The sequence below is a fragment of the Mesocricetus auratus genome, unplaced genomic scaffold (genome assembly GCF_017639785.1).
Source record: "Mesocricetus auratus isolate SY011 unplaced genomic scaffold, BCM_Maur_2.0 Super-Scaffold_100004, whole genome shotgun sequence".
Taxonomy (NCBI): Eukaryota; Metazoa; Chordata; class Mammalia; order Rodentia; family Cricetidae; genus Mesocricetus; species Mesocricetus auratus.
Genome location: NW_024429189.1, coordinates 49,435,148 through 49,507,236, shown reverse-complemented (window position 1 = coordinate 49,507,236; position 72,089 = coordinate 49,435,148). Strand labels below are relative to the sequence as shown.

Sequence of the window (72,089 nt, the reverse complement as noted above, 5' to 3'; positions counted from 1 at the left end):
CAGTGCTAAGAGGAAATTTCATAGCACTAAGTGCTCATATGAAGAAACTGGAGAATAGTCACACTAGAGAATTAACAGCATAACTGAAAGCTCTAGAACAAAAAGAAGCGAACTCACCCTGCAGGAGTAGACTCCAGGAAATACTCAAATTAAGGGCTGAAATCAATAAAGTCAAAACAAAGAAAACAATACAAAGAATCAATGTAACAAAGAGTTGGTTCTTGGAGAAATCAACAAAATAGACTTTATCCAAACTGACCAAAAGGCAGAGAGAGAACCTGCAAATTAACAAAATCAGAAATGAAAAGGGGGAGGGAAGGGAGAAAGAACTGGGATTGACATGTGAAGCAACCTTGTTTCTAATTTAAATTTAAAAAAAAGAAATCCTGCATGAAGGCAAAAAAAAAAAAAAGAAAAAAAAGAAATGAAAAGGGGGAAATAACAACGGACATGGAGGAAATCCAGAGAATCTTCAGGTCATACTTTGAAAACCTGTACTCCACAAGATTTGACAATTTAAAGGAAATGAATAATTTTCTGGATAGATATCACTTAAATAAAGAACAGATAACCAATTTAAACAGACCTATAACCCCTAGTGAACTAAAAGCAGTCATCAAAAGTCTCCCAACCAAAAAAAGCCCAGGCCCAGATGCCTTCAGTGCAGAATTCTACCAGAAATTCAAAGAAGAGCTACTTCTAATACTCCTCAAAGTGTTCCACACAATAAGAGCAGAAGGTTCATTGTCAAACTCTTTTTTACAAGGCTACAATTACCTTGGTACCCAAGTCACACAAAGACACAACTAAGAAAGAGAACTAAAAACCAATATCCCTCATGAACATTGATGGAAAAGTACTCAATAAAATACTGGCAAATTGAATCCAAGAACACATCAGAACAATCATCCACCATGTTCAAGTAGGGTTCATCCCAGGGATGCAGAGATGGTTCAACATAAGAAAATCTATGCCTTTACAATGAAAAAAAAAAGAAAGAAAGAAAATCTATGCCAGGCGTTGATGGCTCATGCCTTTAATCCTAGCACTCGGGAGGCAGAGGCAGGCAGATCTCTGTGAGTTCAAGGCCAGCTTGATCTACAGAGTGAGTTCCAGGACAGGCACCAAAACAATACAGAGAAACCCTGTTTCAAAAAAAAAAAGAAAAGAAAAGAAAAAGAAAGAAAGAAAGAAAATAAATCTATCACTGCAATCCACCATATAAACAAACTGCAAAAGAAAAACCACATGATCATCTCACTTGATGCTGAAAAAACCTTTGACAAAATCCAACACCCCTTCATGATAAAGGTCCTGGAGAGATCAGGGATAACAGGAACATACCTGAACATAATAAAAGTAATATACAGTAAACCAACAGCCAACATCAAACTAAATGGAGGGAAACTCAACACAATTCCTCTAAAATCAGGAACAAGACAAAGCTGTCTACTCTCTCCATACCTCTACAATATTGTACTTGAAGTTCTAGCTAGAGCAATGACATCAAGGGGATACAAACTGGAAAGGAAGAAGTCAAACTTTCACTATTTGCAGATGATATAGTTTACATAAGTGACCCGAAAAATTCTACACGGGAACTCCTACAACTGATAAACACCTTCAGCAAAGTGGCAGGATATGATATTAACTCAAAAAAATCAGTAGCCCTATTATATACAGACGATAAATGTGCTGAGAAAGAAATCAGAGAAACATCACTCTTTACAATAGCACATGGACCCCAGACTGATGACTGAAAGGCCAGAATGGGACTCATCCAGACCCCTGAATGTGGGTGTCGTGAGGAGGCCTCGGCAAGCTTTGGAGCCTCAGGTACTAGATCAGTATTTACCCCTGGCATCTGAACGGACTTTGGGAGCCCATTCCACATGGAGGGATGCTCTCTCAGCCTGAACACATGGGGGAGGGCCTAGGCCCTGCCCCAGATGTTATGACAGATTTTGGAGATCCCCCATGAAGGGCCTCACCCTCCCTGGACTGTCAAATGGGAGTTGAATGGGGGTTTGTGGGGTTAGGGGGGCAATGAAGGAGGGGAGGGAGACGGAGCTGGGATTGATTTGTGAAGCAAGCTTGTTTCTAATTTAAATAAATGGAAAAAGAAAAAAGTTTTAGCACCATGTAAACAAAAACCTCAGTTATGACTCTCACAAGCCCTTATCTGCCCTTTGAGATAGTTCTTAAACAGTCTGTGGTCTAAGACTTGTGAATGAAAACAAGGAAGAATAAAATGCTTCCTCTACCCTTTCAGGTTCTGTTTTTTGGTGAGATGTTTGTATACTGTGTGAAGATGTATTGTTGTAATTACATCACATTGATGTAATGAAAAGGAAAATGGCCAATAACTAAGCAGGAGGGATAGGTGGGATTTCTAGGGATAAAAAGGAAGAGGGGGAGAAATCTAGGACCACAGGAGATGCCAGGAGACACAGAGGAAACAGGAAGTGCAGGATGGAAGAGAGGTAACACCTTTGATAGAACATAGATTAATATAAGTGGGTTCATTTAAGCTATAAGAGCTAGTTAGCAACAACCCTTAGCTCTAAGCTGAGCTTTCATAATTAATAAAAAGTCTCCATGTCATTATTTGGAAGCTGGTTTGTGGGACAAAAAAGGACTCATTACAGTCAGTAGCTACAATATAAGAACTAAACTGACAAACAAGAATAACAGGAGAAACATGATTAACTTGATACAAATATTTTAATATTTTGTGTAGATGAAACTCCATAGTTAGGCCCAGCGACTACATGACATGTTAGCAAAAGTCAATGCTATATGGAGAAAGTGCCATGACAAATAGAAAGAATATGGCATAGGGTAGGGTTAAACGGATGAGGGAACTAGTGAAAAGCCGTCTTTGTACAGATCCATCTCAGTTCTGGACTTTTCCTGTGGTGAAAATGGTCATTTCCCTCTCCGAGTGTGGAGAAGGGCATTGAAGACCCTGCTTTCTGTGTCTGCCTTTTCTGTGTCTGCCTTTTCTTACATTGCCTTCAGCTCCAAGGGATCCTTTAATCCAAGTGGCATATCTCGAGATAAGAGATCAGTCACCTTCACTATCACTAGTGATTTTTATACAAGCAGAAACCATTTGCCTGCTATAACAATTTTCATTTCAATGACATAAAGTTCAACCTTTAAGGATATAGTCTCTGTTTCCTCCTTTGAAGATCTTGTATTCTTTGTTACTCACCTATAGGGCCGTCTTGTTTCACCAGTGGACTTGGAGTGGTGGCCACACCTTAGGGTGTGGCTTCAGGTATGCTGACCTGACCCTTTATAAGGAAGAAAAGGGGCTGGCTCGCACTCTCTAGGGTTTTGGTAGGAACATCCGGAAGGGCAGAGGCTGCATCTCCACGAACAGGAAGAGCACGGTGGTTATTTATCATCATTGTGTGAGTGCTCCCCAGATAAATACCCCTTAATTCTTTATCTGGGTAATTGTGGACTTCCTTTAACCCACCTTCACTCACCTCAATTTAGATCCCACAAGTCCTCTTTTTATATTTATTTTGTTTGTTTTAGGTGTATAAGCACATGCACACAGCGTATAGAGAACATCTCACAGGAGTCGATTCTCTGCTTCCATCACGTGTGTCTCAGGGACTGAATTCAGGTCACAAGGCTGGGTTGCAGTGGCCTGTATCCCTGAGCCTTCCCGTTGGCCCTGTGTAAATCTTTTAAAGTTTGTGTACCAGTGTCCCTCATTGAAATGTTTTCTAAACTTCTACAAGATATAGGACTCTCTCCGTGATGAAAGTCTTCTGTTGAACACAGGCAGCACTGTTATTTTTAATGACTTAAAGGCCTATAGATTGGAAAGATTTAGAAATTAATGAAATGAAAGCATGTGGTGAACTGGAGTTAGAAATTATGAAGAAAAGAACTGAGCATCAAGAAGCAATAGCCACGAGAAGCGCCTTAGCCCAGAGGGTGGAGTTGCAAGTGTGCAGAGGAACTAAGGAGTTCAAGATAAAGCAGGCAATGAGAGTAGCCCTGGCCATACGCCATGGGAGAGAAGGGGACACACACACAAGGATCAGCTAAGAGGTGGATTTTAGTCTAAGTACAGTAGGAAGCTTCCAAAATGTTTGGAAAGGAAGTGAGTGATGATTCAGTTTGCATTACAAAGTAGGGGTTTTGTGAACAAAACAGAGGGAACAAGCAAGAACACGGGAAATCACTCAGGAGATTAGAAAGAACCATTGTAAGTGCTAGTAAACGCTGCAAGCCCTGGTTCCTGCAGTGGTCTATAAAAATCCCATTGAATATGAACCGTATTCTGAAATTCAGAGCTAAAGCACGCAGTTAAGAAATAGATGCTGAAATTCCATCACAAATCAGTTCAAGGCCTCAGACTGATGCCTGAGATTCACTAGATGTAAGAGTATGAAATGTGCAACCATTCGGATAGAAATAGAAATAGTCAAAAGAAGAAAGGAGAAAATTACCAGGAAATGATCCAGTGTAGCACAGGGTAGCAGGATGATTGTAGGAAAGGGGTGGGAATCACGAAGAGTAACTCTCCTGCAGCGATAGGACTCCGACTCGGCATCCCACACTGCCGGGCAGTGTGCACCCCTTGCTGCTCTCAGCCACACTTCCCCGAGTGTCCTCATCTATAAATGGAATGGGCCACGGAGCATCCACCTCAACTTAGCTGTTATTTGGAAGCACATGGAATGGTGGTGCCTCAGAATTCACAGCTGACTCAGAACATAGGCAAAACGTACTTATGCTAATGTATATCTTCTCCATATGAATCTAGTTCACTCATATGATTTACCTGTCCCATTATATTGACTTTATTTCTATTAGTTATACAAACTCAGTTACCTCAAACCTTGTTCATTCTCTTTGAGGGTCTCTATTGAGTTTACTCAGATATTTGCCCTTAATAAAACAGTACAAACAGCTTGAAGTTTATTTTCTAGGTTAACATAATTAGGGCTCTAGGTATAAGTCCTTTGCAAAAGTAGGATCGATCCAAAAATAATCTGCTTCAGGATGAAAAGACAAGTGACAGAAAAGAAAGCAGCCTTGCATTTTGAACCAGAGCTTGGAAAAGGTCAAAAAGGAAGTGTTAGTTTTTGAAGTGTGACTCATATTACTTCCCTTGTGATTATGAGCTCAGGCAAAGCATTTCATTACATTTCAACGCCTAATTCAAGTAGCTATTTGCAGCCATAATTATTTACCATATATAATTAAGCTTGTAGTCACAAACTGGCAAGAGTCAACATTAACATTTTTATTACTCTTTTTAAACTGGTTAAATGATGAATATAGTTATTACAGAAGGATTAAAGGACTGAAAAGTCCTTAATTCTTACTAATCTTAAGCCCTATTCTGTACTTGAATTTGTTCTTACGGAAATTTCAAAGAATTAGCAGTTTTAACAGTCTCCATTTTCACATAAATGCCATGCATTTCATCAAACTTGCCTTTAATAATTAAGTCATTTAAATACTCACAGACTTCTTATGTACAGAAAGTATGTACCAACAGTAAGGGCAAAATTAAATGACTCATTTCCTTTGTGATAAGAGCCAAAAACCTTTTCTAACTATTATCTTGTGAATTTCACCAAATACCTCATAGTCATTTACTGAAGTTTTTCTTCTCTCCAACATTCACATTTCAAACTTTTGTGTACAAAATGAACTCAACTTTTTATAATATACCTCAAAATATCCTTTTAAATGTCTTGCAATGAAGACAATACTAGCTAACACTTAGCAGAAGGGAGAGTCAGTTTATTTTCTAATTTGCTTTTGTTTTATTTTAATAATTCTTGTTTTTTTAGTTAAAATAGAATCACATAATTTTCACCTTTCCTTTTCCTTCTTCTAACCCATCACAAGTACTGCCTCCCTAGCTCTCTCTCACATTTATAACCTGCTTTTTTATGTTTGTGTGTGTATGTTTGTGTGTCTGTATGTAATTGTATACATACAACCTGCTCAGAACATAAAAACATATAATGTGCCAAGCGTTGGTGGCACACACCTTTAATCCCAGCACTCGGGAGGCAGAGGCAGTGGATGTCCTTGAGTTCTAGGCCAGCCTGGTCTACAGAGTGAGTTCCAGGACAGCCTCCAAAACAATACAGAGAAACCTATATGTATATATATATAAGCATATATATATTATATTAATTAAGGGCTAATCATTTAGTATTGGATAACCAAATGGGGATAGCTTCCCAAGTGAAGACTGTTTCTCCCACAAAGAATTACTTACTTGTCTACCGTTCCTTGTCTAGGGAGTGGGGCCCTGGGGAATTCTCCTTCCATGTTATTATGTCTTGTTGGTGTTGTCCCTGTTCAGGCCTTGTTTAGGAAGCCGTGTTTTTGAAACTTCCCTGACATTTCTGAAAAAAATCAGTCCTCTGGTTCTTACAGTCTTTCCAGCCCCTCTTCCACTCAGATCACTGAGCCTCAGGTACAGGAATTGTGTTGCAGATGTATCAGGTGGATCTAGTGACGGACCAGCCTGACTCCACCTTGTATACACTTTGGTATGATGTTCTGTCAAATAATTTTGAAATATTCAGTCAAGTTCCTACAAAACTGAAATTCCTCTGGAAATCTCCCAATTGCTAAAGAACACTTGATTATAAATGCTGCTGAATTAATTCAACCTATATATTTTGAAAATGCCTTGACTTCAAAATTTAAGTATAAGGATACATTACTTGGGAAAGGAGTTTTTGTTTATGTTTCTACAGAAAATGAAAAGCTGAGGATTCCTTCCAGGCTTCTGTGGTTTGATGAACCAAGACCCCCGGAAGCAGTGGACCAGGTGTTCCAACAATTGAGACAGCTAAAATGGCACAGTCTTACAGACCCCGAAAATACGGACTTGTACAGGTTTCTGAGTTTTGTCATGATTCCCATAGTATGAACAGCGCCCCCTTCCAGCACGAAGCAGTTTGGAATGAGCAACATCCTAATTCCCATCTTGTTTATAAATCTTTGTTTTCATTTACATGGAGTTGTTTATAATTGGTTAATGATCACAGCCAATCTCTTTTTAATGGTAAAAAGGGGAATTATGGTATGGGTATGGTTTTTCATTTATTGATACAAATTCAAGGTCAATTTTGTGATGCGTATATTTCTCCTCTTTATTAAGTATTGTGCTTACACTGATCTTTTAAAATGTAATGTTTAATTAAATACAGATTACAGATAGTTACTTATAATAGTCAGAACTTATAGTTAGGTAAGTTAGGTTTTCTAGATATATAGAGATGTATTTGAGACAGATAGTCTTCAAACCTTTCAAAGACCTTCAGAAAATGGCATTTTAAATGGGTTTAGGGTTTTTCCTGACAATGAGAAATGTCTGCTCCTAGCAGCACCAATTACGTCTGAGAGGAAGATAGGCATCAAAGAAACTGGTTATGGAGTTTGCTTTCAACATGGCAAGATTAGCCATTTGGGTAAGAAACTGCTCTTGCCTGGACTTCTTGACTGTTGCTGTATAAACTGGACATGCAGGACCCACAGGAAAGTGACTGCTGAACTCAAATAGTCCTTCAGGGTTCCTGATTCATGGAAGAGTCTACGAGACTTTCTGCAGGACACAGAGAAATGACTGACAGACTGCTGATGCAGATGGACAGTTTGAAATTTCCTGCTTTGCTAAGAAGTCTTCCAGACACACTGTGGCCTATGGGCTGAAGATGGATGCCCCAACGTTACAGAAGAACTTGGGGTGACTGTCCAGGCAGTAAGATATCTCTGTCAATCCTAGTATTTATGTATTATCCTTCTGTGGCCTTTGATGGAGTTGAAGACAGATAGTTATAATTATAGTTTTCCTTAGTTATGATAAGAGATAAGCTACATATAGGACTTTGGGCTCACAAGAATGGGATAGATGATATTTTCTTTAAATCTTGCTAAATGTTGATAGACAAAATGTTGTAACTGTGTTCTTACTTGATAATTGTTCTGTTATATATAATTTGACTATGTTAAAGTTAAGTCCTTTCTTTTTGTTTAGACAGAAAAGAGGAGATGATGGGGGAAGTCCTGTGTATTTGTCAATAAAGCTCTGTTGGCCAATAGGGAAACTAGATAGGTGGGACTAGGAATCCAGGAGGACTCTGGGTAGGATAACCACAGGAAGTCAAGATGTAACGCCATGGGGTAGGAAGCCCGGAAACCTCTCCGGTAAGAGAAATACTTAGACGGGTTAATTACTTAAGTCAGAGCTAGCCAGTAAGAAACAAGCAAGGCCAGCAGCTTCATAATTAATATAGCCTCCTGTGTGTTATTTGGGACTGATGCGGCTCTGGAACCAGGCTGGCGGGAAAGCTTCCCTTTACAAAATTATGTATGAATTAAAAGAAAGAAAATGCTATCTATTGAGCAGGCGACACAGGTTGGTAAAGAACTTGCTTCTCATGTATGAAGAAGACCTACGTTTGTTTCCCAGAACCATCATGAAAACATTGGGTATGGTGGAACTAGCTAATAATCACAGCATGAAATTGAGAGCCAGTGCATTACACTTAATTTCATTGTAGCATGCTATTGTTTGAATCTAAATCGCCTCCCATGCCTCCTCTAACATACACAGGCTTGTCTAATGGCTGGTGGCACTGTTTCAGGAAGTTGTAGAACCTTTATTACAAGGCAGAGTTTAGCAGGCAGAAGAAGTAGGCCACTTGGCACAGGCCTTTGAAGGCTAAGCTTGGATCTTGGTTCCTGTCATGTCTGGTTCATGGTCTACTGTGACATGAACAGCTGTCCTCTGTCGCAAGCTCCCTTCACTATGGTATTATCTCCTCAATCATATGCAAACAAGCAGTCATGGACCTGACCTCTGAAACCATGAGCCAAAGTAAGTCTTTCCTCCCCTGGTTGTCTCTGGGTTATTGTGTACACAGTCATACAAATGTAATCAACACCAGGTATTCCTATCTCTCTCTCCTTCTACTGAAGGAATATAGCAAAAGAATCAGAAATGTACCACTTTGCTGCAACAGAAACTCCATATCCAGCACACACTGCTGGGTGTAAAACCAGATCCTCTGGATAGTTAGGCTGTCATCTGCAGATAGAGCCCTGTGATTGACACCTAAGGAGTCTCAGAGATATTGTAGCTGGGCAATAATAAATATCATGCAAAAGTGGTCTGTTGCTCTTGGCATCTTAAAATTTCTGTCTCACTTTAATGAAGAGAATGAAAGGAAGGCTGTAAAGGGAAGCCTTTCCCTTGAGAGAAGCCTTCCCGTCAGCCTGGTTCTAGAGCCGCATCAGTCCCAAATACACACACAGAAGGCTATATTAATTATGAAGCTGTTGGCCGGGCGTTGGTGGCACACGCCTTTAATCCCAGCACTTGGGAGGCAGAGGCAGGTGGATCTCTGTGACTTCGAGGCCAGCCTGGTCTACAAAGCTAGTTCCAGGACAGCCTCTAAAACAATACAGAGAAACCCTGTCTCGAAAAAAAAGCCAAAAAAAAAAATTATGAAGCTGTTGGCCTTGCTTGTTTCTTACTGGCTAACTCTGACTTAAGTAATTACCCCATAATTGTTAATCTAAGTATTTCTCTTACCAGAGAAAAGGGTCCAGACCTCTTACTCTTGTGGCGGCCTACATGGTGTCTGACTATGTCTCTCTTTCCCAGAATCCTCCTCTGTTAAGAGAAGCTTTTTCCTTGAGAGCAGAAGCCTTCCCCCAGCCTGGTTCTAGAGCCGCATCAGTCCCAAATAAACACACAGGAGGCTATATTAATTATGAAGCTGTTGGCCTTGCTTGTTTCTTACTGGCTAGCCCTGACTTAAGTAATTACCCCATAATTGTTAATCTAAGTATTTCTCTTACCAGAGAATAGTTCCGGGCTTCCTACCCCATGGCGTTACATCTTGACTCTCTGTGTTTCTCCTTCCCAGAGTCCTTCTGGACTCCTAGTCCCACCTATCTTAGTTTGCTATTGGCCAACAGTGCTTTATTGACAAATACACAGGACTTCCCCCAACAGAAGGCCTAACATAGGAAGGAAAATCACAGCAGTTACAACAGACTGCTTCCTATTTAAAGACCTTTCTGTATTGGTTTTAAGTCCTCTGACCCATTTGATTTAATCTTGATTTTTGTCCCCAGAAATAGGTTAATCTATGTAAATGCATCATGGTTTTGATAATGAAAAATTCTACAGTTTCATATTCTCATTGGTGGATATGAAAGCAAAGAATTTTTATAATAGTTGATGTTTACAATTAAGCACTTGGAGGAAAAAATATCCTCCAAGATGATACACTTCGTTTTTAATATTCCATACTTAATTCTATGAGGGGCTTAATCCTCCACTGAGCACATAATAAACTGATGACATACTCCATTTTGATTTCACTAAACACAACCTGAAAATGAACATCTTTTATTTGGGAACAAAATTCAATTATAAAGAAAATGCAATCTGAGATCAATAGCTTATTAAAACTCTCAGCATGAGGGATAGTTCTAGCTCAGCTTAATCTACTGAAATATGTATCTATATAGTATTTCTTGACATATTCAAGTCTACATGCAAAGAAACATGCATTCAGTTTGCTTTCATTGAAATACAAAGATAGATGAGTGGTATTCAGAAATATAACAGAAACCTTGAAATCAACAATCTAGGGATCTAAATAATATATATATATAGACTCTCCTTAAATGTGAAATTGTAATTTGACTATCGAGTAGTCTCATTTTCACGAACATTTTATGTTTTAAAAAGTTGATTGACAAGAAAAGAGAAATAATTTAAAGATGTTTATTTCAATTCCATGTAATGTTTGCTCTCTGTTTTGAAACAGGGTCTTTCCGTGTCATCTAGGCTGGTCTTCAACCCCTGAAGTGCACCTCCTACCATGTGCTCCTAAGCACTGAGACTACAGGTGTACATCCTCACATCCACAGCCATTAGTGTATAAGGTAGCAAGGAGGTATGAGAAGGGTAGCATCTGCTGTGGCAAATGCTGATGATGATTTAAGCTAGAAAAGATGAAGCATTACTGTAAGCATTTGTACAGATCAGATGGAATGGACAAGGATGGATTATGGCACTTGGGAGCCAAAGAATACTTTGAGTGTTACAGCTTAGATGGAAAGATATTCTGGCACTTGGGAGCCAAGGAATACCACAGGTCACAGTAAGCATATCAGCGCACAGCTTTGCTTCAGGGAAAGGCTTCCCTAGTATATCAGCTCTGCCCTGGGAGGAGAGGGTTTCCCAGCTGGGGATATTTTCCCAGTGTAGCAGTTTTGCTCTGGAAGGAGAGGGTTTCTGGGGGCAAAGTTGCTACAGTTCAGCTCTGTTCTGGGAAGTGTTCCACTCTGCCAGAGGAAGGTTTTCCTGGCAAAAGTGTTATAGCCCTGATTGCAAAAAGGTCTTCACCCAAAGCTCATCCAAGGGGTTTATTGGGAGGAAAGAATCCAGGAGAGTGGCTGCAAGAACAGCCACAAGCTTAACAGACACAGCATTTATTTAGGATTCTTAGGGGCTGAGTTTTCCAGGGTGGGGATTGGTCAGATTTCAATCTCCTGCTCAGGGATTGGCTAGTTTTCTGCACAGGGTTAGGGTCAGATTTGGCTCTAGTTGCAGGGCCAAAGTGTGTTTCTTCGGCTCTGCTCAAGGTGTGTTTCTTTGGCTGGTCCCTTTTCCCTACAATTACATCTTGCATTCAACAACATGGAAGACATTATGTGCTTTCATAAGAGCACCATCAGTGGAATGATCGTGGTAAAAGCTGGTTGTCATGAGTTTTATAAGCACTGGAGAGAGACGTTTTCTGTAGTTGTGAGATTTTGATATACACTAAATAGATTTTTAACTAAAGAACCTTACATTTTATGATGGGCGGGGGTGGGGGGCACTAATGACTCAAAAGAAAGGTGAGGATTATTATAGTGGGTAAGAATAGTGCCTGCTACAAGAGTTGCCCCAGAAGGGAGAGCTGGCAAGTCCTCTATAGTCACAGGCATGAAGACGGTTTGTTTGTTTTTTCTCATTGTGACAGAATGCCTTCTACAGAGCAATGAGGGAGGAGAGACTTACTTTGGTTCACACTCTGATGGGATACAGACAATCACGTTGGGAAAGGCATTGTGGCATGTTGCTGGCAGAATAGAAACCAAAGGGGAGAGGAATGCCAGTGCTCAGTTGGAGTTCTCTTTTTTCCCGTTTTATTCAGTGTGGGACACTAAATCATGGGATCATGCTAGCCACATTACAGTGTGTCTTTCCCCAGTGAGCCGTCTGAAAAAGCCCTCACAGACATGAATGCCCCAGGTGTGTCTTGATCCAAACAAGCATGTTGACAACTGGAATTAATCATTACAGCACACATAAGGCTGTGGGTGAGCAGATGTGGAAGTTCTCTTCTGCTTACCTTAATTTCCTTGGTGGAAGGTGAACCCGGATAAGCTGAGAGGGAGCGAAAAGTAAAAAACTGGCAAATTCTCAAATTTCTATTACTTCTGAAATATGCAAAGAAAGTCTTTTTATAACTCAATTTCTTTTTAACACTTCACTCTGTTTGGAGAGATGTAGGAGGACAAGGATACTATAAAACTGCCAATTAGTAGTTCCGCCTGGAACAACCTCTAATCTGGGGGCTATTCAACCAGCTCAAAAATGTAGCTGTTCTTATCATCCTCCTCTTCGCAGGCTGAGCAAAGCAAAGCTGGAAGAACTAACGGGTTGGTTTGATCCCTGCCATGTAGCCTGCCACCTCTGTACTGGTCTCACTGGAGTGCAGGATACGATGTATCAAATTGTGAGCCTGAGAAACCATCATATTTTCTGAGGACACAGTCCATGACCCTTGCTCCTGAGACCACATTTACCTTCCAAACCCTCATTGCTTCCACTCTTTAACAGACCTACTGTGTGAATTATCCTGAGTCAGGAAGTGACTCCCAGAGAGTATTCAGCCTCATTCACTCCTGCAGAAAATCACTCCCTTCCTCACACAAGGGGACTTTGAAAATCAGTGACGCTCATCTTTTTAAGTACCTTTACCCACCTTTGCCACAAAATCGTCTCCCATTGACACACCCTAAGTAGCTGCCTCACAGGGGCATTCTATCTGGTGCTCTTGGTTGTGTACTGCCTCAGAGAAGTCAGAAGTCTATGTCTGACTACTTTTTTCCCACACATGTAGGAGCCAGAAGAAATAGGCTGCTTCAGTTTCCTGTCAGGGCCTTCCAGAGCACAGCATCCTACTTTTAATTTGGCTACTCAGCCTAAATAGGTAGAGGGGTCTTTGCTATATTGTTGAAGAAAACATATGCTACTCTGGGTGTGATTCTAAATAACAACAAACTTGCATTGTTAGAATTGAGGATGACTTAAAAAGGAATTACAATGGATTACGAGTCCTGAAATTTGATCCACTCCACACAAATAGTAGTAACTGCAATCTGAGCTTTCTATTTGCCCATGTACTTAAAGATGTGTTGAAAATATAACTTTCACTGGTATGGTATTACAAGAGTAACTTTTCTTTCTTTAGGGTTGGGTGATTTGAGACAGGGTTTCTCTGTGACTTTGGAGACTGTCCTGGTATTCACTCTGTAGATCAGGCTCGCCTCAAATTCAGAGAGATCCACCTGCCTCTGCCTGGGATTAAAGTGCTGGGATTAAAGGTGTACACCACCACTGCCAGGCCAAGGGTGACTTTTCAAGCCAGTGTTTCATTGTGATTGTTTTAGCATCCCCTTGTTTTGGTGGCATTACCATCTTTATAATTCTATGCTGGGTGATTAAAAAGGCACAAATTTTTCAAATAGGTAAGTCAACAAGCATGTTTCACTGCTATCTAAACTACAAATCTAAAATATTTACCGACTATGTCTAGGCATTTATGCATTCTCTATTAAAGGTCATGTCTCTAGACTGAAGGCCAGACTGGCAGTGCTTCTGTTTTGCTCACTGTCATTTAACCCATAGCAACCTTTTTTTCTCTTGGGAAAAGAAAACCTCCTCAAATCATATTAACATACATAGGTCTGTCAGTCAAGACTGTTTTCAAAGCTTATTAATTTTGAAATCTTACTGAGAATGTGTCAAATGTGTTAAGATATTTTATGAAACTACAGCTTCATGGAAACTTGAAAGTTGACTACTTAATAGAAGAAAAATGTTTATCGATTGTCTCTTTCAATGTTTAGTAAATTAACTCCTTAATGACGATTGTGAAGCCACTGCATCCAAGTCACAAGAACATGGCTCTTTGAGGAAAAATTACAAATACACAGGGGGTTACACAAAATGATAAAAGTGCCATTCACATTTTATAATAGGCACATTGGTTTTTAATTCTATACAGTGTAATGAGTCTACCATATCTCAATTATGTTGTACTACATTGTTGAATTTTTCTACTAGAATTTTGCACTTTGTTTCACAATAAACACTTTGGAAAACATGTACCAATATGCAAATTGCTGATGAATTACAGTTGTTTATATTTCTTAAGTTTCCATTTCTTCTGCCTGGCTTTAAACGTTAAACAAACCAAAGGTCCTTCTTTGGAGAGTGATGAATGTTTTGTTTTGTTTTGTTTTGTATTGTTTTGTATTATAAACTGCCCAATGACAAGTGCTCAGTGACACTCGCCTTTAAAGGGAGAATAAAGGAGGAAGACCAGGAGTTCAGAGGTGAGAAAGGTTGGTGTAGGTTTCCTGTGTGAGGTTATGAACAAAGTCAGAGTCAAACGATCCAGAAATGTAGACTGCTCTTTCAATTTTCATAACAGCCATTAGCAAGCACTCAAGTATAACTTGAACCAGAGCAGAACACTCTTCCTTAGGCAGACTTAGGCAAAATTCAGGATGCCTTCTGCAGGTGAGGCATTCCCTATCCTCAATACTGCACGTGTCCCATGGCATACAGAAACTGGGAGGAAGGCAGTGAGTGAACATGCTACAGCTTCAGACAGGGCTCAGAGCATCAGTAGTATCCCAGCTCCTGACAACATTTACTGTGCGTTTTACCCTAGGGTTTAGAAAGAATATGAAATTAATCAATTGGAGCAACGTCTCACTCAGACTTTAAGTTGCTCGTCAATCTCCTAATCTCTGCTTCCCTTTGACTTGACTTCCCCATTTTCCCCTCTCCTCCCTAAATGAAGAATACATCCTTGGGTTCAGACATTTCATTTTGTGGCTGATTTACATCTTTCACTGTTGGCCACATATTCCCATCCATATTCATAGACTTCTAGTACCACCGATGAACATTTATATTCACTAGATGGCCCCACCGTTACACTACACAACATGTGTTGGAAATGGAGCTGTCCGCTTTACTTTTCACATCTCCCAGCAGTCTCTTGCATTCATTTATCTTTTAGTTTTTTTTAAATATTTATTGCATGTGTAGATGTGTATGAATGAGTACATGCCACAGAGTGCATGTGGAGATCAGAGGACAACTTTACAACATGTAGTTCTCTCCTTTCGTCGTGGGTTCTGGGGAATGAACTCAGCTTTCGTGGCAAACTCCTTTACCCATGAAACCATCCCTCTAAGTAACCCTAATGCTTCCACTTCTGACACTGGGATAACGGGGGGGGGGGGGGGAAGGGGATTATTCCACTGAGTTGATTAACTGGAGTCCTTTACTTCTCATCCAGAAATAAGTTTCATACCTACCAATCATGTTCCATTATGCTTTTGACTGCCCTTGTCCAAGTCTTGGTGATTTCATAAACAGGCTAATGTTCACTTTTCCATACACTCTTAATTCACTCTAGATATAGAAGACTGATCTTACCTAATGACTTTATTCTATATACTGCTTCACTTTGCAAAGTATACTGTGTGATGCTAAAAGGAACACCTATGCTTGTTTGGCCAAGTACAGATGCCTATGGACATAACCACGATCTGTATATGGCCCTAAAGGCCAATGTGTTAAAAGCTTGGTTGCCACCTGATGGGTTCGGGGAAGAGTTTAGACTATGAGGGTTTTTATGCTCTCCAGGGAATTAGTTGATCATATAATTTGATGGCATCCCTAGCACAGTATGATGCCTCTTATTCTCAACCACGACATGCCCCCCACTCCCCAGTCGAGCAGCTTTCCTTCTCCACACCTTTCCACCATGATACACTGCTTTACCACAAACTAAAGGCAATGGGCAGCTAATCAAGGGCTGCAACTGCCAACTGTAACAACTGAAGCAGCCGTACTGGCCTATAGTAGAGCTTCCCTCAACACTAAATTATAACCCCTCCTTAGTTCTGCTTCTTAAAACAGGGGCTCCATATCTCAACAATTTTATTCTGCTCAAAGGAAAACTTATTTATACCTGCTTTTTTGTCCCAGTATTTTTCCTTTTATTTAAATTAAAAACACTCTTATTTTACATACCAACCTTAGTTCCCTCTCCCTATCGTCCTCCCATGTTCCCCACCAACCGCCCACCATTCCATCCTCCATTCGCTCCCCAGGGAGGGTGAGGCCTCCCATGCCAGATCATCAAAGTCTGCCACATCATTTGGGGCAGGAAATAGGCCCTCCCCCATGTGTCTAGGCTGAGAGTATCCCTCCATAGGGAATGGGCTCTCAAAGTCCATTCATGCATTAGAGATAAATAGTGGTTCCACTGCCAGAGGTCCCATAGCCTGCCCTGGCCTCCCAACTGACACCCACCTTCAGGGAGCCTGGTTTGGCCCTAGGCTGGTTCCCCAGCAGTCAGACTGGGGTTCGTGTGCTCTCGATTGCTCAGGTCAGATGTTTCTGGCCCTGGTATATTTTTTATCCTTTTTAATAAAACCAAGTATTAGAAAACAAATGGCAGGAAGGTACACAGTTGTAAAAAGTATGTCAGTATTTCCAAAAGCTTAGGCATTTTCACCTCACATTTTCCAGCAGCTATCTGGGCACTTCTAGCTAGTCACCACAAGGTGGAGGCACACCTGCACTTGAGAAGTGTTTCTAAGAAAAGAACTTAAACTTCACGAGGATGCATTTCAAAGCTAGTGGTTAGCCAGCGTCTAAGTAGCAGCCAGAATAGACAGGTAGCTTATATTTAAGAATGTTCCACAGATTACTCAAGCAAATAACTTAGTAATTTAAAACATGACCCAAACATCCCTAAGAAACTTGTTTCACTGACCCATCTCTTAGAGAAACATTCAGAGTCCCTGTCCAAGAACTCTGCCATCTGGTTCCTCCCCATTTGCTGAAACTTGTATCTAAAAGGCTAATCATGCTCCTTGAGCAATAGAAACTTTTTATCCCAAAAACATGTGCACATCTCAGCCTCAAATAAATATATATATATATAAACACCAAGATACATGAAGCATTAAACACATTTTAACATCTAAATATTCACAACGAACAAACTTGACCAACGACAATGTTTGAACAATCTTTTGCATGAAGTTTTAGTTTACAGAACCATCTGGTTTCTAAATTGTTTATTCCTTTTAGTACTTTTAAAGAATTTCTTAAAACATTTTAAGACAACAAAGTTGTATCAGAGCCCACAAAACACAACAATTCTCTAGTGGATCTCAAATTTATTTCAATAATCTTCCCTCCTTCCTCCAACTACTCCCATGTTCCTACGCCCCCCACTCTCTCTCAAATTCATAGCCTCTTATTCTTTATTATTGTTACAAACAAGCAAGTACAACCTGCAGAGTGTACTTAGTTTTACACATACACGTGTTTAGGGATGGCTAAATTACATAATCAATTAGGGAGCTCATCCTGGAACACGAATTATCCCTCAGCAGTTGTTAACTGCTTATAGCACTGAAGCGTCCCATCTATGTGTGGGACTTAGCCCATCCACATTGCCATGTCTACTGTTGTCATTGTTCAAGTATTGGTTACACAGCCATGTTCAAGAAGCTTCCCTGTAATATCTAAAAGATACAATCTTGGAGACTTCCTGGTTCTCTGGCTCTTACAATCATTCTACCCCCTCTTCTGCAATGTCCCTAAGTCTTAAACGCAGAGGTTATGCAAATGTATCAGATGGGGCTTGAATCCCCACAAGCAGTTGCTCTCTGCATTGGGAGCAGTTGTGGCTTTTTCTGTGATGCCTTCCATCTGCTGTTGAAAAAAAAACAACAAACCTACTTTGATGAAGGATGAGTGCCACATTTGTGTATTTAAGGATCCATATTTAGAATGCAGAGGACTACACCAGTTTAGGAAAGTAGAAGTAGGGTTTCCTCTAAGATTCATGACCTCACTAGCCACTGGTAATTGGCTAGGTTAGAACAGGATTTCCATCCTATTGAGTAGGCCTTAAGTCCAATTAGAGAGCTGCTGGTGGCCATCAAGATATAAATGTCTCTATTGCACCTTTAGGGATATGTTGCCATGATGTCATTGTGGTTCACAGGTATTAAAGCTGGGTAGGACGGTTGACTGTTTTCTCCTTTGGTAGTTTGCAAACCACCTTCCAGTACTGTGAAAGAAAGACCTTATGGATGAGATTCCCAGGTCAGATTCTGCTCAATTCCTTCAAATCCTAACTCCAAAGTGTGTGGTATCTTCAGCAACAGGACTTCTAGGAAGTAAACAGAGGCGACCGCAACAGCCTACACTGTTGGAGTTGCCTGGACTCCCCCAACAGCAGAAGTAGTAGTTCTGGAGGGAACGATCAGATGCAGGTGATATGAAGGGAGTAAAATAGGGGAAGAGTTTTAGTTAGGGAGGGGCAGGGAAGATAGTATAGAAGGAGGGGAGAGGAAGGCGGAGTCAGTAACACTGAGGATGTTTAACTTTTTAAAACAAGCAATCATTAGTTAATACTTCTATAATACTACAAATATGTAAGTGTGTATATATACATACATATGTGTGTATTATATATATAAAATGAAGTATACTATATGAGATAATAATATTCTCTCCAAGAGCCATAATAAAATCCCTAGTACCAGGTATTAAAAACCTCTTATCAAAGGCAATTCTGAGTATAATTTGATACTATCATTTACATCTGTACTGAAATTATACCTCTTGAATTTAGGTGTAAGACTCTGTAAGAAGGAACAGAAATGGAGATGGGTGTATTATTAAAATTGAGAGACAGAGGTTCAAGGCAACATAGGAAAGCACACGCGTGCTTCATCTGTCTCCTGATCCTAAACAATCAGCAAGAACACAGTAACAAGACAAAGGCACAATGAGCACCAAAGCAGCGCATGGAAGCGTGGGCACAGATAGAAACCACAGCGCGTATTACTGGACGGTCCTGAGCAAAAATGGAAGACACTCCTCTAAGCAGAACCTGGTGTGCAGTATTTTTCCTCAGTTCCAAATCCCATTTCTCTACTCTCTGTGCTGCTGGAACTGGTGACAGTCATTTCTTCCCTTCAGCCAGCTGGATCCTGGACTCTGCCAAGAGAGGGTACAGAAAGAGCACAGCCGGCACCAAGAAACAGGAGCTGTTTCTTTTCAAAGATCTGTCTTCAATGTGGCTAGACTGAATTAAAAGGGAGAATAATGACAACAGAAATGTAGAAAAGACAAGATCCCTTTATATGAGGGTGAGTGAAACAGCCAAGAAAACCCAAAAGCCGGCTGCCAAATATCTAAATATTTTAAGAAAAAACACAGGAAAGAGACCAATAGGCAGTTAGAAAGGCTTCCCCGGAGATTACTTTTTCTAAAAGCTCAAGAAAACCAATTCTACATAAAGAGAAGGGAAAACAACGTATCAAAATCCAATCTCAGCCCAGCCTGGTGGCACAACTGGGAAGGCTAAGGCAGGCACATCCCTGAGTCCAGGCCAGCCTGGTCTCATAGGAAGTTGCAGGCCCTCCAAGGCTACAGAGTGAGACCCTGTCTCAAAAATAATGAAAGGAGAAGAAAGAGCAGGGGTGAGGAGAAGGAAGAGGAGAGAGGAGGAGGGGAAGAAGGGAGAAAAGTGAGGAAGACAATGAAGAAGAGAAGATCCAATCTCCTAAATTAGCAGTTTTTAAAAAAAGAGGGAATGAAACTGTGTGTAGGCAATGAATCCATGAAAGTCACACCCCAATAAAGAATATTACTATACACCCCAATAAAGAATACTATACACCCCAATAAAGAATACTACTATACATCCCAATAAAGAATACTACTATACACCCCAATAAAGAATACTACTATACACCCCAATAAAGAATACTACTATACACATCTATTTCAAGTGGAGCTAAAAAACATCAAGAAGCAATGCAAGCGCAAGTCAGAATTGGAACAAGTAGATGAGACAGACTTCAGAAAAGAATTCAGTGAAAAACAATTTCAAAGAACATGTAACTGAAATAAATACATAAAGCCCATTAAAGAACTTTTTCTCTTTCCTACCCACGTACAGGTTATATACTCCAAGAATTTCAGGACTTGTACTTTTTAACATATAAAGAGTAAACCGTGTTTTCTACTGGTACCCTTCTAGAGGGCTTCCAACCAGCTCTCTGCTGTCCAAATACTGAGAAGAAAATAATGAAGCTGAAATATGCCTTACTCTTGTACAGCAGTTTCCTTCAAGTTGAAGCATCAGGGGAAGGCTCGTGAGACTCAGGAGAAAAAAATCAGTGTGTGTTGTTGACAGCCCCTCTCCAGCACAACCAAGCACTACCTGGTAGTTCACATCATCTGTAACTCAGTTTCCAGGGACTCTTTTCTGGACACCCTCTTCTGGCCTCCACGGCACTGGGTATGGAAATGGTGAACATATATACATGCATGCTAAACACCCACACACATAGAATTAAAATTTAACAACTAGCTGATAAGTATTCTGGACATCTTAGTAAGTCGCATACTTGTCAGAAGATAGAAGAAAAGTCACCAGATTTACTATACTTGTAAAGTTGTCAGGGTGCAGTGGTCTAAGGCATGGAATAGTAAACAACAATGTACTTAGCACAAACACCTCTCAGCTCACTCCCAGCCCACCACCTCAATTCTTCTTACTTCCCCCTAAGGAATACATCTGCTTTTCCTCATTCTAATTTAGTTTCCTTGGTGACTTTTTCACCTTTAGTTTCAAGATTTTCTTAAAATTTTAGAATTCTGGGTTTTTGCTATTCTAGTATATTGTTTTCTAAACATATTAAAATTTAATGTAAGTATGGAGTTATAATTTTTATCCACTTCATGGGTATTCTTCCATGTCTACGGGAATTATGCTCTGCCCTTTATCTTCTTTCGTCAGTTAGCCCTACAATACCTTTGCCATTCTTGTGTGAACTGGCAGTTCTGTAAAAGGGGGCTTGCTTTGAGCTTCTTCTAGCCTTATAAAGGCAGCAGTTCTGTCTTTATAATCAAAAGTATCAAAATAATCAAAATGTAGAAACCTGATTATAGATTTTCTTTGGATCTTAAAGGAAATTATGTAGCAGATACAAAACGGTATTAGGGGAAAATCAAATGCAACAAGAAATACTTCTACCCAAAAAAAAAATAAATTTCACATTTCCTAATGGCTTAGGACAAGCAATAAAAGGCCCCATCCAATAAAAACAAAGCAGGCCTTTCTAAGTGTGCCCATTTCATAGCCAATTCTATTGTGAATAGAGTTCTTTATATAATGAAAGGAGGTATAAAATTTTTATCTAAAACTTCACTTCAGAAAACTAAAATCTTCAACTATCAGACAGTAACTTAATAAAGGGATTGCTTTATATAAAAAATGAGCTAAGGCCCAGACTGATGGCGCAGGGGACAAGTGTTACCCAAAGCCTTGACAGATCCTTTTGACAGCCAGCAGCAGTAAATGCAGAGTAACTGATGCGTGTCCAGCACTAAAAGGAACTTGTGTCATGCCTTCCATGGCTCAGGTGCTATCACAGAAGGAGAGTGGAAAGACTGTAAGAGCTGGATAATGGGGAAGTGCTGTGGGAATCATGAACTCGCAGCAGCTGAGGCAGCCCACACCAGGCCTGCTCAGGACTGGACCTATCAACCTTCAAGTCAGAGATGGCAGAAGAGCTTAGATGGCAGAAGAGCTTATGGGGTCCTGTGCCTCCACAGTATACTAATGACTGTAGATGGCTGCTGGAGAAGGGTGTTTTTGTCTTCAGTGGTGCAGCCACTGCTGAGTCCCCTGTTCCAGCAGATAGGCCCACAGCCTTGTTCAGATAGGAAGCCCTGGCTAAACTCAGTGCATATTAAACACAAACAGGTGGGAAAGAGACTTGCAGCAGGTGGAGGACTGGGGTGTAGGGAATAAGAGAGCAGAGAGGACAGTGATTAGAATGCAGTATAAGTGTCTATGAAATTGTCAATTTCCTGAAGTGTAAAAAAAGAAAGTTACATTATATTAAAAGAAAAACATTAGCTTGATACACGTCCTATGTTCTTTTAACTAAAAACTTTTCTTAGAGAGCCCTTTGTTGAAGACCTTACCAGCCAAAGGAGATAATTTGAATTTGAACAAAAACAAGGGACAGTAGTAGAAAAAACTACAAGCATCCAGTGATTTTTCTCTCCTTCCTCCCTCTCTCTGGTGTGTGTGTGTGTGTTGATAATGTCACTAGCATCTGCCAAGGCATAGAGACATTATTCTGACAAGTGTAAACGTCAAGCATTGGTATTTCTGTATGAGTGTATGCTACTGTAACCAAACTCTAGTGGAGAAAAGGCTCGTCTTCCTAAAATAATTCCAAAATGTAAATAGAGCAGTGGTGATGCTATCTCCAGACAACTGCTACAGTACAGTGTCAGAATACATGGATTTTTAAATATCTAACCAAAGACTTCAAGAGCTGCTCCAAAGAAGGTGTGAGGCTTATAGCTATATTCAGTGACCAAGGGAAGAACCATTCAAAGTGTAACAACTACAAGTAAAGGCTTCTTCTCGTGATTAACTCTCTAGAACTAATGGCTAAGATGTAGAAAAACTGAGGTACAAATTGAACAACAAAAAGCAACTGACCAAATACAGGTACTAGACTATGAGAGCAACTCACAACTCACATAGCTGCTTCACCAAGGCCCTGTGTATTGAGTGGTAAGAGGAACTGTTTAACCCTATAGTGTGTAAGACACTACTGAATAAAGCACAAGAATAAATGTTTTTGAGAAAAATACAAAAGTTTTAAATGATCTGTATTTTGCATACTAACAAACTTAACAGCTCTATAGAAATGGCTTTTTTTTTTATGTACTGGATTAAAATTAACTGAAATCTGAGAAGTGCTCCAAACAAAATACAAGGAGAGAGAAATCAAATAGGACAAAATATAACGGCAATAAAAATGACATTTCAGTGAACCCATAAAATCTTTTTAACAGCTGGGCATCAGTGGTGCATGCCTTTAATCCCAGCACTTGGGAGGCAGACGCAGTAGGATGTCTGAGAGTTCGAGGCCAGCTTGGTCTACAGAGTGAGTTCCAGGACAGAAAAACCCTGTCTCGAAAAACACCAACAAAAAACATTTTATGACAGTAAATCAACCTTCCAAACAATATTCAGCACATAAAAAATGACAAAGTTTATTAAGAAACATTGGTAGTGGGTGATTTTTAAAAAGAACATAAAAGATGACAATCCACAAGACATATATACAAAGATAATCAAGATATTAAATACTGTCTGAATTAAAGACCATAATTCAAATTGCTAATTATAATCACTGTGTCTTGGTGAAGTAGTTGCGGCTCTCCATGAAATTCATCCATCTTCTCACGAAAGCTAACAAGACTCACTTCAAACTCAATCATGTAATTTACTGCAGCCAACACTGAGAACACGTGCTAAGCATGCACTGTACCATCTTTTCTCCAGGTGTATCTCAGCCATCTTTTAAAGTGCAAGCTACAAATGGGCTGTTTCCTAAACAAAAGGTTGTAAAAGACACATCTAGGGACACTGCCGTAAATGGTTATATAACTAACCCAAAGAAGCCGGCAGTCCTCCAATGACTGGTTCAGTCCGGCTCTTACTGTGCTACCAGCCAAACATGTACTCCATCGCTCTGGACACTAGACTCTCATCTTTTTTTGGTGTTTGTCTATCAGAAATAACCTATTAAAACACACACAACAAAGAAGAAAGAGAAAAAGGAAAAATGCGTTAGGTTACAGTTTCTTTAGTGCAATCAGTTCTACAGTAATGTCTAATTTAAAACAGAAACAACAAAATGAACTTAGAGCATTGAACTATGTAAGTTTGACACTAAAATTTGAACTTTTAGCATTAATATTTAACATTCCCAATTAGAAATCTGTCTAAGAAAAACCAAACCCTACCAGAAACAAGGAATTTAAAATACAGATTTTGTAATTTTTTTAAATAACAAAAAACTCCAAATCTGTAATGATCTCTAAATTTCAGGAGATTGTAACACAAAATTGGACCACCTATCTAACTAGCACACACACTCATGCAGGTATCAGGACTTGTGCCAAAATCCAAGACTCTGGTTAACTGGTAAGGGACAATAACAACAAAGTAAGCATCATAATTCCATACCATTCTTCAGACAATGGAATGAATAGCTCTACATTTTTTAAAATGACAACTTTTTCATCTCTGATATTAAACTGGTCATCTCTTGATAACTGGTACTATTACACTGTATGGGTTTTTTTTGTTTGTTTGGTTTATGACTTTTATAATCAATTTAACAAGGTTTAATATTTTCTCATGCTAGCAATATAGTATAGACGTTCTGGTGTGTATACAACTGTAACTGAGGGGGATAAAAATCTTTCAAGATATTTTAAGAAATGTTTTAGTTTGCTTTGCAGTTCAGGAGATAAAACTGAACACCTGGGAACACTGGATAAGTACCCTAACACTGGGCTATATCCCGAGCCCAAACAAAGAAACTGTTTCAATGTTCAAGACAACTTTCAAACTGGTGAAGGCTCTAACTTTAAAATGGGAAATGTGGAAGTTCGAAGGTGTCATCAAGGAAAACCATCAGAAAACATTTAACTGTAAATACACACACACACACACACACACACACACACACACACACACACACTCAGCCTCCACTCAACCCTAAATACCTGGTAGTCACTAGTGGAGGCCTTGTATGCTGTAGCAAGAGGCCTCATTGTAGAAACCCTAGGAGTGCTTCCGGGCTGTGTTGGAGTTCCTAAGGTCTTGATTGGTGGCGTAAAGGCTAGAGATGGAGAGGACAAGGCTCCTCTATCATTGTTTTCCATGACACTCTGGAGAAACAAAGAAACACAGGACACACCTCATACTATGTAATATTTCACAGAAAACCTTACTAAAAGAGGCTACCAGATTTGATCATAAAAAGTTTTCAAATAAATTTAGTTTTGAGAAGACAGTATGTTTCTTAGCTAGAATTTGAAACCTAACCCTCAGTGCCATCAAACAACCTCAGTCTAATTATAAACCACATGAACAAGAATCTCTAAGCAAAATGGATGTTTGGGAAGAAACAGAGTTCCAGAGAGAGAGGAATGGTGATGAACAGAACCAAGTTACGTGACATACATATATGAAATCTTTTTTTGAAGCGTCTCAGGGCAGACTCTATATGGTAAGTCAGCAAAAAACAAAAGAAAAACCCTAATTCATGTAGCTGTACAATTACTATTGTGTCATCAGCTAATCCGAGGGAGAGAGGACTCTTGTAGTCGTGGGTACTAAGCAGCTTCAGACTTTGAGTCTCTCATTCTATTTAGGATTCCCTTAAGGAGTTTAAAACAGAAACACCATCTGCTTTGCCCATTTCTGTAATAATCTCCAGAAAAGTGCCTAGAATGTACATTCGGGTAGAGGTTTGCATACACTTACTCCAACTATGTTCAAACTGATTGTTTTAAGCCAAAGAAAAGTTTAAGTTCTATTCACTTATATCGAAAAAGTACATATAAACTGTAAAGACTCTGAAATAGAAATGAGTATTAGAAAGCTTTCGCTAGTATGTATGACTAACAATCAGTTAGCATCTATGTGAAGTGTCTGTGCAGACACAGCACCAGTCATCAGTTTACTGGCCCTGATGCTGCTCTGAGCAAGAGGCAGAGTAGGTTAGTAGTTCAGAGTCTAAACTCCAGGCCTCACTTTAATAACTCTACACAGGCTCCTCAGAAACTCTTTTTGGAAAAATAAAAGGGTGTAGACAGATTATCGCTAGCATCTTGTGATTACTTTGGTGTACTGCAGTAACATACTATCATAGAAACCATTTTACAAACTAACAAAAACAAGTACAGTGATGCTAGGGGGCAAACACTAATGTTAATACTTACCTATGCTCTCATACAAAGTTGTTTCCCTTTAATCACCCACAACTTACTTTATCTATACATGGCTTGACGCCAATCATGATGGACTCTCCAAATATTCTCCCATCTTTGCTTAAGGCTTTCCGGGCTTGCAATTTAGACTGGTAACGGATATGCATCCAGTTGCCTGTGTTAGACATCTGTAAAGAATGAAGTTATTTCTTAAGATACAAAACCCATACCCAACATACAAACTCGAGGACAAAACTAATATTTTTTAATTTGGTACCCAGTAAAAAGCTACAAGTTAGAATTCAGAAAGATCCTATGGAAACAGTTTCAATACTCCCTATCCAGATCTCAACTCTCTAACATAGAACATGTGGCAAATATTCTCTAAAAGTAAAAGGAACTCTCAAAAGAATTATCTCCTCCAGAAATGCTGTAGTAGCAACTATCATGAAATTCTAAAAAGCTATACTTATTGTTAGTATTCAGACATCTGCACTGGCCTGTCCTTGGGGTTCTGGCAGAATAAGCCCTCAGCTTCAGCCACTAAGAGCACCACCTGTGCATACTCACTATCTTCCCTTTTAAAATGGCTCTGTCCACCTCCCGTCCTTCTCTCTTTCTCGCACTCTCTCTCCTGTTCAGTTCTCTCCCTTTTCCTCCCTCTCTCTATTTCCCCTCCCCCCCTTCTCCCCTCTTCTGCTGCTCCTGTCTCAGGAGGCTGGTCTCCCCCTTCCCTTTTTCTGATTCCTTTCCCTAACAAAACCCCCTCAGCTTGAACCCTGTCACATGGCTTCTTTCTCTCATGTGCCGCTGTGAACATTATTTTGTGAAGAACAGAAATAATAGAAATGCAAACTGGGCATACATGACCTGTAGGATAAAGAACTCTTAAAGCGACCCCAGCAGCTCTGCCTCCCCTTCCTCTGTTCCCAATAAAGCTTAAGAGTAAAACATTAATATGAGACATATTATTAACCCTAGGAGACTGTGAATTATTTAAGAAATGGAGGGTAGACCCTGAAACTCTCACTCAACTCTTTAACTATTCCTTCTTAGCAAACACTACAAAACACTAGACTCCCTAGTATATATTCTTTGAAAATAAAAACTAAATTTAAATTTAGAAAAAAGACAAAATTCAGAAGTAGTGTTCATTTTATAACTTTTGTTTCCATAACCAAGATCTTAATTGAAGAAAAAAAAATTAGCAAACCTTACCACATGCTTTAAGATATTCCCATATTGTGCAAACTGTAATAATATATAAGAAGCAGATGCTTGTGGAAACCTGGGGGGGAAAATTGCCCAGACAAAACCATCAATTTCCATTATCAATACAAAAGCAAACTAGCATACCACACTTCCTCTACAGTAAGTATATTAGTTACTCAAAGGCCATGCCTTGAAATTACTTTTGACTCAGCTATTCTCCATTCTCAGAGCCCATCTCTAAAAATCTTTCAAGTTTCCACTCCCATACTTATTCAACAGTTAGCCTGATGCAGGTCCTCACATACACATTACAGTGTGTATTTATAAAAGCATTAGGTATGTGACAAGAAGGGGAAACATTTTAATTATAACACTGTATCACTCTGCACCAAGCAGCACATTATGGAATTTAGTGTTCAAAACTAAAACTCAGCATCAATAACAGTTAAAACATTACTTAGTAGGATGATACTCAAAAATAAAATTAGCATCAATAACAGTGATATTAATTACTTGAAAATGATTAAATAAATTATTACAAAATTACTGGAGGGCATTCTCCTTAAGAGACTACGTTAACTAAGTCTTAAACAGTTTGAATATGTTACAACAAGGTACGATTACTTCTGTAGTCCAAATAATGAAGTGATTTTATGTTTAGAAATAGTAATAGCTATTACCAGCATAGAAAAATAAATGAATTTTTTAAACTACTAATATAAATTAACCTGAACATTTAATTAAATAGTCCTAAAGGTGTTTGTGGGGGGGTTATCTGTCACACACACAAAAAAGGTGAAATTAAACACCTTTAACCCCAGCACTAGGGAGGTAGAGGCAGGAAGATCTCTTGAGTTCAAGGCCAGGAAACCAGGGGTAGAGTGATATCCTATCTTATCCACTCCTCCATCAATATGAATAAAACACTGAATTCAGAACTGAAATTTCATTTTTATTTATTAATATGTCTTTGAACATAAGGTTTTTAAGTTCCAAAAGAGCAACAAATAAATAAGACACCAAAATGGGGAGGAAAAATAACGGCTGCATATGAAGATGACATTTAAGAAATAGACCATGGTTTTTAGGGTCTATGGTCACTTTTAGTAAAATCCAATATTCTAGTACTCTTAAGATGATCATCCAAGACAATGGATGTTTTGTTTATTTTTTATTACTATGATCCCAAGTTGACAAAAACATCAAACAAGCAAAGAAAGAACATAAAATGAATGTATCAGTGCAATGTTTCCCTTAAATGATCAAAATGTTTTATTCCTTTAAAAAAAATCCTTCAGCAAACACATATGAAATATTTAAAACATAAATATAATAAGATACAGCATTATAAAATATTAAATATTTTTAAAACAATGGAAATAATTCAAATTATTAGTCACACTAATACTCCAGAACCTAAAAAGTCAGACTAAGAAATAGACAGACATGAACGATCAACACTGCTCCTACTTCATGAGAAAAAAGTCGAAAATTTTCAGCACTGAGAAGCAAAATCAAGTAGCCAACTCAAATGCCAGGGACAGGGCTTTGCAAGGTTTCCAAAGAAAACAAGGGAACAATCACTAAGAAGCATCAGTAGCAGGCAAAAGTGCCATGTCTTAAAGGAAAAGGCCAGTTACAGTTGGGGACAAAAACAGGATGTAAGACTTTCCACCAAACTCTTATACACTTTTTGAATTTTTAAATGTTAAAATAAATTTAAAGGCATAAAAAGCCCATAAACATTTTATTATTCACTATTTATTCTTCCTTCAAGGAGCCCTATGTGTTATCTTTATACATTTTACTCCCAAAATAAACATAAGGTGCAATATAAGTAAGGCAACTAACTATACTTTGAGAACTGTATGTGCTATTTAATGAGTTGGGATCCTCTGAAGAAACCACTTTTCTGTACATAGTCCATTTTCCTCGTCTGTGTATGTAAAAAATATACTGGTATCTCCAAGGTGCTTAAACTGTTATGACAACAAAACTACTCTGCTGCATCTAGGAGTGTCGTCACATTTCCACTGGAGTGACCTTTGTGACACAGAACATAAGCGGATCTCAGCACTGCCAGCTCTAGTCAGATAAGGTGACCAAAGCACAGAAGGAGTCAGCAGAAAATGCAGGAGGGAATCCTAACCTAAAGGGAGAGAAAGAATTTGGGAAGAGTATGCACAAATGGTCTTTATGAGACATCCAGGATGTGGACGGTATGTACAAGAATGACTCACACTGCCGTCAGCAACCCAACACAGCAGCAACAGAAAAGAACTGATCAACAAGACAACCGAGGTAAATGCTGCCAACTGTTCACAGTTGTAAATTCTAGTAGCAGGTGTTTCCATGCTTGCTGTCCAAGTCTTTCAAAGTTTCTGCACTGTTCAACAATATGATCAAATACTGGGGTGAGGTAATGTTTTTAAAAGGTCCATAATCTTACCCAAATACAGTCACCCAAGTGTCATCGAGGTGATCTTCTGAAGTCAGAGAATCTCCTTGAGTATAAAAAGGATCCAACTGGGCAGGAGATAGTGTTGTCTTTCGTGGCTGACCAATATTTGCTGGACTAAACATGCTTTGCCCTATATTGGTAAATTTAGGAAGTTAGTTACCAATATAAACACACGGGCTTATTTTAAAATATAGTAAAAGCTGATAATTATATAACTGTAGCCAGTAGCTATTTCATACTGTCATAAGAGACAGTCAAAAATAATTGGGATAATTTACCATTTTCTCTTTGAGATGGGTTTCACTATATAGGCTGGCTTCAAACCTGCAATCCTCCTGAATCAGCCTTCCAGGCTAAGATTACACACACATGCCATCACACGAGTCTGCTCATTTGATTAGTCTAAAATTATGTACTAATGTCACATCATATGCACCTTAAAACATTTGAAAATTCCCAAAGGAAAATAATAGAAGCTCCTTCTCCCCCCAATACCCCAGTGCCGGGGATAAAAACGAGTGTGCTTAAGCTGGGGATAAAAACAAGTGAGGCAACTGCACTGTCACTGAGCTACACTCCAATCCCTGGTTATTTGAGCCACATGATCCTCTTGCCTCTGCTAGGATTGACGATGCATGCCACCAAAGCCTTCTTTTTCTTTCTTTCTTTAGTTTTTTGAAAGAGGGTTTCTCTGTGTTAACAGCTCTGGCTGTCCTGGAACTCGCTCTGTAGACAGGCAGGCCTCAAACTCAAAGACATGTGCCACCACTGCCTGGCTGCCACCAAACCTACTAAAAATGTATTTCATCTCAAAGGTCTTATCAATTAAGACCACATGTTTCTGAGAAGCAAACACAAATTTTCTTTAATCTTTACAATAGAAGTGATTTATTCAATTCAGGAGGTCACTACACATATATGGAACATTTCTTAATGTGACGGGCACAGCAGTATAAATCTTAAAAATATGAAACCAAGCACAAGAACCTAATGGGGCCTAAATGGTAGAACAAAGACAGATATTTAACGTTAAAAATGCATACAGTCCTAGAAAAATCAACTACCAATTAGCAAAGAGAGAGAACCCAGGAGAAGACAGAAAGAACACAATGCAGATCACATCAAAGTTCAAGGGTGGTGACTAGGTGAAGACAATGGCCAGTTCAGGACCCCCAAGAAGGCTAGGGCTGGTGCTGATCCACTACTTCCCACTGAGCAAGCAACCGTAAGGGATTTGGCTTTTATCTCAGAAGCTGGAGAAAAAAAAAAAAAAACCACCAAGCAAGAGTGACGAGTGACAATAAAAAGCAAGGACTGCCTACAAATGTGAAATAAGAGCACAGAACCCCATTTCAAGGCATTCCTCAAATGTGAGATTTTATTCCTAACAGTCCTGTAAGGTCAGAAAACATGCTATAGAGACAGGAAGTTAACAAGAAAGGAGACCATGTAGAAGGCAGTTGGAAATTCCATTCAAACAGGCAATCAGAAGCATAGCTCTCCCACAGTAATCCAGTTAAATTTGTATTACCACATTATCCATAGACAAGTGTGATCCAGAGACCTTAGGCCCCAGCAAGATCCTCTCAGGCTCAGGCAAAACCAAATAACCTCTAATGACAGATAATGCAAAGTTTCAGCCAGGCGGTGGTGGTGCACGCCTTTAATCACAGCACTCGGGAGGCAGAGGCAGGCGGATCTCTGTTGAGTTCGAGGCCAGGCTGGACTGACAGCCTCAAAAACAATACAGAGAAACCCTGTCTCGTAAAACAAAAAAAAAAAAAAAAAAAAAAAGATAATGCAAAGTTTCATTTGCCTTTCATTTTTGCCCTGTGAGCACACACGACTTGTCAAACACACAAGGACTTGGTCATGTGTTTGATGGAATGAGAAGCAGCTTATAAAAATGTAGCTGTGTCTTATTAAACCAGACATTGACTGCTAAAAACATAAAACTTCATTCACCAGCCCTTATCATGAAAACTACTTATCTTAGAAAAAATTATCTTTCATTTCAAAAATATTGATTAAATGAAATGGGTTTATTACTAAGTATACCACATCCTAAGGCCCAAAAGTTTACTTTTAAATGAACACATATTTAAAATTTTTGCCGTAACTTCCCATTTTTAAATGAGGCTACAACAAACGAACAAATTACAATGAGGTAAGTCTTAGCAGCACATTTTTACCCAGTGATCAGGTAACTCTGGTTCCTACCCACCACAGTCCACTCTATCACACAGCAATTACATTCACTGTATATTAGTTTCTCTTGCACACTGCTGACCAAGAACCTAACAGATACAACTCATAGGAGGAAAGGAGGCTGGGACTCATGGTTCCCAGGGGACTTGAGGCCATCACAATAGAGAACACAAAGTGGAAAGCTCTAAATGGGAGTGGGAGGTCGAATAGATGTTCACACTGCGGCAGACCACGGAACACGAGCAGGCTGGAACTGGAGGCCAAGCAATGAATCTACTCAACTACTTCACCAGCCAGACCCTACCTCCTAAGGGCTCCATAGCTTTCAAAACAGTGCCACAGCTGGAAAAAGAGCATTCAAAACAACAAACCTGCAGAGGACATTTCAGATCCAAAGAGTAACATCCCACCTCTGCCCCAATGTTTCCTAGTCATCTTGTGATATGAAATGCTTTTAGTATACAACAAAAGTCCCCACAGTTTTAGTAGTATAACGCACTTCAAAAGTCCAAACAACAAAAAAGCAAATTAAAGTTATCAAATAAAAACTATTAATGTACATATAACTGAAGAAAAATATGGTTACCTAAAATTTCAAACATCTCAATTCTCCAAAATATAACTTGGGCCAAAAAAGCCATCTAATCTAACCTATTAATGTAGCCTTTACTTTAGAAAAAAAGGTTAGATCACAGCAGATCCACTAAGCTTATTAAAGTCTGATGACTCAGCAGGAGGTAAAAGCACTTTAAACCAAGCCACATGACTAGAATTCCATCCCTGAGATCCTCATGGTAGAAGACACAACCACGTCCTCTGACCTCAATGTGCATGCCATGCATACATACATGCATACATACATACATGGACAAAATAAATGGAGAAAAAGAGACAATACAAATAAACTAAAAGAGTGCTAGCTACATATATGATGTTATCCTTAGTTTTGACTGTCCACTTAACACATGTAGAATCAGGCAGAGAATCTCAATGAGGAACTGACTACATCAGCCTGGCCTGTAGGCATGCTTGTAATGGATGTTGTTGACTACATAACTTAAGTGGAAAGACTTGACTTCTGTAGGTGGGGCCATTTCCAGGCTGGAATGCAGGATTGCAAAAATGGAGAAATTAGGCTAAGCACAAATATGCATGCATTAACTCACAGTTCTTTGTTCTTCAGTGTGGATAATGTGACTAAATGATTCAAGTCACTGCTGCCTTGATTTCTCACAAAGACAGGCTGTAGTGTGAAACTGTAGGCCAAATAGACCCTTTCACCCTTAAGTTGCTTTTGTCAAGGTATTTCTTTAATCAATGCAACAGGAAGAGAAACTAAAACATCTTATAATACACCGAACAATTATTAATAGGTAAAATCTATTTTTAAAATGAGACATTTAAAATGGAACATTACAGGAACTGGAGAGTTGTCTCACAGATGATCTAAGTTTAATTCCTAGCACCCTTGTCAAGCAGCACACAGCTGACTGTAATTCCAACTTCAGGGGATCAAATGCCCTCTTCAGAACTCTACAGGCCCTGTCTTTATATGTACATTCACATAGACACACAATCAAAAATAAATCTTGCTAGGTGTAGTGTCACATCTTTAGTTCCAACACTTGGGAGGCAAAAGCAAGAGGATCTCTGTGAGTTCAAGGTATATCTGGTATAAATAGCAAATCACAGGCCAGCCAAGGCTACACAATGATACTTTAAAATCTATTTTTTTTTTACAAAGATAAGCCTTTGGTAAGCCAAAGACAATAAAAGGTATATTAGTATAAAACCTGAAGCCAATTCAATTTTTTATACCCTGTATAACCATTAAGATGCAGTTTAGTTATGCTGTATCATGTAATAACCTTCAAGCAAGAAATTAAATTAAGGCTCAAGTTGAGACAACCATTATGACCTTTAAAAAGACAAATCAAAATTAAGTCTCAAATGAATAAGCAATCTAATTTTTGCCTTGTCAACTAATCTAAAAAAATGTAATTACTTAATACTAATCAAAAAGTATTTACTTAAGTTTAGTATAATTGCTCTTCACCAACTTAATATTTAAACACTCCAGTGATTTCACTTCCTTTAAGTCAAACTTCTGGTACCAATACTCTATGCTTTGTAAGATGAAAATCAAGTGTGCCTACCAAACCACATCAGATTAGACTATAATTTATCTCCCTTGGTAAATCACTATCCAAACATCCCTCATAAAATCAGATTAAAGTGAGGGCATAAGCCCTTATTATCCTTCAGTTAAAGAACAGATCCAATTATTTCAAAATAATGAAAATAAAAGAAAATTTCAAAAGGACATGATAAAGGTACATTGGAAAAGGAGTTCTTGGTCATGATACTTTCCTTACAGTGTATGGTCTGACACACTGTATCCAGATGTACCATGGACAATGAAAAAGAACACCTCAATTCCCTTGAGCCCCTCAGACACCTAATAAAAGCCATTCTAGAAAGTCTCTTTAGTACAGATGTACAGCTAAGGGCCTGCTGCCCTGACTTCCCCCAATGATGGACTGTAAACTGTACTGTCAAAAAACCCTTTCTCCCTTACCTTGCTTTTATCAGGGTATTCTGTCACAGTAGCAGGAAGAAACTAAAACAACAGTTAAGTCTCTCTTTCTCATCACAGATGAATGTAGTAGGGAAAATCTATTTCTAAAATGAGATGTTGAAAACACAACATGTGAGGGGTTGGAGAGATGGCTCAGCTGTGAAAGACCCCTTGTTAAAACTAAGGAAAACTAACCTGAGGCACATATAACAAGGAATGTGGTGCTAGGGAGAGCGGCTTCCTGGCCTGCTCCCTGAGGCTTGTTCTGCCTGCTTGCTTATAGAACCCTGAATCACCTGCTCAGGCATGCTCTACAATGAGATGGACCCTCCCAGATCAATCATTAAAAAGAATATGCCCCCACAGACTTGCCTACAGGGAAATCTGATGGAGGCATTTTCTCAAATGAAGTTCTCTCTTCCCAGGATTCCCTGGCTCCCAATCTTATGAGACCAAAGATTTTGTCTCTGAACAATAGGAAACTAAGCCCAGTTGGTGGTGGCATGCTATGACACATTTAATCCCAGCACTCAGGAGGCAGAGGTAGGCAGATCTCTTCAAGTTGGAGGTCAACCTGGTCTACAGAGCGAGTTCCAGGACTTTAAGGAATGTTATACAGAAAAGCCCTGTCTCAAGCAAAAACAAAAAGGAAGCTAAACACCTCAAAAAGCAATGAGTCCACTCATAAAAGAGACAATAATTAGAGGGTAAAGTGAAAATCTGTATAATGAAAAAGGAAATTTGCCTGTCTGTACTCAGAATACTAGCTAGGCAACTTAGATGTCTGTTAAGACTTTTCTTTGAGAAAAAGATTGAAATTAGCCTACAATGAGCCCAGCCCAAAATATTCAGCACATTATCCAATTTTCTTACAGTGCAGCATAGTAAGAAACAAGAGCCTCTATTAATCTTGTCCCCAATTTTTACCAATGTGACCCCTACCTATGCAAAAGATTCCATGTAGCTAGCTTTTTTCATATCATGTTCAATAAATATGCTTTTATCAACAATGACAAAAGAGAGAAAGAAACAGACTAGGAATTAAAAAGTATACTATTAACCTCAGCTGCTAAGACATCTTTTATAGAAGAGGATGTCAAATTTCTTAAGTTCACTCAAAACAACAAACAAACCCATAGAAATGAAGATGTCACAAAGAAAGACTCATTGAGGAAATCTGAAGAGGCAGTATACAAATGTGGATTGTAATGGAGAAGAGAAAAACAGAATTACAAAACTCCAAGGGATCCAAATACAAACAAAAGGAATTCCCCAAATAGGGAAAGCAAGCATCTAAGATTCAGATGGGAAGTTCTTCAGAACTAAAGGATGCACCTTATTTAAAGGATCTGTCAATTCCCAAGAAAGAATCCCACAGCAAACCACACTGTGAGACTGAGAACACAGACCATGTAAAATTCATGATTTTTCTCCCAACAGTCATGAGTTGTCATGGCAGACAACTTCCACAGAACCCTGGAAGGCAGAAGACAAAGGAACTCTGTCTCTGAAATTCCAATCTCAAACATAAAGATTACAAAGAAGCATTTGTGTTTTACTTATTCTTCAAGCTTTATGATAAAAACTACTCAAATATGTGCTTCACCAGAAAGAAAATGGAAGACACACAACTAGAAAAAAGGCAAATGTGAAGGTGGGGTGGGGGGACTGGGGGTACTGGCAGAGGGGTAAGGGAGGAGAGGGAGAGTGAGCTGGGATTGACATGTGAAATAAATTTAACAAAAAATTAAAAAAGAAAAAAGAAAAAAGGCAAATCCTAGGATAACAGTTGTTCACACGCTGAAACAGCAAACTGCCAGGAGAGAGGTGTTCTCAGCTTAAAACGAAACAATAGCAAAAAAAAAGTGCTTGTGGCTGGTCATTTTATTAAAAAAGATAAGCATGTGCCATAGAAACAATGTCTGCTTAAAGGAGTAAATGGCACAGAGAAAATTAGATTAACAAGAACTGCAGATGGAATGCTGGCAGAACACTTTGCTCAGGATACACAAGGCCCTGAGTTCAATCTCCAGCACTGCCAACAAAATTAAGAAAGGAGAGAGAAAAGAAAAAAGGTAGACTAATGGAGGGGAAAAAGACAATTTTTGTACTAGTTAGCTACAACTGTCAACCAGTCCAGAGCCACCTGTGAGAAATTGCTCAGATCAGACTGGCCTGTGGCCATTTCTGTAGGGGACTTCCTTGATTATTAAATGATATGTGTGTCCTGGAGTGTATAAGAATGCCAGCTGAGCCGGGCGTTGGTGGTGCACGCCTTTAATCCCAGCATTCAGGAGGCAGAGGCAGGCGGATCTCTGTGAGTTCCAGGCCAGCCTGGACTACAAAAGCGAGTTTCAGGACAGCCTCCAAACAATACGGAGAAACCCTGTCTCGAAAAACCAAAAAAACAAAAACAAAACAAAAAAAAAAAATGCCAGTTGAACATGGGTCTGCAAACAAGCTAGCAGGTACCATTCCTCCATGGCTTCTATGTAAACTCCTACCCTAACTTCCTTCAATGATAAGATGATAATCTCTAAACTGAAATTAATCCACTCAGACAAGAGTGTAGCTATACCATAAATTACATCAAGAAAATAGAAAAATTTCCCTGATGTCTATTCTGGAGGAAGCATGAGCATAGAATAAGCAAGTAAATATAGAATTTATAGAATTGTTATATAAAATGTTATAGAACTCTAAGGTCTGCCCATATACCTATAGGCCCAGCACTCGGGAGACTAAGGCAAAGCAGGAGGATAGTTGGCCTGTCATACATAGCAAGATCCTACATTAGTAAAAAAGAGAAGGTAGTAAGTAGACTCTAGATTGTTTTCTCACTTAGTGATTCTATAGATATGTCTTACTAACCTGTTCATGTTCCCAGCCTGATTGTTGTAAATGTAGAGTATAGTTAGGGTTTTATATCATTCCACTTGCTTAAGCTTAAAATTCATTTCTATAGACAAATTCCTTACATTCGAAGTAGAAGCAGCAGTCAGCTGATGGTAAGTATAACTCCCTATCATTATCCTTGCTTCTTATATCCCATTTTCTTTTGTTACTATGTTCTTCCTCATGTATCTATACAACCATCTTACTCTTGGATTACTCTAGAAGTCTCCAGAAGTTCTGTCTCCCTGTTCCCACTTTACTCCAAACCCCCTAAACTATTCTCATCAGAGGACCAGTCTAATTCTCACTGTTTTACATCCTTACTGAACCCAGATTGCTATTATGGTGCTCTGCAAAGTCCGTTAACCCTGATCATGGAGTATCTCTCTAACTTCAGAGATTTTTAAGCAGCCTCTTTTACTGGGCCGACTTCAGTCATACCTGTCTCCATGAAGACCCCAGACACACTCTGTATTCGCTGTTCCCCTTCTCTCTCTCTAAAACTTTTTTCTCACCCATTCATTTCAGGTTTTTGAACAAAAAAATTTTTTTCTTACCAGTGATTGGGTAAAATAATGCCCCCAACCAAGAATGTCCATAAATTAATCCCCAGTATATCCAGACTATCCTGAAATATTTGACAACAAGGGATTGCAGTTGCAGATAGAGTTGAGTCTGCTAATCTCCCGTTTTTCAACAAACATTATTTTGAATGATTCAGGAGGGTGATACATTCACAAGGATACTAAATAAATGTGTGGAGATGCTACTACAAGAAAGGTCAGTGTAGGCCGGGCGTTGGTGGCGCACGCCTTTAATCCAAGCACTTGGGAGGCAGAGGCAGGCGGATCTCTGTGAGTTCGAGGCCAGCCTGGTCTACAAGAGCTAGTTCCAGGACAGCCTCCAAAACAACACAGAGAAATCCTGTCTCGAAAAAAAAAAGGTCAGTGTAGAGGCGCATATCTGTAATTCTATCACTTGGGAGACAGAGGTGGATCTATGAGTTTAAGGACAGCCTAGTCTGCACAGTAAGTTCCAGGACAGCCAGGACTACTTAGTAAGACCCTGTCTCAAAATAAACAAAAAAGAATAGTCAGAAATATAAAGTTGCTAACATTAAAAATGGAAGAAGGGGACCATCAGCCAAGAAATGTGAACCATCTCTAGAAACAGAAAAGGTGAAAAAGTGTATTCTCAGAAGCCTATCTAAATTAGCAGAGCCCTTCCAATGTCTTCATTTAGTCCACTAAGAACTATGGCATGCTCTCGACCTTCAGAACTCCAGAGCACACAGGATGGCTCAAGTCATTATTCAGCTTATTGTAACTAATAAAATAACAACAGAAAACGAACATATTACTCTAAAACTCCAAGCCCAGCCAGATGAGGCAGCACAGCTAAAATCCTAACACCCAAGAGCCTGAGACAGGAGGGTTGGAGGAAGAGACTAGGCTGAACTACTCCCCCCCCCCAAAAAACACCTTTAAGTTCCCACCCGATCTATACCCTTTCCTCTACACAAAATGCATTAGCTTCTAATGAACTTTATATTTGAGGATTATCTACTGTGTTCTGTTTCACACAGCTTGTTACTAAGCAGCTAGATACAAATTCAGTGGGAACAATAAACATGTATAAAGGACCATGTCCTAAGGATGACATTGACAGTCATTAAAATGTTGTTAAAGAAAAAACAGAGATTATACTTAATGGCTGTTATATTACACCCCGGTGCCAATACCCTCATAACACATGTATTGCTTGATCTGAGTATTCTTTCCAGTTTCAACAACTCTTTACTTTATACAGTTTTTAATAACTCAGGAAATTCTGCAAAAATCTATTAAGTATGCATTCCCAAATTCTTAATCCTTCTGGTAGACTATCCTATCTATAAATTTAGAAAACAACCTATGCAAAGCATTGAAGTACTTCCTAGAGGAAGTCAGAGAGTCTCCAAATCTAAAGAGAAAGACTGTTGGCAATCATCAGAGCAGAAAACAGAGTTTGAGTAAGAGGACTCACCAGTCACTGGAGTTGTAACTCCAACAAGAGGACTCTGCATCACTGAAACATTTGTCTACATGAAAAAAAAAAAAAGAGTGCTAAGTTAAAAACAAAGTTCTAACCACACACACAGTAATTACTAAAAAGCCTTCAACAGAAAGTGAACTACTATAATGTACTAACTAGATCTCTCTAATCAGCTCACACTTCCAAAGGTACTTAACTCACTTTTTGTCTGTCTGACCAGTATTAACACAATATGGAAATTTTTCTTTGGGTCCTTTAATAAACATTTTAAAATAAGAAACATCGGGCTGCTGAGATGGCTTGGTGTTAAGTGCTCTTGCTGGCAAGCTTAACACCTAAGTTCATGATGGGAAGAGAAGACCTGTCCTATAGGCTAGCCTTGGCCTCCACAGTACATCTTGGCACAAATTTGTCTACAGCATACATACACATTATGTAATAAATCGATTAAACATAGCTTTAAAAAATTAATGGTAACATGACAGCTATTTGATTTTGTTTCCCAATGTACAATACTCACAAACTAATGGATATAATGGTGACTATTAAATTCTCCTATAAACAGAACAAACAAAAAACCCATGCATTATCTAACTATCTGATTCAAACCAGACTTAAACATGGTATCTTAAAACAGCTAATTTTGGCCCTTGTTTATTAATAATATTCATACTGACTTTCCATAACTCCTTTAAACATTTCAAGTAAGGTAATAACTAATGCTAGTTCTTCTCACATATCAGAAGAAAAGAGAGAATGGTCATGAATCCAGAAGACACCAGTGGTTCTCATCACAAGCTGCGAATCACTTTCCTTAGTCTTGAGAATGGTCCCTATTCAGGATGTTCTAGATTTGGTAAGCCTAGAGGATCACTGTCCATTAAGAGTGTTACACATGCAAGCCTGTAATAATTCAATACCTGTAATAAGAATCACTGGAGCACCTACAGGAAAAACATAGGAAAGGGCAGCTTTTTCAGTGAAATAACTACTGAATACATCTAGAAAAAGATAGAGGTCTTATGTAAATAAAAAATTCATAAAACAAAGCTCTCAGGCCAGGACCACATAGTGACACCTTGTCTCAAAACCACCACCAACAAAGCTCTCAAATCACTATTAAATGATATAAAACCCTAACTATACATTTACAACAATCAGGCTGGGAACATGAACAGGTTAGTAAGACATATCTATAGAATCACTAAGTGAGAAAACAATCTAGAGTCTACTTACTACCTTCTCTTTTTTACTAATGTAGGATCTTGCTATGTATGACAGGCCAACTATCCTCCTGCTTTGCCTTAGTCTCCCGAGTGCTGGGCCTATAGGTATATGGGCAGACCTTAGAGTTCTATAACATTTTATATAACAACTCTATAAATTCTATATTTACTTGCTTATTCTATGCTCATGTTTCCTCCAGAATAGACATCAGGGAAAATTTTCTAGTTACTGACCTCACTGTGGAACCACACAAAAACAGAAAATGACTAATTATGGAGTATGAGAATTCATTCATGTATTACCTGTCTTCTTGATGTCAAAGGTGTTGATCCGAGTCCTGGACTGGAAATATCATCATATATACTTCTAACAGGTGGAGCTCCACTTTTATCTTTATGAGCAGGTACAACTGGCTGTGGTGGTGACCCCCCTAGCAAGTACAAAAAAAACAGTCCAGTGAAAAAGCAAACTAACCATCTTTCTTCTAAGATATTAATCTGTGGTTTTGAAATAACAAACTCTTGTTTACTAGAGCTATTCAGCCTTTAATATGTATAACAGTCACCTGGGGCTCTTGTTTGATGTCAGACTCTGATTTAAAAGGCACAGAGAGAACAAGTGACTACCAACTCTAACCAGTTCCCAAGTGATACCACAATGTTGATTAGCGGCAGACTGTGCTCTGAATAAAAAGGTTTCAGAATAAATTGCTACTGGACATTTTGGTTTTCAAAAAATACATGTAATGTTGCTTTCTCTACTCTATTAGTAACATTTCAACACACAATGTGATTAATCCCAGAGCTACACATGGTGATATATGCCCTAACTACCCAGGAGGCTGAGTTGGGCAGATCACCTGGATTACAAGGTCAAGGTCAGTACTGACAATATATTAAGGCTCTGTCTCAAAACAAATAAAACATGTCATTTCTTCCTTGAAAGTGTGTATTAAACAACCCCATTTATATTTATATATACATATATCTGAATAATTAAAATCACCCCAGTAAGAAATCTGACTGTCAAACAGACCCTATTTATAATTCTTACAGTAGAAACATTTTTAATAACATAGAAAAGAACCAACTTTTGTGACACAGACAATATAAACAGCCCTGGCCTTTATTTAAACAAAGGCAAAAGCTTTTATAGTACTCTGGCTACTCAAAGTCCAGACTATGGAAAGAGACTGAGCTGGGTTCAGCTTCATGCTGTCACTGGAGAGCAAGTATTGTCAAATTATTATTTAGCTTCAAATTCCTCTTCTGAAGTACTATTTTTTGAAAAATGGAACTATCGTTACCTATTTTTTCAAACTGTTTTGTTGTTGTTTTTCAGACAGGGTTTCTTCTTTGTGTGTTTGTAGCCTTGGCTGTCCTGAAACTAGTTCTGTAGACCAAGCTGGCTTCAAACTGAGGCCCACCTGTCTCTGCCTCCTGATGGCTGGGATTAAAGGTGTACACCACCACCGCCCAGCTCAAAACTGATTTTTTCAAATGATGTAAATATAAGATGATTAGGATTCAACCTAGCTCACATTTGAGTTAAGATGCTAGAAAAAAAACCAAGTATAGCCTCATTTCTGGTGTTTGTTTGTTTGTTTGTTTGTTTGTTTGTTTTTCAAGACAGGGTTTCTCTGTGGCTTTGGAGGCTGTCCTGGAACCAACTCTTGTAGACCAGGCTGGTTTGAAACTCACAAAGATTCGCCTGCCTGTGTCCCGAGTGCTGGGATTAAAGGCATGCCCCACCACCACCCGGGGGTTTTGTGGAAGTTGCTTTATTATTTTTAGAAAGGTGCTCTGTGGCTCAAGCTAACCTCCAAAAGTCACTGTGTAGGGGGGATGTCTTTGAATTACTTATCCTACTGCCTCTACTTCCTACATGTTGGATTCAAGGCTTCCACCACCATGCATGGCTATATTTATGACTTTCTAGACTGGCTTTTAAGGCCCCAGCTTGCCTGAAATACCCTACAAGGCTCACACTGGCCTTGAACTCCTGAATCAGCCTCCTGGGTGCTGAGATTATAGTAGTTCACCACCAGGCTGGGCTAAGGCATAACTCTATAATAAAAGTATTTTAAATAATAATAATGTGTTGGTGAAGGAGAATGCTACACCATTACTTCTCTGCAATTCTACTATGCATACTGACATACTATAATAGTACTATAAGCAATTAACCCACCTGCAAGCAAAGGCGATCTCATTTCCATTACTCCTACTGAAGGGCCACTAATTGATCGAGGTTGTGGAGTCACAGGAGCTGGTAAATCCCCCATTAAAAACCCAGGTAAGAACTGGGCATTAACACCTGTCTTTGGAGATGTTGGTGAACCCAGCATCATTGGCTCAGATCCTAAATTAATAAAAAAAAGAAATAAAGTCATTCTGTTATAATATCTAACAAATAGATACAACAATTTGTAACAAAATTGAATAATTTAACAAAAAAATATTATCAACTATACTTGAATTTGTTTTAAAAGCTACTAAGGATTCTTCCAAAACTGTAAAACACTCTTGTATCCACAATACTAACCTTTCCCTTATCCTTATGATGACAGAGATCCAGCCCAGGGCTTTGCCCATGGCATACCCACAATGTTAATATCTGGAATATGTTTCTGGTTATATTATTTCACTGATATAAACACCATTTTAAATCCTTGGCTTATTATTTTAAAAGAAATCTCTTATGTAAGCAGAATAATTTTTCTAGTTTCTACTGTGCAGCCAAAAACAATGAGAATATACCAATTTTATACAAATCTTGACAAATCAGAAACAATGAGTTTAGTCTCTTCTTCCCTATGCATAAAACAGTGAATTATTTCAGTAATAAAAAAGGAAATCATGCACATTACAACACTAATAAAATTATAATTTGCCTTTTAACTCAGAAATACAGTGAAAAGAATTATAAAACTTATTTTCAGATCATTTATCATTTATTAGAAAAATTATTTGGAGAACTATAATCAATAAAAGTCTCCCTAAGAGAATACTTCATAATCATCAACTCAAAATTAAACCTCAGTGGTTAAAAGCACTGCTTATTTCTAGAGGATCTATGTTTGATTCCCAGCACCCACATGGTAGCTCACAAAACTCCAGTTCCATGAAATCTGATGCCCACTTGTGGCTTCTTTTCAGATACTAGGAATGTGTGGTACATAGACATAAATGCAGGCAAAACACCCATGCACATAAACTAAAAACAAACACATATTTTTTAAAAAATTAACCTCAAATGACAGCTATGATTATGACATTATGAAAATAAGGAAATTGTAACTGAATTTCAGAGTAAAATTAAACAATAAGAAAAGGACAGTCGGCCGGGCGGTGGTGGTGCACGCCTTTAATCCCAGCACTCGGGAGGCAGAGGCAGGAGGATCTCTGCAAGTTGAAGGCCAGACTGGACTGACAGCATCCAAAACAATACAGAGAAACCCTGTCTCGTAAAAACCAAAAAAAAAAAAGAAAATAAAAAGGACAGTCTACAAAAGATGTGGGTTCAGGTTATCTTAGCAAAATGGGCATGAGTGTAGAATCCATTCACAGCTTTTATTAGAATAAGTACAACACATGACTTGACAGTTAATTAGTACTTCACACTAATTAGTCCACCAGTGCCAAGGGCTGGTGAGGTGGCTCAAAGGGTAAAAGTCCTTGCCACTAAGCCTAAATTCAGTCCCCAGGGCCAAAAACATACATACAGGTGCATATTATATAAAGAAAAATCTGGTTCCCTAAATACATCGTGATAAAGTAGGAAACCAGACTGTCACTAACCATCCCTTCCTTCATGGCTAGACTTAAAAGCTTAATCATGCAGGGCGGTGGTGACACACGCCTTTAATCCCAGCACTCGGGAGGCAGAGGCAGGCGGATCTCCATGAGTTTGAGGCCAGCCTGGTCTACAAAGTGAGTTCCAGGACAGTCAAGGCTACACTGAGAAACCCTGTGTCGAAAGTTCAAAAAAGAAAAAGAAAGGAAGAAAGAAAGAAAAGAAAGCTTAATGACTACATCCTGAATGTCTTAAATGCCATTTCTCAATCTCTGCCACAAAATATTAAGTACCGCACTCTTTTTCCTCAGCGAACAGTGCGGTGTGAGAAGGGGCTAGGAGAATGTCAAACCAGCAGATAAAGTGCAACGTGTGAACCCGAACAATTAATATCAGGGAATAGCAGTCTCGGCTAAGCAACTTACAAGGATGTGCTTGTTCACAAACATGCACTCCAAAACGTCACTGTTGAACAGAAAAACCTGTACCTTTACTAATGAAGTTTTGAAAAATACCTAGGCCAGCATCTGGGCACAAGTTTCAATGCAACAGTGTATCTATCTATATTATCAACATGATAGGCTCAGTTTTGATGACACGCTGAAAAAGAAATTCAATTCCTTAGCTAGTCTTAAAAGAAACTTTTTATCCAAAACACGGCCAACAACATACCATTTGAATCTACAAAGCTAATTCTGCACGCTGTATGCCATGTTTGCCCTCTTTTCTAGGCTCAGAAACTTATAAACTAGTGCTGTCATGTCTATGCAACTGTAAACTGGAACTTATAAACTAGTGCTGTCATGCAACTGTAGACTGGTTGATTTTGTTTTCTATTGTAAACCAGGACCGTTGTCATTGCTCACAAAACTCGGCGGGGGTGGGGGATCAACATGCTAATCCACTAGATTTTTTTTCCTTTTTTCCAAAGACAGCACATTCGGGAAGTTTCCCCAACAAATATTGGGGATGACTCTTCAGACTCCCTAGTCCTCCAACGAGGAGAGCCACGCTCCGGGGAAAAGGGCGGGGAAGGAGAGGGGAGCCAGGCTGTTTCTAGGTCCCGCTTTCATACAAACTCCTTCCGCCAAGGACCCCGAAAGCGAGGTGGCTGTGCGGCCGCGGGCTCACACCGCGCCCCGGGGACCACCGCCCACACGCGCGCACGCTTTAGGGGTGCGGGGCAGGGACCGCACCGGGGCCGGGCGCAGTGCTGGGCTCCCGGGTCCGGCGAGGGCACCGACCCCCAGCGTTTCCCGCCCCCTCCGCGGTGCTCGACGGCCGCCTCCCTGCCCACAGCGCGCCGGCTGCGCCTCTGGGCAGGCTGCGGTCCACTCACCCAGCGTGGGCGCCTGGGGATCCACGGCGAACGCGGCCATCGCAAACCGCCAAGCCTCCTCCGGCAGGAACGCTCCCAGTTTTCAAAAATGGCGGAAACTCGCCGCACCGTAGAGGCCGCGCGGCCTTATGGGTTGCGTAACTTCCGACCGTGCCCTCTGCGGGGGCTGTGGCTGCTTCCGCCATTTTGGAAGAGGGCAAACTCCTTGGGCCGGGCTGCCGAGTCTAAGAAAGGTTTTTACTACGGATGCATGCAACAGTGGGAGACCTCATTCTAAGAGAAGGGCTTTGGTCCAAGCCTCGAGCTTCCTGATACGTTGGTGTTTGTGCTTCATAGGAAAAAAAAAGTCTTGGGCTCACTTGATAATTAGTGTGAGTTTCCCCCAATGCAATGTCAACTTTGCTAACACCTGGGAAAGTAAGCTTAATACAACTGTATATTCCTTTTTCTCCACAACTTGATTTGTGCTCTTGATATAGGACGTTCATTTCTCAAAGTATTCCGCCATCTAGATGTCATTTCTATTAAATGATATGTAGGCACAATCTCATATTAAATCACAGTTTATTGTGTATTAATACATACAAAAGAATATATAGACTTTAAGAAATATGTAAATAAAGGTCATTCTACCCATGACCTTCCTGACCTCCCCTCTTCATACTGCTGTATATTCATGTACTAATGACACACATCTACATAGGATGTATATGTTAAAATGTTTAAGTTTTACTATTTGCAAACTTAATAAAAAATAATGTGCTTCATGTTCTATATTCTGGAATAAACTGTGAGCCTTTCCCCAACCTTTCCAGAATATTGGCATACATTTTCCTATTTCTTTCCAAGCTTTCTAAAATCCTAAATCCAGGAGGACTTTGTTACTGTAGTGAAATGATAGTATTGTGGTGATCGAGTCCACTGGAAAAGACCAAAGACTTAGACTAATTCAAACTTGGATTAAATGGATTTATTCTTCTTACTGCTAGCAGAAGGATGGCAACTTTAGAGCCAAAAAGCATGCTGGGCCAAATGGGACTAAAGGAAGGGTTCCTAAAGCTGGACATTACAATTACCTTATACTTTATGGAATCCACAGCTAGGTGAGAAAAACTGCTTTATTCTCTCAGCTGTTTCTCTTTCCTGTTATACAGTGATAAGAAACTGTCTTGTCCCAGTTCCACAGCTGGGGGGGGGGGGGAGACCAAGAGCAAGCAGTTAATTACCTCACAGCAGAAGCATCTCCAGGCCACTAGGATCTCACAAGCATTTCAGGAGAAAGGTCAAGGGCCCTTGAGGGGTGCCTGGTACTATGTTAAGTTTCTCAGCCAGCAATGGGGAGCCATGTATAAATTATTAAACACGCCTGACCACTCTGGGCAAAGCATCACTAATAGCTGGGATAAAGCAGTTTCTTCCTGAAGAGGCAATAATACAGTGCCATCAGGTTGGGACTGCCTATCACATCCCCACAATAGCAATTACAAAAGTAAATGATAGATTCCTAGAATCCAATTTTGTTTCTGTTGTTGTTTTTAAGACAGGATTTCTCTGTGTAACAGTCCTGATAGTCTTGGAACTCAATCTGTAGATCAGGCTGGCCTTGAACTCACAGAGATCCACCTGCCTCTGCCTCCCAATGCTGGGATTAAAGGCCACCACTGCCCAGCATTAGACTTCAACTTTTAAAAGCACTTGAAGGTTCAATTTACTTTCAAAAAATGCTCTGAGGTTAATGGTTCCTGCCTTTAATTCCAGTTCTTGGGAGGCAGAGGCAAATGGATCTCTGTGAGTTAAAAGTTATCCTGGTCTGTATATAGTGGGTTCCAGGACAGAAAGGGCTACATAGACCCTGAAAAAAAGAAGAAAGGAAAGGGAGAAAAAGAAGAGATGACATATAAATTTTAAAATGAGTGTGAGCTGAAATGTAAAAACCAAAAGGGTCACAACTTAACCTGGTGTATATGGCTGTGTGTACTTGACAATGGTCTTTGCACACACAATCAGAAACACTTAAGTCTGTGCTGTATCACCAACTAATTGGTAACTTAAAGCATCACAGATTCTTTTATTTGAAGCCAGAAATCAAAAAAATGTGTTTTAAAAGGTTACTATCAGTGTCAATAGGATTGTTTTCCTCTGGAGACACAAAAGGGACATCTGTCTCTTTTTACCTTCTAAAGACTGCACATGTCATTAGACTGTTAGCACCATTCCTGTCTGATCACAGATAGGTCACAGCATTTTTTTCTCTGTCACTGCTTCCTGAAGCTTCTATCATCATGTGATTAACACAGCTGTAGTGATACATGTTCCTCTGCTTCCTTCCTAACTGTACTTAGGGCTCATTCTCATCCCAAGTGACATTTTGGGTTGAGGGCAGGATATATGTAACCCTTTCTGCCTGGAACTCACTATGTACACACCAGGATAGCTTTGAGGTAATTGTAATAATCATATCTGTAAATGCTATCACACATGACATTCACAGTCCAGAGTCTACAGTCCCATAACTCATAGAAATGCACTTTTCAGAATAAATTGCCAAAAGATTCCTCAGTAACAGAATTTCTTTTCTGGCTGTTGTTTTTAACAGGGTATCACTAAATAATCCTGGCTAGCCTGGAACTCACTCTGTAGACTAGGCTGGTCTCAAACTCACAGAGATCTTCCTGCTACAAGTTCCTTGGTGCTGAGATTAAAGGTGTGCACTACCACACTTGGAGAAAGCCGTTCTATACAAATGATAATCTAACCAAACAGAATAAAACTATATACTTGTTAAAAAGAAACATTTGGGGATGGGAAGACAGTTAGGTTAATGAATGCTTGCCTTCATGAAGATGTGAGTTTGATCCTCAGATCTCACATTAAAAATACAGCACTTAGGAAAAGCAATTTTGGAACTCTAGAACACAGTGGTCAACTAGCCCAACCTACTTGTCAAACTTGAGACCAATGAGACACTCTGTCTATAAAAAGAAGGTAGACAGCTCCTAAGGAACAACACCCAAGGTTTTCCTCTCGTCTTCATACACACTTGTATACAGAGGAGCACACACACAAAGAATAAAAAGAAGAGATCCAACAAGATGACTCAGAGAGTCAAAGTACAAACCTGATGGCTCTGAAATGCATCAGAAGTAGAGAAAACAACTCCCAAAAGTTACCTTCTAATCAGCACATGTATACTGTGGCACATTAGTGTACACACACATACATATAATAATACATAGAATTAATTTTTTTGTTTTTTCGAGACGGGGTTTCTCTGTATTGTTTTGGAGGCTGTCCTGGAACTTGTTCGGTAGACCAGGCTGGCCTCGAACTCACAGAGATCTGCCTGCCTCTGCCTCCCAAGTGCTGGGATTAAAGGTGTGGACCACTACCCCCCCCCAGCTTTACTTATATAGATCACTTAAGTGTTTCAAGGTCAATCAATACACACATATCAGGACAACCAGGGCTATATAGAGAAACCCTGTCTCAAAACAAAACCAAATAATATATAAGTGAGATATATCTATATAACATCATTTTGTATATACCAAAGTGGTGTGGGAAGAGGAGAGAGGCTTAAATAAAAGCAAAAGCTGGGAAAGATTTTCAACAAATTTAGCAGCAGACAGTAGGAAAGAGGGTTGTAAACTGAAGGATTTAAGAAGTGTTTATAAGCCAGGTGGTGGTGGCCAATGCCATTTAATCCCAGCATTCAGGAGCTCAGAGGCAGGAGGATCTCTGTGAGTTCTAGATCACCCTGGTCTACAAATTGATTTCCAGGACAGTCAGAGCTGTTACACAGAGAAATCCTGTCTAGAAAATAAAAATAAACAAAAGAAGAGGAAGAAGGAGGGAGAAAAGGGAGAAGGGAGGAAGAATGACTTACAGATTAGTTCATATAACTTTTTTTCAGTCTTTACCCTTCCAATTGGCTCTTTCCTGATCAAGACATGAAGATTCAGTGTGCTGCATCTTAAAACCCTCTGCACTGATGCTCCTTGCAGCCTCTACATCCTCATCTCTCCCTCATATCAGAAGTTGAAAGACCCCTACCCAGGACCCCCTAGGAAAAGAAAAGCAAGGCCAGGCCATTGCCTAATGAAAGAAACCCAGACCAGGTACCTCGCCCAGCTGGCAGGATGTCAAACAGGATCTGTGGTCACCAGAGCAGTCATGGGACCCGGATAATAATTGCTGAAGCGTGCCGGGGTCTTTCATAAAGTAATACCAGGAAACTTAGTCCATGGGAACTACTCCTGCCCCCAAGATGAGTCAATGAAATGCCTGTTACTTATGTAACCATTAAAACTCTATAAATATTGTGCTCCCTGCAAGCCCGGTATGTTCTGCACCCGAGTTGCAGTAGCATCCACAGGCGCCTGTGTACTCAATAAATTACCTCTTGCATTTGCAGCCAGTGGTCTGGCCCCGGTTCTTGGGCAGAGGGTTCGGTTCAGTGCCCGGCGCTTTGATGCCAAGGTCTTTCAAAGTCTCTTCTCTTCTTTAACAATCTATCTGCCTGTCTCCAGCGGCCTTTTGTTCTTTGAATACTACACTTCCAAGTCTCAGAACTTTCTATCCCTTGCCTTTCTTTTCAACGGCTATTTATTTATAACCTGGAAATACTTTTGTTGGTCAAGCCTTTTTCCTGTCCTTCAAACTCTAAGTCATATACCTTGAAGTCTGTATCAGTTTTCATACTCTGTAAATAATTTCCAATACTATGTGACCAGTCCCTGCAAAGCCAAATGCCACTTTCCAGATTCTTGCGTGATGATCCATCAACCTGTCAGTACATCAGCCCCAGTGAGCCTACTTATAAAGTCCTTGTAAATTGGATCTCTAGATCTCATTTTTTATAAGATAGAAACAATATTATTATTATGTTTAATGCATGCTCAGTCATCTTTGCTTCCACTGATCTCTCCCTTTTCTGCCATCATGTGTTAGGGTACCAAGTGTTCTTCTTTCTGCCTCAGCTTCTAGGCAATTGCAGCCAAGTTTTCCCACCACGTTGCCTTCAGTGTCTTCTACTGAACCCATCCCAGCACTAGCCAAAGCTCCCCCTCTTTATACAAACTATCTGGATGTTCAAAAACCTTCTCTAGGGGATAAGTATATAGTTAAGTCTGGGTTTAATCTCTAGCACCCAAAGAAAACAAATATCTCCTTGGGTTCCTCTACCAAAAGGAGCCTCCTTTTCTTCAGCTTCAACAAGACTCCTATGTGCAATACGTTTTACAACTAATAATATCCCAATATATATCCTTTGTTTTACAAATATATACTCTCATCTGGGTAGCAAGGAAAGTAAAATTTGAATATCTCAGAGTGGGAGAGTAGAAGTACATCTTTAATTTAGAGATTCCAGTAGACACCCTTGGACGCACTTAATTGGGAAGAGGGAATGGGCTCTGTGGGTTAAGCCTCTGCCTTGCAAGTCGGAGGATCTCAGTTTGGAACCCCAGACCCAAGAAAATCCTAGCACGGGGTAGCATGAGTCTTTAATCCCAGTACTCTTACAGTGAGATGGGAAGCAGAGATCAGAAAATTCCCAGACGTTCTTTGGTCAGCTAACCTGATATACACATTCACAAACATGTGATTCTTATCTCAAACAAGGTGGAAGGTAAAAACCAAGACACAAGGCTATTGTCTTACCTCCAGTGTGTGCCATGGCATGTACACACTACACTCATACATGCAAATTTACTGCCCTAAGTGGTGATACACTATGATTTATTAAAGCTTGCCTGAGGGTACACAAAAACAAAAGCTAGCCACAAGCCATAGAACCAGGAAATGGTGATACACACCTTTAATTCCAGCAGCCATACTAGCTAGCCACAGAGCCAGGCGTGGTGGCACACAGCTTTAATCCCAGGATTCAGGAGACAAGCAGATGGATCTCTTATTTCAAGGCCACACTAAGTTACGTGAAACTGGGCAAAGGGCCTCCTTTGAAGATTTAGTCTCCAGTCACGTTGAGAAGAGACAGCAGTCTAGGATTGCAGTCTGAACTAGCTGGATCACCCATTCAGTTTGAGGTAGAGGTTAAGAGCTAATGGTCAGCTGCTTTGCTCCTTTGACCCTCAGCTTGAACCCCATTATCTGTCTCTGGGTTTTTATTATTCATGTTACAGCCCCAAAATCATGAACTCAAAGCTTTCACTACTTACTGCTTGCCTGGGTGGAAAACAAAAAGCTCAGCCTGAAGATTAAGCAGGTTAGAATACCAGTTTCAAAAATTTGCCCTAATTTCCAACAAGTTCTTTACTGGTCTACTACACATCCTCATCCTTTTCTGAACAGGTTTTCACATTATGAACCTTGCTTCCAGCAGTCTCTGCCTGCCTAACATACCTTCACTTTTTATCCCCATCTACAGCAATCCTGGCCCTCGTTCAGCTATAAGGCGACACCCTTCATCCGAGACCTCCCTGACATTCCAGCATTGATCATCCTATTTCAGAACGTCCACTGTGCACAATGACTACAACAATGCCAAACGATGCTTGTTTTATTTTATTGTTTTTCTTTTGGTTTTTCGAGACAGAGTTTCTCTGTGGCTTTGGAGGCTGTCCTGGAACTCGCTTGGTAGTCCAGGCTGGTCTCGAACTCACAGAGATCCGCCTGCCTCTGCCTCCCGAGTGCTGGGATTAAAGGCGAGCACCACCAACGCCCGGCACTTGTTTTAAAGGTTTAATTTTTAGTCTCACAACACGGATTTTCTTGAGCACAAGGGCCATTGTCTTTTTTTTCTTATTTTATCAGTAAATATATGAACAAATTAATTAAAAGTTAAAATAAATATTGAACAAAGACTAATTATCTGACATAACTCATTTTGATGCAATTTTGCATGTTTGAAGATTTTTTTCATAGTTCTATCAGAAGTGCTTATTATCCTAAACAAAGGCTTGTTTTTAGTGCTGTTCATTGCTTTTGTTGCATAATGAGAGTTTCAAAACTTGAATTATCTTCTATGAGAAACACCTGTTCAGTTTTTTTTAATACTTCTTGTCACTCTTTGGTGGTGTTTTGTATTTGCCACAAGCCTGTGTTTATTAGATTAGCCAGTCTTTCCATTTTCTCCACTGAACCTGTTGAATAAAATGTCACATGGACTTCCCCCATGTCTATTCTGATTTTCTAATTTACCTAGGACATGAGATCTCATCAATGTGCTGTTTTGTACTCTGTTGATTTTCAAGTTTGGATGGAGAACTCTTTCCGCAAAGCATGGCTCACATGTCTGAGAAACACAAGAATACTGATCTAGTTATGGAAAAATATAGGAAAAGTTCAAACTAGACCAACCTCAAGCCTCTTGCCCACTTGCCTGTCACTTAACAGTACAGGAAACACATGTCAGAATCTTGGTCTACTGAGAATTCAACCTGAAAATTAATTCAAGACTGGATATATTTGAACTTTCTTCTAAACTAAAACAAATTTTGAAAATTCAGAAATAAATAACATCTCAGAATTTATTTACCTTTATTCAATTGGTACAGCCACAGTCAGACTTTTATATATCTATAATATATACTAATAATTCATCAACTTAGTTAAATCTATTAACACAGCTATATACAAACATAAAATCAATCTAGCATTCTGTAAAATGTAGTTTTCATAAATCAAACCAGGCAGTAGTAGCACACGCCTTTAATCCCAGCACTTGGGAGGCAGAGGCAGGCAGATCTTTGTGAGTTCAAGGCCAGCCTGGTGTACCGAGCTAGTTCAAGGACAGCTAGGACTGTTACACAGGGAAACCCTGTCTCATAAAACAAACAAAACAAACAACAAAAATTAAGTAGAGGCTAGAGAGATGGCTCAGTGGTTAAGAACATGTACTACTCTTCCAAAAGACCAGAGTTCAATTCCCAGCACCCACACCAGGCAGCTCACAGCCACCTATAGCTCCAGCTCCAGGGAAATCAGAGGCCAGAGGCATTTGCCCTTACCCCCCACACACACACATATATACACACAGTTAAAAATAATTTTAAAATTAAAAGTCAAAGCGAAGAGAAAAGATATCTACCTCTTGTAAGACTTCAGAAAAAAGATGGAATTTGTCTCCTTCAGACAGAGAGCAGAGAGAGGAAGCATCATGCCTGGGTTTGTCATCTCCACCTTGGCAGCTGCTATATCATGGGCTGTCATTCACTTAGACTGTGATGTCACATAAATGGCCCACAGGACTCCCTAGCAGGCAAGGCCAAATGATCTCCAACACAGCTTCAGGATTTAAAGTGTAAGGGACATCTCAACAAAAGGTACAGTTGATCCTGCCCTTGTTCAGCACTACAAACAGTAACAACAGCTGTATCTCTAAACGATAACACACAGAAACATGAGGGTTTGCTGATGAAGTCATTATAGGGAAAAACTGACAGAAAAGACACAGCCAGACATCAAATGAAACATGAGCTTGGCTGATTTGCCTGTTCATTTTTAACCAGCTAAATTATCCTTCTGCCTTTTGGAAATGAAGAGTAATTTCCAAACTTAAGTAACTTTCATGTGCAAATTTGTCTCCTCATACTGTATTCAAATGCTAGTTAGGTGTAATCAGCTATTATAAAGGTCCAGTCAAGTTATAGCACTCCAAAGAGACACCTTTCAGGGGTGGAGGGTGGTCTCGATTCTTGAAAGAATTGTGTCTGCAATTTACCTTGAGATGGCATGCTCAGGAGGGAACAGAGGGGACTGACTGACAGTAAACAATAATGCTGGTGACAAGTGTGCTATTTCCTATCATTTTGTTTGGGATTTTCTCTAAGTGTTTTTAAACAAGCCCAGCTGGGCAGTGATGGCAAATGCCTTTAATCCTAGCACTTGGTAGGAGGATGTACGCAGATCCCTGTGAGTTTGAAGTCAGCTTGATCTACAGAGTTCCAGGACAGCCAAGAGAAAGCTTGTTTAAAAAAATAAACAAACAGGATAAACGAACCCAAACAGTAAGATATTCAAAAGTCACACATTTTTGTCTCCACTTATGCGAAAAATCAGTAAAGCAATTATTCTTTGCTTGATAGTTCTTTTTATTTGATGGACAGGTATTTTTTTGGAGACTGGTGCAATTCTTGACTTCGAATAGTTAATAATTATGGGGCACTAGTAACTCTAATCTATTCATCTGAATTATAGAAAGTTTAGTGCCAACCTTGTATGCAATACACTGGTTTATTCACACCAAAATAGATACAAGTTATTACTTTATCAGTAACTCAGCATATCACATAGCATTTAATAAACAAATATGGCTTCTCTCATTACTCTGTCAAACTGATCTTTCCCAGGTCAATGATAACCTCCATGATGTTAAGCCCAGATGCACTCAGTACATATTTATTGTATGGAATTTCTCAGCATCATTTGTTCTTATTTACCATGAATGTTGATGCTTTCTTTGGTTACTCTGACAGTGTGTGCTGGTCGTGCTCTTCTCTCTCTGACCATATCTCTTCTTGACTCAGCACCCTCCAACCAGCCTTTAAATGTGATTGTTCTCAAAAGCCCAGCTATACACTTAGTTTTACTCTAAACTCCCTTTGTGTGTGCTATCCATTCCTACTGCAAATTCATTAAAGTAACCGAATGTCCCATCAAGTTACCCTCTTGACATACCCATTAGACTTGGATATCTCAGAGATACCTCGAATTAAATATAAAAGGGCAAATATATCAAATGTAAAAGGAACAAATATTCATCCCAAAGAATGGCATCACCGGTTCTCTAATTATTAAAGCTGGAAACCTTAGGATGACTCTGAAAATTCCTCTTTTCTCTCTTCGAAAACTCCTCTTTTCAGTAAAACTAAATGACAAGGCTTATAAGACCTAGACACTAAATATTTTTTCAAAGTACACATTTATTTCCTTTTTATAGCATTCACTTATATTATTTTAATCATGTGTAGGTGTGTCTGTTTGCATGAGGCTATGTGCACGAGCATGCTGGCACCTGCAGTAGCCAAAGGTGTCATGTATCCTGTAGCTGGAGCCGCAGCTACTAACAGTTGTGAGTTACCCGATACTTGTGCTGGGAACCAAACTCTGGTCCTCTGACAGAGCAGTAGGTTCTCTAAATCACTGAGCCATCTCTCTAGCTGCTACTTCTTCCCATCTTGACTGCAATGACTAAACCTATCTTCTCCACTTGAAACCTGGACCTACACTTCTTACTTCCCTCGCTTTTGCTCCCAACTCACTCTAGGCGATACAAGCCGATTGACCATTTACAGCAACACTCTGAAGATCGGGGATATAGCTCAGTTGGAAGAGTGCCTGCCTAGCATGCATGAAAACCAGCACCAACCACACAAACCAGGCTTGGCGGCCATGTTTGCAATTGCAGCACGTGGGAGCTGACGGAAAGAGGACCAGAAGTTAAAGGTCATCCTCACTGTGATAGAAAGATGGAGCCCACCTATTAAGCATGAGACCCTGTTTCAAATAAATGAACCATCATTCTTGAGGATGGAGAAATAGCTCAGATATTAAATGCGCTGGCTGCTCTTGCAGAGGACCTGGGTTCAGGTCTCAGCACCCACATGGGGCAGCTCACAGCTTCTGAAGTTCTAGTCCCATGGAATCCAATGCCCTCTTCTGGTCTCCATGGACACTACATGCATGTGGTACACAGATAAAATGCCTATATACATAAAATAAAAATGGGAATAAAACAGCATAACATTCTAAGCAAGTTGTGATTACAACCTTTTAGTCTTTATAACCTTTAATCGACCACTCTGAAAGACTAACATCCCAAAGCTCTCTACCAAGTCTCACTTGGTCTGGGCAACAATCCCCATTCATGGACAGTATCTCATGCCCTCCTCCTCACCGCACTTCCGTCCATCACTCCAGTGTCTCATGCTCCTCCTCAGTCTTTGGCTTTTACATATATTCCTGACTCAGTTTTGAAAAATCTGCCACAACCCACTCAGCCTCAGTCAACTCCTACTTATCTTTTAGAACTTATCACAAATGTCACTCAAAAGGCATAAAAGAATTCCCTCATAACTAGACAAAGTTAAATTTTCAGTAGGTATTTACATAAAATTTTAAAAAGATCTATTCGTGTGTGTGTGTGTGTGTGTGTGTGTGTGTGTGTGTGTGTGTGTGTGTATGTTGTTGTTGTTGTTGTTGATAATGGTAGTCAGGGCCTTCTTGCAATTGAGCATGGACTATACCACTTGATCTGCAATCCCCTGCCCCAAACTCAAAGTCACAAGGAAAATTTATAATGTATAATTTATACATTATTCAGTTTCATTAACATGGAAGCATTAAAGAAAAAAGTGTTCTTCCATTTAAAAAATGTGCATGTTAAGCATCCTAACAATATTTAAACTTTTTTATAGATTTATAACTTATCTTTCCTAAAAATATGTTTTCAAGCAGAATACTAAAATATAAAATAGATCAATCTTAAGATTACATCTTTAAAAATTATCTCTCACTATAAGACAGTTTTTAGGGATCCCAGGAGACAAAAAATATGACAGGGGCCTCATAAACAGAACACTTAGTACCCCAGTTAAAAAGAGCAGAGTGTAAGTGATAACACCTAATTAAAAAATCATAAAATTATAACATAGAACATCTATGCAATCACTTAAAGAATAAAAGAAAAATGCTTGCAATAGGAGTAAATTTAAAAGTCAAAATGAAAATCTGGTTTCAAAGGAGGATTTAAAAATCAAACCATTAGATAGATAGCCTTTTGATTCTGGTACTCTTTAGGGGAGGCTGAAGGTATTTTTTTTTCTTTGTTTTTTGTTTTGTTTTATTTTGTTCTTTGAAGGTATTATTATTATTTTTGTTTTGTTTTGTTTTTTTCAAGACAGGATTTCTCTGTATTGTTTTGGAGGCTGTCCTGAAACTCACTCTGTAGACCAGGAGATCTGCCTGCCTCTGCCTCCTAAGTTCTGGGATTAAAGGCATGTGCCACCAATGCGCGCTGAAGGTATTAATTTTTAACTTTAAAAATATTCTTTGTAAAAAAATTTTACTTCCTTTTGAAATGTCTTCACTTAGCAAGTCTACCACATCAAAAGGGTTTTGTTCATGGAATCCTATGTGGGAAAAGAGTAAATTAAAAGGCCTCGGCCGGGCGTTGGTGGGGCACGCCTTTAATCCCAGCACTCGGGAGGCAGAGGCAGGCGGATCTCTGTGAGTTCGAGACCAGCCTGGACTACCAAGCGAGTTCCAGGACAACCTCCAAAGCCACAGAGAAACCCTGTCTCGAAAAACCAAAAAAAAAAAAATAAAATAAAATAAAATAAAATAAAAGGCCTCATTGATTGCTTTCCTATCTGTAACAAAGAGTTTTAGGTTTAAAATGTCTCCTACACATATCAGTGATTTAGTGATCTGATAATACACCCCTGTCTCTTAGTAGTTCAAAGAAACACAAAAGAATAAAGAAAAGATAAGACTTAAAAATGTGTTAATATACTAATTCAGGGAGATAAAAGTAACTTCCATTTTCACAGGTAAAAGACAAAAGGAAAGAGGAGTTTTACAAGTTTTCTCTCCAAAACACAAGCAGATGCAGAAGGTGTTTGTCTCTGCTGGAGTACAGATCACGGGCCACGGCCCCTTTCCACTGAGGGCTCTTGGTCACCTCCATTGCTCTCTTTGCCCACTTGGTAGGTGCGAAGCTGTTCTATGAAGCCAGGATTCGGACATATAGATGGCCTTGCATCTTTCACCAATGACAAAGCACTGGTGAATTCAATTTCTTCAGAATTCATCAAGAAGCCAATGACAATCGCCGCAGCCCTGGAAACCCCTGCATTACAGTGGACGAGAACCACACCATCCTGAAATGACATCAAACAAAATTCACATTATGCACCTGAGAAAGGTAACTAAATCAATTACACATTCTTAGCAAACTCAAACTATAAACTAAATAACTCATCTTGTCTATTTATTCCACAGAATAAATTTCACTGCAAAAAAAAAAATGAGGGAGAAAAAAAAATCACCCAACACCTGCTCTTCCCCAGGACTGAAATTCTCTCTGATAATGTGGTTGGAATTCTCAAATGACATCTTTTACAGGACTCAATGATCCAACCAAATACACACAAAAACTTAGCAACTTACCAGCACATGTATATAAATAACTGGCATCCCTGGCTTGGAAATCTATGTACAAAATCATTGGCAAGGAAAAAAAATGATATTGTTGGGACTACTATTCTGTAAAGAAGTAAATGAAGAATATTCTTTTTGTTTTGTTTTGTTTTTCGAGACAGGGTTTCTCTGTATTATTTTGGAGGCTGTCAATTAAGAATGCTCTTAACTTAGCAGTTAGTAAATGGTGGCATGAACAACTTATAACATCCTGGAATGGAAAATGTAATTATATACCAGCAGTAAGGTCAATAAATGAAAAACTTCTCAGGTAACTCGTAAATGATACTTTAGAAGTGAAATGGACACAATGCAGGATGGATGCTGGTTTAGACAATATTGCATTAATAATAGATGCAATAGATCTGATGGATCAACAGTGATACAGCTTGGCCTACTGCAGGCTCTTAAAAAGTTAATGATCTATAGGGAATGGAGCACACACCACAGAATTAAACATTTCAGCAACTTCATTTCTCCACTCTTCATCTGGTACAACACAGGAAAGGGACAGGAGGGGACAATATTACTACAAACCCTAGACCCCGAACACATTACGCTACTGTTGCTATATGCCATTTGACTACTTTAGAGGTTTGCAAGGCATCTTCCTCACACCTGTGTATCTGTGGAGTCACAGTGTGAGCTGCCTGGGGACTGCGAACTAACTTTGGTCCCCCAGGAGTGAGTGCTCTCGAATGGTGGGCCATCTCTCCTGCCCCTCTCACTTTGTTCTTCGTGAGTTTCCTTCTGCATTTTTCAGTACAAATAATTAAATCTATAACTCTGCACACACTAGGCAAGCACTCTATTTCCAGCCTTTTTTTTTACTTTCAGGCTCTCACTAAGTAGCCCAGGGTGGTTCTAAACTCACCTAGTACTTCTCAGTCTTCCTACCTCAACCTATTTTTTTCCCACTTTGTGCCAACAGCTTATTTTGTTTTTCTTTTAGAGACAGGGTTTCTCTATGTAGTCATGGCTGTCTTGGAACTTGCCCTGTAGATCAGGCTGACCTTGAACTCACAGAGATCCATCTGCCTCTGTCTCTAACTGCTGGGATTAAAGACTCTACAGAGTCACCACTTATCAGTTAATTTTTCAGACTTAAAATGTTTAAAAATCATATTACAACAACTTGAAAACTACTAATGTATATTACTTAGTTCAAAACAAATCTCCAGATCTTAATTTTATCTGTTTAAAAATGTTAATATTTTTTATTTTTCTTTCACTATTTTATATAACTACTTTTTCTTTTATGTGTATGTGTATTCACCTTGTCTATGCAGTTCCCTCAGAAGTCAGAAAAAATTGTTAGATTGCATACTGGCTAGTCTCATGTCAACTTAAGCTATCTGAAAGGAGGTAACCTCAATTAAGAAAATACCTCCGTAAGATCCAGCTGTAAGGAATTTTCTTAATTAGAGATTGATAGAGGAGGGCCTAGTCCATTGTGGGTTGTACCATTGCCTGGACTGGTGGTCCTGGATTCTATAAGAAAGCAGGCTGAGCAAGCCATGATGAGCAAGCCAGTAAGCAGCATTCCTCCAAGTCCTCTGCATCTGCTCCTGTCTCTAGGTTCCTGCCCTGTTTGAGTTCCTGTCCTGACTTCCTTTGATGATGAACAGATATGGAAGGTAAGCCAAATAAACCCTTTCCTTCCCAATCTGCTTTTCTTTTTTTTTTTATCATGGTGTTTTGTCACAACAATAGAAATCGTAACTAAGACAGATTCCCTGGAACTAGAGTAAAAAGAAAATGGTTCTGAGCTGCCATGTGGGTGCTGGGAAATGAATCTGGGTCCTCTACAGAAGCAAGTACTCTTAATGGCTAAGCTGACTCTCCAGCCTCTCTAACATTCCAAACATTCTAACATGGAGTGGGGAGTGACTCATGAAGTCTTATCCCTACTGGAGAGCTCCTGACAGTCAACGGTGCTAGGGCAGAAAAGAGTCAGTTTTCTCGGTAAGCGTGGGCTCTGGTAGGTTGACCATGTTCCAGTGGCGCCCCATGCCCATGCATATATGGGTTAATTATGTATGTGGCATTAATTAAACTCAGTGAGTTATTGAAACAAAAAAAGAGGACATGAATTTGAGAGAGGGATGTGGGAGAGAGCTTGGTATATGAGTAAAATACATTATATCCATGTATAAAATTCTCAAAGATAAATTTAAACATTAAAAATCAAGTCGAAATAATGAAATAAGTCCATTATTTTTGGATAGTCAGACTCTGACATACAGTGAAGCAAGGTTCAGGTGTAACCTCCTTCTCGTGCAGAGGTCTCACAGCGAGCTTTTGTAGTTCCGGCCATCTAAACAGAACTCATGACTGTCCAGACAAGGTGCTGTGGTTTGAATACAGGTTGAGTATGTCCCCTAGAGGCTCATAGTTTTGAAGCTTGGGTTCATGTTGTGAGGTTAGGAGATGGTGGGATTCGGGGATGTACTCCTGTAAAGGATGTACCCTTAGTTACAGAGTTCCCATGGAACTCTTGATTAGTTCTTGGGGGAAGAGATTATTATATAAGCCACACCCACCATCCTGCCTGGAGATCTGATATTGATGCTATTACCAAGTCTATGAGTGTGAATTCTCTGATACTATTCTTTACCAAAAATGAATATACAGTTCATTATATGTAATAAAGGAACTACTTAGAAAACTATAAACTTAATTACAATTAAAATGTAAAACAATTACTTATTGACAAAAAAAAATTCTTTCAAGATACACCTTTAGGTAATAGCCATTCCAGAAGTCTTACCTGTCAGGATGTTGGCATATATTGAAGTTAATGTTGAAATAATATCTTATAGCCGGGCCGTGGTGGCACATGCCTTTAATCCCAGCACTCGGGAGGCAGAGACAGGTGGGTCTCTGAGAGTCTGAAGCCAGCCTGGTCTACAGAGTGAGTTCCAGGACAGGCTCCAGAGCTACCGAGAAACCCTGTCTTGAACAAAACATAACAACAACAAAAAAAAAACAAAATGAAAATCAAAAAGATATAATCTCTTATGTTGGCATTCTAAAGTCTCAAAACCAGCAGATAATTTCTGATTAGGATTTCATTTAATCTCAGTACAGCAATTTGCATTCTCCCTTAAAATTCTATGGTTCAAAATGCATAGGAGCCAGAGATACAGCTCAGCTGGAAGAGTATTTGCTTGGCATGCACGAGGCCCCAGGTTCCAACCCCAGTACAACATAAAAACAGGCATGGTAATGCACACCTGTAAGTCCAGTATGAGGGTGGTAGAGGCAAGAAGATCAAAAGTTCAAGATCATCCTTGGCTACACAGCAAGTTGGAACCTTCACCTAAGTTCCATGAGACATTGCCTCATAAATAAATAAGTAAAATTTTAAATGCACAGCTACACAATCTCTGTGCCTTAGTCATTCAAATGAATGAATATTCATCATCATGAATCCACCAACAAGACTAGAGCAGACTGTACCCTTTGGTCCATCTGGTTTCTTACACATCAGTCAGGATGTAGGAGCTGATACAGCCTCAGAGGATATTCAACTACATATTTGCACAGGAAAACTCAGTAATGGAGGGAGTTTATCTCTCATTGTTTCTTCATAAGAACTCAGAAGAAATAACACAAATTAATGTGAAAAGTAAATTTCTCATTAAGGAAAAAAGCAATCGGAGCACCAAAAACCCAAATGATTTAATGAGTATTACTGTAGGGAAATTTTCACAATGGTTCCTCAGAAATTTATTACAATGTACAAAGATTGGGTGGTGGTCCTGTTTTCGAATTTCTACTTCTAAAGAACTGTATCAAAGTAAAACTCACCTTCAGTTTTGCTTGTTCAATAAACTCAAAACATTCTGGAAAATAAGACAGGATATTGGTTTCAGGCACATCCAATATAGAAATGGTCTTATATGTAAACTCACTGAGGAAAGCATTTTCAACTCCATATGCAACATTGAGAATATGAGTCACCTTAGAGAAAAGAAAAACAGATGATTTTTAAGTTCTGTGGTTTAGAGGATCTAAAAACAGGCTGTAATGTTAACTTCTGGAATAAGAATAATGAAAATTTAACAACTCCCTGAATGATACATCTCTTCTGCCTCATCCCTCACCAACATGCATGGCCCTTCTGTCATACTCCTACTCCTTAGAGATCACCTCCCTCCCTGTACTAGAAACACTATGGAAATACAGACGAGGTTGAGCTTACTATCATAAGAACCGAGTGAACCTTAGTGGAAAGCACTTAAAATACTTGCTGGAAAAAAACACCTGAGTGAATATCCACACAAAACTTTAGTGGGTTTTGTTTGTTTGGTTGGTTGGTTGGTTGGTTGGTAGGTTTGGTCTTCTATTGCAATAAACCACAGTTGCCTATGGGGCTTATGAAAGGGACCCAGAAAAAACAGGCTTTTTTTCAAGAAAGCCTACCTCTACCACTCAGTGAGGGAACTGTTTGTTGATGCTGGCCTAGGGATAGGATGCCCTTTACAATAGGGATAGTAAGAACCGTTCACTGAGGACTTTGTGTTTATCAGGCATGCAGGTTGTCTCGGGCCTCTCTTATTGGGGCATTATTATTTCCACTGCAAATCAAAGTTTGTTTCTAATTGGTTCTGAAATAAAAACACTGTAAAAAGGAAAGATAAAAATTCTTGCTTTCTTCCTGTCTCTATTCCATTTTTTCTACTTGTTTGTTTGTTCGTTTGTGACATGGCTTCTCTGCAAAAGAGTCCTGGCTGCTCTGGACTTCACTCGGTAGATCAGACTGGTCTGGAACTCACAGATATCCACCTGCCTCTGTCTCCCAAGTGCCAGGATTAAAGGCGTGTGCCACCACTGTCCAGTTTATTTTTTCTACTCTTACAGTGACCACGTTTGCCACTTTTCTTTCATTATTCTTTTGGGGTTCCTTTATGCATATATTTTATTTCTTGATCTAAGCACTCAATGAATATCTTACTTTACACATTTTACTTATTAGAATTAAATTCATGTGGAAACTTCCTAATGGTCCTCTGTAAGAGAACTTCCACCAACACTTGACCAAAATTCCAAGGCAGGCTTTGAAATAGTGCCACCCACTTAAACTAATCATGAGGTTCACAACATCCGTATATTTTTCTGAAAACTCTCTACCAGGCAACTCAATTTAGCTTTGTTTCCCTAGGCACTATTGAGAGAGAGACTGTGGAGAGGAAGCAGGATCTGACAGAGCTGCCCTTGTTTTACCCCCAAACAGTAAAGCTGAAAGTGGACAAATGTGTCATTAAGAGAGTGATTGAAAAAAATTACTTGCCAATGCAAAGGTTTTTCATTTGCCACTAATTTATTGATGGAAATGAGGCTGGAACTTTCTCTAGCTTTGTTAACTGCTGATGTGAGAGGGCTCCTGGTATGAGATATGGGATTAATCAGAAGCCAGATTAAACACCGGTCAGCAAAAAAACAAGCCATCAGACTAGCTAATGTGTTCATTACTTGTTATTTTCCTTTGGGAACTAACTGCAAGTATTTAACCCATAACATTTTTTTAATCCATAACTCAATCAATTCTTTTCTCAGATGACAAACAGGAAAAGAATAAAGTCTTCATCCTCTCAGAGTGTTGGTGGTAAGTGGTGAGAGCTAAGAGGATAATGAAGTAGACCCCAATAGAAGGAAGAGATTACTCAAGGTGCCACTTGACTCAACCCCACCCCCAGCCCCGTGTGTGGGGGCAGATACACATAGCTATTCTCTTGGCTTAACCCATCTGTGCCATTGTTAGTTGCATGAGGCCTCAGTGACATACTGCACTCTCAGAGAAGTCAGCTCACCCTGCCAATCCTCTGGATGCCTTGTTTGGTTCTTTCAGAGAAGATAATCTTACCTAAAAGTGCCACAGAGCAACCTGCACATCTCCCCATCAGCTCTCACCATCTTGCCTATACCAGCCGCTGCCCTTTCTTTCCGACTGATTTAAATGAATGATACACTCCTGCATCCTTCAAAGGCTCCTTCCTGGTGTCTGTGCCTGGAACCACACTGCTACTGCTGAACCTTTCTCGAGTGACTTTCCTGAATCTTCTATTCCTCCCTCCAGCATTAGCCTTAAAGCATATTCAACACTTTCTAAGCTCCATCCATTGCCTCTTCTCTTACCACCACTTCCTCATGGCTCCTCTACTTGTCAGTCGCCTGAAATCTGCCCTACCAATTTCTCTTACTTGCTGTTCGACTGCTGCAAAGAGACACCGTGACCACGGCAACTCTTAAAAGAAGCCATTGAATTGGAAGCTTGCTTGCAGTTTCAGAAGCCTAGTCCATGATAAGCATGGCAGGAAGCATGGCAGCAGCCAGCCAGACACGGTGCTAGAGCAGTAGCTGAGAGCTCACAATCGGATCCACAGGTTTCAAGCCAAGGGATGGGGTGAGAGTGTGCCTGGCGTGGGCTTCTGAAACCTCCAAGTCTATCTCTAGTGAGATAAGACACCTTCTCCAACAAGGCTACACCTCCCTAATACTCCCTAAACAGTCTACCAACTAGGAATTCCTTTCTTCCTATAACTAACCAGCCAGTTGTGAGATTTTGGGCTCGCAGATTACCTCAAATTCACCACTACTCTCTACCCCTCTGCATTCTATTCTAAGCCACGACCATCTTCTCTCAGGGTACTGAAATAACTTCATAGTCTGTCTCCCCATCTCTACCTCGAACAACTCTCCGATCTATTTCCCACACTGCTTCTAAAGAGAAATCTTTTTTTTTTAAAAAAAAATGCACATTTAATCTTGTTATGTCACCAGGAAAAACTGGCCATTGGCTTTCACAGTGGATTTTGTCTAAACAACTGACGCTGATTTTCATGGCCTTTCGCAATCCATTTCATGCTTACCTCTCTTGCTCATATCTTGGTACCCTTTGTTCTCACACTGTTTTCTGAACTCCATTTCTGTCCCTGAAAGCAACCTTTCTTTTCTCTGGCTTTGGGGGTGTCTACACACACCATCTCTTCTATCTGAATTCTCTCATGTCCATTTCTTACTCAACTCTCTAAGAGCAAAATAAGTATTACCTCCTCCAAGAAACTTTTCCTGGAACCCCAAGTCTCAAATCAAACAAAATAAATCAGGGCTAGGGGCACCATCACGCTGCACTTCCCAAATGAACCATACAATATGCCATTCTGTAGTCTTTAATTCTCTTTGGGCCCATTCAGAGCATAAGCTTCAACTGAACGAGAACCTCCCATGCTCCTCAGGCCACTGAATGTGAGTTTCAGCAGAGGTTAAACAGGTGTGCTTTCAGGGTCAAGTTCGTGAGGCTGTGTGAAGGAATCTGAGAAGACCGTAAAACTGAAAAGTTGGATTACAGATCTGTATATTTAAAGCAGGTGCAATTATTTTGACAATACTATTAAAAAGACAGCCCAAGTGATACAGGTTAAACTGAATTATTCAAAAGTTGGAGCAATACAATTTTTCCCACGTAATGGAAGAATGGACATCTTCCAGTCTGTGGTGCCAGACCCGAAACATCCGCTGACTTCATTTACCTTGTGCTTTCTCAGGAGCTCCAGATCATGAGCAGCATCCTGCGACCCTGAGGAAATAAATCATCTATCTTCACCACGAATGCCATCACTCTGAATTTTCACGTGAATTTTGTGTAAGGATTTTCTTAAAAAACACAAGGGGGAACAGCAATGTGGGAGAACATCAGTTCAATTTTGGAAGGGAAATTTGGTAATATTCACCATGAAAATTTATCTTTTCTCTATCTATGCACCTTCCCACTTTGAATAATTTTTACTAAAATTATAGATGTTTTGTTGATTATCCACCTCTAAGGATGTTCAACACATAAGAAATAAAAACAAAACCAGCAAGCAAAACAACTCCAAGTCCAATAAAAGTGCTGAGATAAATAAAAGACGGTACAATTACATAGTGAAATCTGTACAGCAGTATGTGCCACTAGAAATAAAAATTAAAATAGGTAAGGCATGGGACACATATTTTCAGTATATTAGGAAACAAAGCCATGCTACAGGGGCTTGGAAGATAGCTCAGGGTAAAGTACTTTCTAACACAGGACCTGAGTTAGATCCCTAAAACCCACATAAAATCCAGGCATGCTGTGAAATACACAATAAAAAACAAAAAAAATGTATATGCTTAAAAACAGAAAATACATGGAACAAAACATTAAATGCAGGGTTGTAGGTGATTTTTTTTCTTACATGAATTTTATTATTTACAACAAACACTTCTTTCTTTTATAAAAGAAAAAGGGTGTTAAGAAAGTCAGACACCCACAGCGTTAAGTTCAGGCCAGCTGGAGAGGGAACACTCAGTATCTTTGAGGTCCACAGGCTCCCACCCACACACTGTTTACCGCTGGTGCGTGCCTTTGACAGTTCTCTCTGCTAAAGACAGCTCTCTACTCTCCCACACGGGGAGATGTCTATAAGCAAATTCTTATCTGAGAACGCCCAGTTACCACAGAACAGGTTTCACAAACGGTCAAAAGGACGTTTGCAATGAAGTATTTCAAGAATTTTACTTCCCTGTGGTTCCATCCATATCTAAGGACTCAGCCAGCTTCCCTCACATGAGTTCAGGTAGCTGAGGGGCCACAAGTACACAGTGGGTCCAAGGTGAAATGTTCCTTACTAAACACACATTCTGCTTCCTACTTGGAAACTGGACTTTCAAAATATGGGCATTTAGTAAATATAAATGGTGGGTTCAAAAATTGTTTGTTCTCTCATCTTTCTGTAATTTTCTGCCAGTTTGTAATACTCCATGACTAAAACATAATTCTCGGGTTTTAAATATAGGAATTCTTAACCATGTTGAGGTTGGGGAACATGTCCAGATAAATTCATTTTAATTTAATAGTTTAGTGAACATACCATCTTTTAACTAACTATTTTGTTTTGTTCTGCTTGTATTTTAAAATATTAAACACTGCAACACGGCTTAAATGAAATTCTTTCCCCTTTCACATCTCTCTCTCTCCCCCTCCCTCCCTCCCTCCCTCCCTCCCTCCCTCCCACTACCCCCCCCAAACCTGTAACAGGTCAGGTTACTTCTATTTCAGAAACAGTTGGTGTATGTTCTAAGTGACTTCCAAGCTATAACAGCACTGACATAAACCCTGTGTGTTTGTGGTGCTGAGGCAAGAACTCTATTGCCAAGTCTCACTATGCTGCTGAAGCTGCCCTCCCTCTGTAGCCCAGGCAGGCTTTGAACTAGCTGTTCCTTGGCTTCCGGAACAGCTATCATCGCAGCTAATTTAATGTATTTACTTATTTATCCATTTACATTTTATTTTTCCTGTTTATTGTAGGTAAGAGAGAGACAGAGAGACAAAAAATAGACAAAGAGTGTCTGAGTGACTGCGGAGGTCAGAAAAGGCTTCAGGAGGTCAAATAACTGAAAAGTACTCATCTACACATTATCATTCTTGGATACAGCGAACAAGGTCTGAACTGTCCCAATCAGCCAAATAATTCACTGAAGTTTTTGCTGTTCATTTGGTGAGAAGATAGTATAATATTTTTCTATGAGCTGCAAAAACTATCTGGTTTTATTGATTCAGTCAGTTTAAAGACAGTGTGTATGACAATTCTTAAGATACATGGTATAACAATAATTTACACTGAGTTTTGTCAAGAAAGATTCACACTGTCAGAACAACTTTATAGGGTGTTACTTCAATTAAAGCGGATGGCTTGGGGGCTAGAGAGATGGATCAGTGTGTTGAGAGCACTTGTTGCTCTTGCAAAGGACCCGAGTGTGATTCCCAGCACCCACAAGGCAACTCACAACTGTCTATAACTCCAGTTCAAGGGAATCTGATGACCTCTTCTGATCTTTGAGATTACCATGAACGCACATGGTGGACATGTGTACATACACAGGATACATGCACATAAAATAAAAAACATTTTTAGCAGATGGTTTTTGGAGGTCTAGAGAGAATAAAAGAATTGCACGACCTAATGTAAGTCTAACTGCAAAAAAACATAGTATAATGATAGAGGGTAAGAGCCAGTCGGACTTGAACTTGTTGCCCAACTCTGCTATTTACTTAATCTGTTACTTGAGCAAATTACTTACCCAATATTAAAGCCCAGTCCCCATTTATAACATGAAGACAACCCCTACTTGGAGATCTTTAAAAGAATTATATGCTATGTATTCTTCCTGTTGCGCGTATGTGTAAGTCCTGGTTCTGTGTCCAAGTGTTAATTTCTCATTCATAAATGTAAAGTAATGCAGACCTATGGACTAAGATGGTTTCTAAAGAACACCAGACCAACAAGATAGCATGCTTTCTTCTTTTGCTATTTGTGGATGGTGCTTATATACAAATTCAGTATTTCCATATTACAAGAGATGAGGCCGTCAGACTCACAGATGTAAAAATAGAAGCCTTGTCCTCAACACACCAAAGGCAGACACCATGAGCAATGTAAGAAGCACATTTTCTAGGTCCTTTCAACCGCCAAGGAATCACTTGCTTTTTTTGTGCATTTTTTAAAAGGACATAGTCTTTTTATAATGCAAGAAAACATAACACTCCATTTTCCTCCAGAGAAACTTAGACAAATAGGGGAAACATTTCTTCTAAAACTCAAATGATCAGGTGTCAAAGTGGTAACTGTGGTGACAGAAATGTCCCTATTTTGTTCCTAACCTAAAAAAGTAGACATTTCAGCTTTTCATCAGAATAGCTGGCAATATTCTTGTGCACAGTGGGTTATTATGCATAGAGGCGGCTAACGGCAAAGGAATCCGGTGGCAAGTCAGTCTACTCACCCAGAAGCAACCAGGGCTTAATAACGCCAACTTGCAGGTCCAAGCTAAGGTCCTGCACATAGCCACAACCACCCCCACCGCTGGGCTCTGCTTCCACAACATGAACTGTGGCATCTTTCCAGCTTTCTATAATTTTCTTTCCAGTTAGCGTGGTCACCCTGGTGCACTGCTTCCTGAGATTATTCCGGGAGAATGCTTTGATTTCTTGGTTCAGGGAGTGCATTACATGAGCGGAGGAGGAAAAGCAGCAAACACAAAGAAACTCTGCACTCACTGCGAGTCACTTACAGGAGCTGGCCTTGGAGGTGACAACCGCACCTCTGACAGAGGGAGCAGCCCAGCCCTGCTGTCCCCGCCCCGAGCCGTTGTAAGGCGAGATCTGATTGGCTGCTAAGAAACAGGACCGATTGAAAGCCGCTTCTCATTTGCTGACGGAAGTTCTGCGTCTTCCGGGTCCGTTCAGACGCCGCTCTGTCGGGGCTTGTCCTTAGTGTTTGATCCCTGCCTTTATCTTGGACACGGGATGGTCATTTCTAAGACTCTCTTGGAGAGAGCTGCTATCTCCTGGCTCTCCAATGGCAGTGTTTTATGGAAATGTTGGATGGTGACGGTGGAGATAGCTTCTGAACCGCGCACTCTCCCACCCTGCCGGGAGCCTCTTGTGGCTCACTGGGCCTAAAGGGGCTACAGTCGCTCCCAGGGGCTGCTCCTCTTTTGTCTTCCTTTTTTTGTCTCTCTGCTGTTGCCTCTGGGAGAAACATTAACTAGATAAAACCACTGAGTATTTTAGTGTGATTCCAACTGAAATGCAATGTAAATAAAAGGTCGTTTTAAATATGTTTCTATAGATTAGCAAGGTTTAAAATTTGTATTCTGGCTTTCCACGCCTGGAAAGCATGGCAGCAATTGCAGACGTAGTTGGGGAAAACCAAGCATACAAATCTAAATACACCAAACGAATGAATAGAATGATGCTCCTGCCCGTAAAAGACGATTTGTTTTGCACAACGAAACTGCAAGATTTCTTCAACTGAAACTTTCCTATTAACCCTTACTAAAAGGCATTTTTAAGATAATTTGAATACGCTGTACAAAGTTAAGACTTCGAAAAAAACGTATTCACCAGCATTACATACAAACATTTTTGTTGCTTTTGCAACTTTGTGACATTAAGCTTATGGGCTAAATTTTTGTGTCCCTCCAAAATGTGTTGGAATTATAGGTCCAAGTGTCCTGGAGATAGGACTTCTGGGAGGACAAACAGTCTTATATTAAAACATATGACAGGATTACTGGTTCATGAAAAGGGAAAAGAACTCTTCCTTCCCTTACCCTGTACCAGATAAAGGAGGATAAGGGAGTTGGGAGAAGTGGGTGTCTGCAAGTCTGGAGTGAGAACACATCAGGAACCTTGCAGAGACCAGCACCTCGGTTTTATGTTTCTTGACCTCCAAACCACAACAAGTAAATTTCTTGTGCTTACGCTATACAGTTTGTAGCTTTTGTTACTGCAGCCTGGGAAGGAACCAAACATTTTTTCTTCAAATGGATTTATCTGCTTACAACACCTAATGGGAACTCCAGGGTGAACTGTAAATTGTTTGCATCATTTAGTCAACCACAGGCTCATCAAAAACAACTCTAACCATAAATCAATCCATGTATTTATCTAACAATGAGCACTTACTACACTCTGCTAGCAACTTTTACACATTTAGTGTTACACATAGGCACAAAACAATAATTTAGATTTTATGTCATTTTACTTTACTACAAGATTTATATATATGCATATATAATGTAACATATATAAAACCACAGTTTACAATTGGGGAAACTTGGATGAAGGGAGAGCATTTCACAGTTAAGTTTTGAACCACAAATAAAACTTGAGCGCATTTCAGTCCAGTACTTCAGGGTTTTTTTGTTGTTGTTTTTTTGTTTTTCTGTTTGTTTGTTTGGTTGAGTTTTTGTTATTTGTTTTGTTTTGTTTTTGTTTTTTCGAGACAGGGTTTCTCTGTGTAACAACCCTGGCTGTCCTGGAACTCACTCTGTAGAACAGGCTGGCCCCAAACTCACAGAGACCTGCCTGCCTATGCCTCCTGAGTACTGGAATTAAAAGTGTGTGCTATCACCACCT

At 39.6% G+C, this 72,089-nt stretch overlaps 2 protein-coding genes across 2 annotated transcripts; both read right to left on the bottom strand.

The window, feature by feature from the left end:
* Positions 1-23,472: 23,472 nt before the first annotated feature.
* Positions 23,473-46,112, bottom strand: Nup35 (nucleoporin 35). The gene is made up of 9 exons (XM_005065110.4): positions 45,980-46,112; positions 43,036-43,206; positions 41,148-41,275; positions 39,610-39,664; positions 29,892-30,033; positions 27,449-27,518; positions 26,290-26,418; positions 25,022-25,186; positions 23,473-24,029 (listed from the first exon to the last, which is right to left on the bottom strand). Exons 1-9 carry the CDS (start codon positions 46,017-46,019, stop codon positions 23,952-23,954), a joined length of 978 nt encoding a protein of 325 aa, XP_005065167.1. The 5' UTR covers positions 46,020-46,112; the 3' UTR covers positions 23,473-23,951.
* Positions 46,113-58,428: 12,316 nt separating this feature from the next.
* Dusp19 (dual specificity phosphatase 19) lies at positions 58,429-70,295 on the bottom strand. The gene is made up of 4 exons (XM_040745698.1): positions 69,950-70,295; positions 66,676-66,722; positions 62,954-63,106; positions 58,429-58,821 (listed from the first exon to the last, which is right to left on the bottom strand). Exons 1-4 carry the CDS (start codon positions 70,170-70,172, stop codon positions 58,582-58,584), a joined length of 663 nt encoding a protein of 220 aa, XP_040601632.1. The 5' UTR covers positions 70,173-70,295; the 3' UTR covers positions 58,429-58,581.
* Between the last annotated feature and the right edge of the window lie 1,794 nt (positions 70,296-72,089).

Bases quoted from the DNA above. Each gene is read 5' to 3' on its own strand.
- Nup35 (XM_005065110.4), bottom strand. From the start codon at position 46,019: ATGGCCGCGTTCGCCGTGGATCCCCAGGCGCCCACGCTGG. The intron at 41,276-43,035 runs GTGGGTTAATTG...TGTACTTGCTAG, and splicing joins GAGATCGCCTTTGCTTGCAG to GGGGGTCACCACCACAGCCA. The intron at 39,665-41,147 runs GTAATACATGAA...TTTTTCATGTAG, and splicing joins CTTTGACATCAAGAAGACAG to ACAAATGTTTCAGTGATGCA.
- Dusp19 (XM_040745698.1), bottom strand. From the start codon at position 70,172: ATGCACTCCCTGAACCAAGAAATCAAAGCATTCTCCCGGAATAATCTC. The intron at 66,723-69,949 runs GTGAGTAGACTG...TTATTTCCTCAG, and splicing joins TAAGCCCTGGTTGCTTCTGG to GGTCGCAGGATGCTGCTCAT. The intron at 63,107-66,675 runs GTAAATGAAGTC...CTTTTCTCTAAG, and splicing joins AGCTCCTGAGAAAGCACAAG to GTGACTCATATTCTCAATGT.